This window comes from Vigna unguiculata, chromosome 3 (assembly GCF_004118075.2).
Source record: "Vigna unguiculata cultivar IT97K-499-35 chromosome 3, ASM411807v1, whole genome shotgun sequence".
Lineage (NCBI taxonomy): Eukaryota > Viridiplantae > Streptophyta > Magnoliopsida > Fabales > Fabaceae > Vigna > Vigna unguiculata.
Window position 1 is genome coordinate 45,455,587 of NC_040281.1, and position 67,702 is coordinate 45,523,288.

A 67,702-nucleotide genomic window follows, 5' to 3' on the forward strand; every position below is an offset into this window, starting at 1 on the left:
GTTGTTTAATATCCCACCCTAAAGTAACGCAGATAGTGCTCTACAAATGTAAATTTGCTTTGTATAACTTTTCCATTACTTACAAACTGCAACTGAACAGAACCACTCACGCTTCCTGCAACGTTAGAGGCCTTTCATTCTCTGAGATTCTTGGAACAGATCTTGTCACCTTAACACGAAATGAAACCTGCACAAAACTTGGATTCTCAGACATCATAACTAATGCACCATTCAAAATAAAATTGCACATTTTCAGGCATGTATAGTTGATAATATGCATTAATTGGAGATTGTATGTTATTGTCAGTGAATTAACAGAAACATTTTTCTCAGAAAAATGAGAAGGGAAATGTGGAATGTCACTTGAATAACTTTTGTGCACTCATCTTAAATAAAAGTAACTGCTGAAATTTGGGGATTGATTAAAAAATCAAATAAATTAATAGTTTTGTTTTAAACCTTTAAGTGTGAGATGCAGTGTGAACAAGTAACCCTACTCAATGCGAGATTGAACCATCCAACTATTAATGTGCAATTCTAATAGGCTGTGAATGAAGCTAGTCATCAGTAAAAACTAGGAGTTTTTCTGATATAATGATTAGTGGTATCTCATACACCTAATATAGGGTCTAGAAGGTACAGATGTGTAATATGAAAACTACAACAGCTTTTTAGAACCTCTAATCTCACCTTCTCAGAACCAAACTGAATAGCCTCAGATGGGCGAATGCGAGCAGGATAATTAGGGGGTACCCGGTACTGCTTTCCTTCATTGCTGAAAACATAATCAGAATGATGTCAAGTAGATTTGTCAAGAATTTAAAATTTCAAGTAAAACAAATTATTTTTCATTTCTTTTACTTACTCAATGATCCAGGTGCCATGTTCACTCCGTAAATCAATCAAGAAGAAGGCACCATCCTTATAGTTAATTCGAGCATGCCTTGGAGAAACCTTAAAAAGAAAAAAGTGTTGATTATGTTAGATGATGCCGAGGAGCATCAAGTGTGGAACCGTGTTTGATTCAGGTTATGATAAATTGTGCTACCTGAGGAGAAGGTATTGTAACTGAAGTGCCAGGATGATCTTCCGCTGGTGCACTCCTGCAATTACAAAAACATAAACGAAAATAGGTTGAAATTAGTTTTTTTTTTTTAAAAAAAATTAGCAATGGAAACTGCACAGAAATAATTGGTGACCAGAAATTAAGATCACCGTTCAGGTTTCAAAGGGTACATCTAAAATCAGTTCTAAATTAAATTTATGTAAATTGCATGTAAAATCTAGGAACTGTTATATCATTGCATTGTAACTTTGTAAGTAAGTGCATCAATAGGTATACCCGATTATAAAGGGTTTCATCTCATTTCGACTTAAAACTATAGGCTTTGAAAGACTTGTTCCATCTCCATGCGGTATTAAAATCCACCTAATTGAAACAACAATGATGGACCAAAAGTTATGTCATCTACATTTGTCGTTAGAAAGATGTAAGGGATGACACTAATACGTATTTAGTAGAAGACATACTCTCCATTAATAGCACGCTCAAGGGCTTCATCGTCTTCAAACCATTGGCGTAACTGATCATTAGCCTTCATAAATAATCAAATAGCTATTAAACTCCAGATCACAAAAAATCCAATAGATGTGAACATATAAATTACCAGATATACATTATCTTCTCAGCAACAAAGTACAAAAGTAACTCTATTTGAGCAACGTACTTTGTCTGAGAGCCTGCAACTTAGTGGTCTACCCTCAAGTTTGGAGCTGTAAAAGAAGCATCATTTTTCACTTTGTAAGCAACGAAACTGCATAACTTTACATATGATCATAAATAATATTTCTGTCTTATTGGCCATAATTAAATACTGAACATTGTTTTCAATATACTCAGTTTCTTGAAACTTCTCATCATGTATCCATTGGCACAGATTTATAACTGCATGTTGAATGAGAAGACAAGTGTATGAAAAATAAATCAAGTCTACCACCAACAAAGAAAAATGGGCTCTAAACATTACCTATTGCCACCTAAGACCCAGCTCAACATAGAAGGCATCATGATGTCAACGAAAAACCTTCCTCCAACTCTTCCAGGATGTGGTATGCGAAACTTGGTCAAAAACTGCAGAGTAAAGGAAGCAACAATGAAGTGTCAACTTCACTGTACTTTTCATTCTCTTATTGATAAAATTTGAGTTCTTACTTCTAAAGGGCCAAGACCAACACCCAGATATGCCTTGTAAGTTGAAGCCATGAGAGCGGCCATTCTAGCCATTCCATGAATGATGGCAACTCGTAGTTTTCTTTCTCTCTCGTAGCTGGAAGTATTAATGGAAAATAGAGAAAAGAGATGGGCACCAATCACCAAAGAGATTTATCACCAAATTTACTAATTAGTAAATGATGAAACATTAACTATTGAATCACGGCTAAATGAGAAACTGTCGTTCTGTTAAAATTAAGTTGTTAATTAATTAATTAATATCATCATTAGTTTTTACATATACGCAAGAATGGTGTCTTACCTCCTTAGGGAAGAATCAATGTCAATTGGACTCCCTGATTTAACACTTTGTTCCCATGCATTGTCCAACTCCAATGCAAGTTGATAACTGTCCTGAAATGATAAAACAAGCTGGTTAGAAAGGGTTTCTGCCTCACTTTTCAAGTGTTTCTTTTAGCACCAGTCCCCTTTGGAGGCTCATAGGGAAGTTGAGATGGTTTGACATTGTAGATCTCCATCTCCTCTTTAAGTATAAAATATTTTAAATTTATGCATGTTTCTGTGAATAGTGTATATCTATCATCAGAGGCATGGCAATAAAATTCTTTATTTGAAACCCTCGCCAACGAAAAGTGAATTTTTTTAGTACAAATTTGGATAAGTAAACAGCGCAGTAAACAAACCAATGAAAAAGACTAGGAGGGTATAATAGTCATAGTAGAAAATAATCTTTCATTACTTTGTTGAAAAATTTAATTCTGACTAAATCATGGATGAAATTTATGACAAGAAATAACACTATGCTCACTTCTAAGAGGTAGGGCATTTAAACTAAGAATTTTCATTTATTTTGTACAATCCCCCATCCTCTAGTCAATTCCTCCATCAATACCTAGTGTGAATAAGTAGGAAATTTCTGAAACTAATCTAGAACCCATGATAATTTCATATTTCATTTGAGAGAGGATGAATAGACAAAGGCCTGTCTAGATACAAAGAGCATTTGAAAGTTCGTTGATGGAAATATAGAGTTTTTTTCAGTACAGAAACTCTCAAAAGTTATTATAACTTGTATTCATACAAACTTAAAATACCAGACAAAAAGAATAAATACATACCTCAATAGCCATGCACCCTCCTTGGCCCATGTTTGGCTGCATGGCATGGACGGAATCCCCAAGCAAAGTCACACGACCCTTTCCCCATGTCAATGTCGGTATCCTGTCATATATGTCTCTTCTTAGAATTGCATCTTCTTCTGTGGCAAGTATCAGATCTACAGCATTATCACACCAACCCTCAAATATCTTAAGCAGCCTTTCCTTTTTTCCTGCCATAAAGAAAAAAGACGATTTAACATACTTTCCTCTTAGAAAAGAACGAAAATAAAGACACACTTCTATTTTTATTTTTTCAAGGTCATCCTTTATCTGCCTCAGTGCATTTCCAGTGGTAAATTTTTGTCATAGAACCCAGTCAATTTGATTAGCTGTCATCGTCATGATTCAAGTCTGGTATAAATATTACATTCTGTTCCATTTCTAGAAAGATTAATGAAGATTCAGTAATAGAAGAAAATGAGTGAGACATAACGGATGAGAGTAGCATTTTTGGTCCATCTTTGTATTTGAACAAAAAAACAATCGCCAGGTAATCTCAAATAAATATCATGTTACCAACTATTATGCATGGGCATAAATCGGATACGATTGCTCTTAAAATATCTAAGATATGATATGTGGAAGACACACGTATAGTTGTGTATAAAATTTATTAACATACATATATCATTGTAACTCCACAAATTCAAATTAAGAGCACAATTTTGAACATTACCAAAGACAAAATAGAAACTATTAATTGTAGTCATCATAAAACACAGCCTACTGCCTACAAACAAGAATAAAATCAATCTCATTTTTCCTAAAGGGGACACCCTTCATGTCTGGTCAACAAAGAGACTATGCTAATTAGAAGGGAAATAAGAGAAAATGACGTGTGTTAAAGTGTTAATAATGGAGAAGATTTAATCAGAGTAAACATGAAATCAGTTCTAATGGATCACAGATGAAATAAAATATTGTGAGGAATTTGGATTTCTGCTTTAAAAAATAAACCCAACACATCCTTATAAAATCATCAATGAGCTGTAAGAAGTATTTACTTCCATTCAAGGAGGCCATCTCACAGGTCCACTAATGTTTGTGTGTATGAGCAATAATTTTTCTTTTGCTCTCCAAGTAGCTACAAATAGAAAATGCAACTAGTTCTATTTTCCACATTGACATGCATCACATACATTAATATTTTTAGTAACTTTAGACATATTCTCAACAATTTTACTTTAGATCATTTGTTTTAGAGTGAAATAATTTGAGTGACCAAGTCTCTTGTGCCATAGATGTAGTCATCTTCCTTACTTGCATCAACAAACTTCCAAATGGATTAAATATTTTGCACTTAATTTCTTAAAAAACTAAAGAATTAGTTATTCTCCATCAATTGTTCCACACTCAACAGACTCTGACTCAGTTAAGGAGCAAATAGAACATCTGAAATATATTTTGTGCCTAAGAGAGTCTCATTAAACACTTCTACTGTCCCTTCCAATAACCATGTCTTCTCCATTACTTACAGTGACTTTGGACATGTATGTCCTGTCTAGCTCTTTGAAGATGCTATTGTGAGTCATGTGTTTAATTATCTACTGCCCATCAACCAAACTTCTTTGCTACTAGCTGAGTAAAAATTTGCAATAAAGAGAGTTGCTCCGCTGTTTGGTGATTATGTTGAAAACCTGAGTAGTTTGTCCTTACTGGTTTTGTTTGTTTTACAGGATTTCTCCCGTTGCCCAAGCTATTTTTACAAGCTTTGCAGCTTGCACAAGGTTTGAACCAAGAAAATTTTTCAGTATGGTTTTTCTATGTAGTAGGATCAAGAAGGAAATTTCATCCAACCTTTACTCTTAATATTGTGTTCTTTAGGCTTCTTCCCTTATTTCATCACCAACAAGTTTTTTCCATTATTGGATTTTACCTCTGCTTTGTGCTACAAGGGCACCTTCCATACTTTCTTCTATCCTGAGAAATCATTTGTACTCAATGGCTTGCAAAGCATACACCAATTTTGTCACAAATATCTTGGAAAATCCTTGTTCTCTTTTAGAGAGGAGATTTTTTATTCAAACATCTCAGAAGGCATACTATGACTTTTACCACCACACGTTGATCACCTAGTTCTTCACCAAGTAACGAATAACATGTAACCACCTTTAAAAAGTTGTTAGTGAACTCTTTGATAGACTATTTGTCCATCATTCTAACAACTCCAGACTCCTTTTCAGATTTAGAGTCTTCATTCTCTTGGTTTCATCACTTCTGTGAAATTCCTGATTCAATCAATCCCAGAGCATCCTTGAGAGTTTCCAGTGTAATGATCTTGATGAAAATATCATTATGTGAAGCTACTTGTATGATGACAAGTTTTTTTTTCCTTTGCCATTTCTTCATTGTGCCTTTTGACCTGTACTACCATTTTTCACTATATTCAATAAACTTTGAGCTCTCAAGTATGTCCTCATCCTTACAATCCACAGATAATAGTTCTCACCAGAAAAATGGGTGGTGAAGACAACGAACTGTTGGAGGCCATCTTTGTTTTGGAGCTTTTTTGTATAAGGTTTTTTCTCTCCAACTCTTTCGCTTGTCTCCTCTCTTGTTTTTCTCTCCCAAGCAACATCTAAGCTCTTCATACAATGTTAAAGTGTTAACAATGGAGGGGATTAAATTAGAGTAAATGCATAATATATTTTAATGATGCAACGATGAGATACGAATGGAGAAGAAAAGTTTTGTATATTATCAGAAGAGGATACTTCATAGTTACAAAAAATTCAACTACTATAAGAATGAGTGTGTTTGCTTCCATGTATGGATTTGAAGGAGAGTGAATGGATGGAGTTGAGAGTCGTACTTCTCAGTCAATAAAAAGGTAACAATTACAAGTGTTCTTCTTGAACATGTAATGTGTTGGAGAATGAAAAAGTAGAAACTAAGGAGTAAATTATACATCTTGTCAGCAATCATATTTTAGTATTTCAAATTTAACAAATTATTATAATTAAAATGTATAATGTAAATATCCCTAAATCACATGATCTAATTATATCCAGATAATAGGGATCTCATTATATCCCTCAATCATAGGAATTTGATTACATTTAGGTGTTGTTATTATATTTCCAAAATTAATTGTCCAATATTATATATATATATATATATATATGATGTAGAAATAAAATTATTCTATTCTACCATAATATTTGAGAGACTCCTCCAAGGTTGTCACAAACAAACTATTTTAATTAAATAAACAAAAACAAGAATGATGAAGAAGCATATACAAAGATTAACGAGGAAAGAGCCAACAGACGATAAGCCCAACAAATGATAACTTCAACAGATGAAGAAATATTCTTAAATTCTAATCGGGTGGCACATTTTAAAATTGTGATTTGAGGTAGTTAGTAACCACAATGAATACTATTTTGATACTTAATTAATGAAGCACCCAAGAGTATCAATACCCGATACATATCCAATAGCAAATCATGAAACAAATGCAAGTATTGATGTTTCAAAGGTGTGAAGAATGCTTTCTCTGCATTGTTTTTTCCTTTTTTGCTAATGCTTCCTCTGTCATGTATAACGCCGCTAATTGTTTACTATTTTTAGAAACTAGTGGAAACATATTTAATAATCAATGGTCCTCAGCACAGAAATAATCTTAGCTCAAAATGTCAAACAAATAATCAAGTTGCCATTACCATGGCAATTGAAAATTCTTTCTAGGTTTAATTGATTCAAAGGCAGCATCGCTTATCTAAAAGCCAGTAGAAACAATTTAAAAAGTATGTCTATAAGTAGGCAACATAGAAAGTTTAACGCTTGTGAAGACTGTGTTTCTAACATGTGTCAAATCTCAAACACATAGAGAATGCATACCGTTGGGGCCATCAACACCACCAGGAGGTTCTTTGTGGAATGCATACCATTGCATCTTTCCAGCACCAACATCTGAAGATACAAAGTATTGTTTGTGTCCCAAGAATACCCGGTATCTTCCAGAAAAAAAAGGTTCAAGTAAGCTTCTCAACTCATTATAAATACATATACAATATATGAATAGTGGTCAACATACCCAACAGTTTCAATGTCAGCAGGCACAAAATCTGCAATGCCAGTGTAACAAGTGTAGCCAGAGTAAACAGCTTCTTTGTGCCCAAATAATTGCTTCCTCACCTATACAAAAAATCTACAATTAGATTAAATGCAGAATTTACAGTGAAAATCTTACTTAAATAATGACTGAAAGAATTCACTACTTCACAATTAAAGAACAAGGCTAACACACATATGAGCTCCACTGTACTTCTCATGTTTAAGCATGACTTTCATTTACTTTCATGTGGGAAAAATTATTTGCTAAAGAATAAGATCATAATCAGAGAAGAATTAATAAGACCTTCGACCATATACCATCCGCTCCAACCAATATATCTCCTTCATATTTCTGACCATTCTCAAGTTCTACTGTTACCTGAAATCGTGGAAATGCTGGATGAGAAAGTAGTACATGTCAATCAATTGATGTTTAATCATATTAGTCAGCCAATGCATATTCAATAAGAAAGAAATAAGAGCTCAATAAAATGCATGTCATAATAGATAACAGCATGAGGAGAATCTTTAACAAGCTCTCTTTAATTACCTTGTTTCCATCATCCACAAAATTAACAACATTACTAGCATTCATAATGATATCTTCCCCAACTGCGCGGGCAAGGATCTCTTGTAAAACCATTCGACTAATAACCCTTGTGACTGGAAGCCCACGTTCCACAGCTGGAGTGAATGTATCAAACTTGACGTACCTGATGACGAACTATATATCAATTCATAGCAATAAATGCTATATAATTTATTTAAGAAAATTGTAAAAAGATTTTTTTCTTCTGAATTTGATATTAAGGAGCAAGAACCCTTTTCATGTTGTCTGTGGAAGAAAGGTAAATTTACATTAGCATAACTACCCTTTTCATGTTTGCTAGAATAGAAGTGATTATATGATTAATTATCTTATTAAGTCACTGAGCTTCCCAACTTTAAAATGAAGAATTTACTCACTAAGTGTAATCAATCTCATTAACAAACAGGATGTTAATACACTTATTAACTAGGAGCACCGACACAAACACTGTAAAATATCTGAATTTGCCTTCCAGTTGAGTTTACTGCTACTGTTGTTACATTTCAGAGTTCTTTTAGTGTACTTCCTGCAACGGTCATGGTATTAAAGTATGCCCAATCAAAGTTCTCAATTGATATTAATACACTTCTTTTCCCTCAGCCGTGATTTTTTTTTTCTAGATTAGTTTTCCTAATAAAGTCTTTAATGAGGAAATATTTAATAAATAAGGATGTACCTTTTCTTGCCTTCACTGGGGTTTTATTCCAGAGAGTTTTAAAATTTTAACAGAACACACTCTTAGGCAGTGAACATGCAAGGGGAGTGTTCAAAATATCCTTATCTTGTATATGTATCATCATCTGTTAGATTCTAATTGGTGCTTTCTGATAAGGATATGACTTAATTTGTTTCCTTTAATAAGGATATGACAGAAGATTGTTAGCAACATAATGATAATATCAACTTTCAAACGATCATGTCTATCAAATGTGGCAAATAGGTTTTCAACCACCATCTATCCTAATGTTGCCAAGAATGAATACCGTTGCCTCACAGTTCAAACTAATTAATTGGTTTCTGAGAGTCCAGCTTCAGCACCTTAAATGCCTAGCATTTCCCATTCAACATTCATTAAGGTTAAATCAGTATGAGCATCCCTGTTGCATGCCTAAATATAGAAAAGAAGAAAAACGAGGACACTTAAATCACTGATTCAATTGAAATATGAACTTAACCTTTTCACTCACCAAGAACCAGAAACCCCATCTACAAGTCCATTGATTCTATCACCGGTGATGCAACCAACTCTCATAACTTCCTCTGCAACCTCTGAATCTATAGCTTCCAAAGCAGCCAAAGCATTGCTCTGAATCTGAATTGGACCCCTATACTGTCCCTCCCCTCTTATAGCACTCAGGTCCTTCTCAAACACCACCACATCAAACCCCTTTTTCTTCGCAGCCAACGCAAAGACCAACCCTCCAATCCCTCCACCAGCAACAAGTACCCGAAGCTGCTTCTTTGAAGCGGCCCCACTTCCACCTTGTGACGAGGGTGAAACACTTGGTGGAGCCTCTACCACCGCACCTTTCACAAGCATCACTTTCCTCCTCTGCTTCCTGGTTCTGCATCCCAGGGGACAGTTATAGCCAACAAGAAGTGAAGCATCCAATGGAAGTTCTTTATTCAAGGGAACTGAAAAGTGGGTTCTTGAGAAAGCAGTTGTTGAAGGGTTAAGAGAATTGTAACACAAAGTAGAAGCCATGGTTGTTGGTGCGTGTGTGAATGTGTGCCTTGTGTGGCTCAACTCAAAACTCAAAAACTAGGTTGCATTAATCAGGTGAAGTTATATTTATACGATTACAGGTTGAAGTTTTGACAATGAATCGAAATAACAAAATCTAATGACGAATAAACAAGGACAACAGAATCAGTGGTTTAAAGTTAATGGTTAGAAAAATCAGGAGAATGAGGATGATGAAACTAGACGTAAGGTTCGTAATTTGTAATTAACGTGTGAGAAATGAGATCAGTGGTTGCTAGTGTTGGGTGACAGTGACAGACAAATTTTGGTACCTTAATTGTGGTCATGGATGGGAGTGGTGTGTATGTTGTAAGCTCGCCCACGTAGGAAAATCTGAAGCAGGATTCAAACCCATAGAGTAATCAAAATATCCATTTTTATTGGCTTCTGCTACTTTGCTTTGTGGATAAGGACGTCTATCCATTCGCTTAGCTTTTGAAAAAGAAAAATAAAAATTCGTTATAATTTCTTTTGTTACGCTTTCTCACAAGTGATGATCAAATTTTAACACAAAAATTATAAATCATAATTTAAGCGCTTTTTTTATTCAATCTATTTATTTATTTTCTCAATTAGAGATATTTAATATTTTCTTTTCCAATAGATTTATTTTCCAAATTATTCTTAATAATAGTGATATTATTATTATCATTCTTAATTACTTATCCATTTCATTTTAAAATAATCATTTCACCACGATTCAAATTATCTATTATGAATCTAAAATGTAACTTACATATTTAAAACATTTATATTATGAATTTTAAATATAATACAGTGAATCTCTCTCTTGGTGTTCACTTTTATTGTTTTTTAATTTTATTCGGTTTTTCAAATTTAACTGTATTTTTAAAAAAAATTACTTACAAAATAAATAAAAACTATTTATAATCAAATTATTAAAGTTATTTTTGTTTATTATAAAAGCAATAAACACATGTACGTGTATTTTTCATTAGTAAATTTAAAGTCCTTATGTGTTATGAATTATAATAAAAGTAAATATTTATGTTGTGTGATCTACGACTGAAAGAGTGGATGATATATAAAGATGAGATTAATAAATACAATAGTTTTACTATTTTAATTATTATATATTCAATTTTTTAAAATATTGAACCAACAAGATAGTGATCCTAATACTTTTATGCTAAGCCGTATATATATATATATATATATATATATATATATATATATATATATATATATATATATATATATATATATATGATTGAAACTGATCTCAATTTTCAATGCGCATGGCTCCCATTATAAATTCTTGAGAAATCGAATTAATAAAACCATAATACGAAAAGTATTAAATATATATTTGAAATTTGTCAAAATGTCAGCCAAATACAAACTTGATCAAATAAACTTGAATGCGGGGTGCTTGAGAATAAATTTTTATAGGATATAAATGTAATCAATTTAATTGTTTATAATTTGATACTATATATTTGTAACTATAAATATTAAATTTCAAATAAATTTAGTATTATTAACGCATATATATAAATTTTAAAATATGTATTATTTATGAAAGTAAAATTGGTTAGGATGGATAAAGTGGACTCTAACCTACAAATAATACAAATATGTAGTAGTATAGTATTATAAGTTAATAGAGGATGAAGATCAATAAATATTCTCTTTTGGTCTTCCAAGAAAAAGAAGAGACACCGTCAATACAAAATAACCATAACCAGGAAATGACAATTGTTCTTAGAAAGTAAAATACCTTATCACGGTCTTTGAATTCCAACTTATTTCTTTGAGACTTTGCATAAAATGTGTTAGAATGTGAATAACATAATATAGTTACAGACGAGTACGGTGAGATGAATTAAGTGACTAATGAATTGTATGTAACTATGAGATGAGCAAAATCAAATCTTATAGCAAGATACTAAGAAAATGTTTCAAAGCTTCTAAATCTTTCATGTTAAAGCACAGTTAAGATAAAATTTAAAATTAGTAATAACTATAGAATCATTTTTAAAACTGATTAAATCATCAATATAAATATGAAGAATCATACTATGTCGTTCAAGAAAGAACAAGTAATCTACATAGAATTAAACAAAATGTTTATAAAAGTAATTAAATTAAATAAAAATAATTAAAGTTCAATTATTATATGAATGAGAGATCTCTGTTAGATATTGGTGGGTTTACATATATAGGGTTTAAATTGGGTGAGGTTATATATAAGGGAAGTTTTTAGACTGCTGAATTTAATTCATGATAATAAGTTATACACATGCATGTATTATGTCTTTTATTTTAAGCTAATGGTTTTTCTTTTCATTACCTAAGGGTATATTTTTCCAACTATTCTATAAAGTTGTTGAACTAGAGAAATTTTATAAGAAAACAGTCTTGTAATTGTTACATCATGTTTGTGCTTAAATATGCTTATTTTGATCTGATGAGTCCATTTATGATAACTTAACTCCCAAACACCAATGATATTCTAGGTTGTTATTTTCAACATAGTATTAAAATAAGTTCAATCATTGGCAGGTTAAGGGAATGGGTTGGATTGATTTATTTTTTAGAAGGAGTCTTCTAGAAAGCAAGATCTTAAAGGACAAAAAAGGAGATTTAAAAAAAGGATGCATGACAAAAACTCAATGCATTTATAAACAAAGACACTTGGAGACACAAGAAGCATCCCAAAAGTAATGATTGAAGAAAATAAATGAATGTGAAAACAATCTCTAAGCAATACTCACTATACGTGTGGCTGAAAGTGACCACAAGTGTAAGGTGAAATATTGCATATTTCATTTCATCCATAGTTGTCACCCATAATTTTTTCAGTATTGTAAGAATGGCAATGTATCTATTTAGAAATGTGGTGTGTGATTCTCTCAGAAATTTTTGTGATATGTTAATCTGAACTCTTTTTCGAATTTTCTTGAACTTCCTCAGACTTGACTACACCTAGGTTGTGAGCTTCCATGTCATGTGGGCAAGCCGTCCATAGTTTGACAAAAAAAAATGTTAAAGCTATAATAGAACTTGTCATGATTGTGACTCATTTACATTCTTATCCTATATAAACTTGTTCCACTATTAATATTGAATACTCATATTATTAATGTGTTTTTGTTATATACAAAAAGATTTATCATTAGATTATGATAAATTTTTAATATCATACTTGAAGTTTTTTTTTCAAGATCTTAGAACATGGAAAAATAATTAATAGTGAGAAATACTTGAATTAAATTTCATATGTACATTTTATGCAACATATTTTGAATCCCACAATAATATCAGTACCTTTCACGTATTTGGTAATATCAATTGGGGAAATCCTAGAAAACTATTTTTGGACAACATGATACAAAAAATAAGAAAGAAATTACATATTGGAAGGGCAAGCAATTAACATCTGTCGGAAAGGTATGCTTGATTAAATTCGTTATTACTGCTCTACTATATTATTTTTGTTTCTCTTCAAAGCTCCAAAAGCAATGACAAAGGAAATTAGGAAAATTCAAAGACAACTTTTGTAGGTATGGAGAACACAATCGAAAATAGCATGAGTGAAATGGTCAATAATTTGTAAACCTAAAGAATTATGAGGATTAGAGATAAAAGATTTATAAAGTTTTAACAAAATATACTTGCAAAGTGGAAATGGAGATATACAACAGGAAACACAGGTTTGTGGAAGAGTATATTAGAATCTAAATATGAAGATTAGAGAGTATATTAGATTATATGGTGGAAGGATTTGAAAAAAACTTGTGGGGTAGAGATTGGGAAACATGATTTCACAACAATATCAATCAAATTTTGGCATGATACATGGAATATTATGCTTTGTTTAAAAAATACCCTAGACTATATAATAATCCAAATCTTAATATGGCAACAATTTTAGATACATGGATTGGAATAATAATGAATGCAAATGGAAATTAGAGTGGAGGAGGGAATGATTTGAGTGAGATTTGTTTCAAGTTGAATCATTCAGGAATGAATTAATAAGGTATTTATCAAAAATACAGGGTTAAGACTATTGGATATGAATGTGAGAAGACACAAATGCATATACAATCAAATTTGGATACAAAATATTATAAAATAATATAACTAGAGAAACTAACAATTTTTTTTAGTTACAATGGAGAATAAATGCAATCCCTAATGTAAAACACTTTGTATGGAGAATGAGCTAAAATAGAATTGTAATCAAGGATAACCTTGACCACAGGAGAATAATTGTACCGTATAATACATGTGTGTTTGTAGAAAACAAGGTGAAACTATCTAACATTTGTTTTTAAATTGTAAAGTGTCTACCATGGTTTGGAAGTATGTAATAAGTGGATAGGTCTTAAGACAATTCAACATAATTATATCACACAACACTTCCATCAGTTCTATATGCTTGAGATGAATAATAATAGAAACATTTTCTGAAAAACTATGTGGATGACAATAATGTGTTGTTTAGGAATGCCATCACATTGATGGATAGGAAATATATAAAACTGCTCAATTGAAATCTTGAGCATGGATTAGAAATAAATTTTAAAATGGTAAGTTCTCGTTCTGATTGGTGCATTTGTCCAATGACATGCATTATAAGAATACAAAAGTGAAGGGTTGAGTTTATGTGTTGCATTGTTTTGATTTGCTTATAATATACATAATGTATGACGGAAGAATATTAGTTGTTGTTGGTCTTTTATTTTTGATGTGCAGTACAAAAGCTTATGATTCCACCTAACATATAAAGTACAAGAAAGTAGGAAGATTTGAAGTACTAATAAAGAGCAATCGAAGAGACAAAGAAAATATTCCTTTTCTTATTCAATTTTTGTATATGCTCAATTTTTAAGTTTTTGAATAGGTTTCTCTTGAATTTGTTTAGATGGATATATATATATAGATTTTTTGATGAAGCATCATTTATCGTTTGTATTATGCAGTTTATTTACAATGTATCTATTGAAAAAAAAACTAATTTGTTGCAAGAATGAAAATCAAGTCATTAACATATTCACAACAAATATAGTCATCTTTGAAAGTTGAAAGAGCTGTTTTATATCATGACTTCAAATTGATACAAGTATATACCAATCTAGAAAATGATCGTTAAAATAATAATTTATTTAATATAATATATTGAACTAGATATTATTAGTCTAATGATCGAGAGGTTACTATGCTGCACAATATTGTTCTATAATACATGTGAGAGTATTTTGTTTTATCTATATTTTTTCAATTTTTTTAGTAGGTAAACTTAGTGTTTTCTTAAAATATTTATGATTTTGTAATGTATCTATTTTAAAGGTTATATTATGAAGGAAATATATAAAAAAAAATAGAGTAAATCTTTTATAAAAAATGCTATGGTTTCTACTGACATAAAGTAACCATCAATATGTCTTGTTTTTTTATAAGTTTGTATTCTGAAGTTTGATATATAAACATGTAGTAAAAACAAATTTAAAACAAAAGAAAAAAAAACAGCTGTTTAAGTAGATTTTTTAATCTCCCAACACTAATTCTTCCAATTCTGACAAAGAGACAGTACAGTAAAAAAAAAAAAAAAAACTCTGCTTTCCATCAAAGAGAATTGTTATCCGATATTACCTTAAATATATCTGTTTTAGAATTTTGATGAAATCAGTAAATATAAATTAAAGTAATTTGTAATTTGTAATTTAAAAAAAAAATGAAGTTTGGTGTCTGTCCTGTCTGGACAACTCTCATCTCATAAATTGATTTTAATGGTGTTTGTTCCTGTGTAGGTTTGATTGGAATGACTTCAAACAGATATGTGTTGCCGATCTCTCTATTTTTCTTCTGGTGTTCACCTTTTTCAAGGATTTGGTATGGGTCTTCGGGATTCTCAAATCAAACAAAAACATTGGGTAGAGATTCTTAAATAATAACAATACTTTTTGATATCATAAAAAAAACATATAAATTCAAATTTGATACTGGATACAATGTTAAATTACACTCCAATTTATATTTTAAGAGAGTAAAAGAATTTAGAATTTAGTTTAGATTTGTTTGAAAGAAGAAGACCAATGACCAAACACAATAATGTTAGAAGTGAAATGGTGTATGTGCAGAGGACAACTGTTCCCTCTTGCCAATTTTGTAATCACAAAGTCACAAATGTCACCGCTACTGTAATTAAAATTGAAAGCAAATAGGACCCTTTCATGGCGTGAAAAATAAAAAAAAAAAGGTGAGAGCCTGCGGTCCACTGCATGTGAATGGCATTTGGAATATACAGACGACATGACAAGTGCAAGGATGGGTTTCTAGCAAATCTACAAAATGTTTCACAGATGATGTCCACGTCTTGCTCCTTCTAAAGTCACCTTTCTCACTCATTATTCCATCTTCAATGAATGGTTCTTTTCCTATCAAAAATATATAGTTACTTCACTGGGGTTCCAACAACGTGACTTGTCTCCTCTCGCAATATTTAACATGTCCACATTCCGGGAATGTCGATCCCTGCGCAAAACGTTGCTTATTAGAATCGATTCTCATCACTAGATTAAGACAGGTAATTAACTACCACCGTGCTTAGCAACAAATCAAGTTAGTTAGTACCTACTCCTGATTTTCGGGTTTCGACTTTGTTGTCTGTCACATTATATAATAATGTGTTTGACAATTGTTACTCCTTGTTACCTGTTATTACCCTCTTTTTTGGTGTAACAAAACAAAGTGGTTGAGTGATGAAGCATGACTAGTCAAAATCTAACGTTGTTTCTTTTTGGGTACAACGAATCTGATCAGATTTAAGTACATCGATATTTCAACCTCAGTTAAAGTAGATTGCAGAAAGAGGGTTAACATAGATGATGGGTCAAAACATGCTCAGCTTTCCACTTTTGTAGTGAGATTTTCTGTTCTTGAATCTTCTCTGGTGTCTCTCTGGATCGGCAGAGCAATTAACTGTTCCACCACCGAGTGTCATGAAGAAGAGTTCTTCATCTTCTTTCCAGAACTTGGGTTCTTTCCCAAGTCCAGGGGCACCGTATTACAGAGAGAGAAACGTTGGGAGCCAAAAGGGGTGGAGTTCAGAGAGAGTTTCAAAGGCTTCAAGCAGCAGCGGCATCAGTAGAAGACACACTATGGCAGGGTTGATAACACCTTTCGGTGGTGGAAGAACAATGCCCTCCAAATGGGATGAGGCTGAGAGGTGGATTTCTAGTCCAGCTTCGGCTTATGCCGAGAGCAGAAGCTCGCATGCACAACTTCAGCGCAGACCCAAGTCAATAAGTGGCCCAATTGTGCCTCCCGGAGTAGCTGCTTTCTATTCAAATTACTCACCTGTGGTTCCTCTGCGCCAAGGGTTGGTTGTCAGAAACTTGGTAGTGGGTTCTCCCTTCTCAACTGGGGTGTTGGCACCTGTTGCTGTTTCTGTTCACCATTATGATCCACATGATGCCACTGTTTTTGGTTATGACATGGACAATGGGATGCAGTTTTCCACTTCTGTGCTCAACGACAATGGTGTGGTGCTTTCTTCATTGTCCACTGCACCCACCACGTGTTCTCAACTGCCTTGTGACCAGTCATCTCCTATCTCCCAAGGTAAATAGATACAGATCACATTGCCCAACAAGACAAATTCATTCATAAACCAAATATACAATGTTTTTAGTTGCTGTAACTAGGGCTTTAGGTCTTTGGTAAGACATCCTGGGTTTCGAAGTCTTTTCTGTTACCAGTACTTGTTGGCATAGGAGAATCTACATGTTTAAAACTATTCTATTGTTTTAATTTACAGATGAGAAACATGATGAAACGATGAATGAGGAAAATGAAGCATCTAATTTGTCAAGATGTGACAAAGGTACTCAAATGAGCCCTGTAGAGGCAGAGAATGATGCACATTCATCTCCTGTGTCTTCTGCTGCCACTTCAGCTGTGGATCAACAAGAATGCCATTCTCCTAAATTAGAGGTCAGAGATGTGCAAGTTGACAGTCAAGCTACTATTATCAGATGGTCTAAGAGGCACGCAACCAAATTGGCCAAAAAAGACTTACTGCACAGCAAAGACTCGAGAGAGATTAGTGCACAAGCCCAGGCTTCATGTTGGGAAATTGACGAGCCAAACATAGACACTTCCAAGTATCTTACTTAAATACTGAAAACCATATATTTTAAAACTCATATTACATTAGTCCCTTTGGTTCCTTGGCTAAAGGGTAGCAGTAGAACAATTTCTGGATATAGAATCAGTTTGGAGGCTGCAAATGAATGCTTTTCGGTTCCTTAAGTTTATCTTGGGCATGATCTTTGAATCTCTTCAATATACAGAGAGCAAAATGCATATGATGCTATTGTTTTACTCATGCATTTATCCATAAATTTCTGCTTTGGCGCAGGTTAAAGAGAGAGGGAGCCAAAATCATTGCATGGGAGAATTTGCAGAAAGCAAAGGCTGAAACTTCTATAAGGAAACTTGAGGTTTTTTCTGTTCATCTCAATTAGTATATGGTAGTTTATGGAGTCCAACACAAATTCGTATTTATATTATCATTGGTGAAAGCAAGATATTGAATTTATTGAAGGAGGTTGCTATATTTCAGTCTATATGATAGAGCGGATAAAAGTGTATATATATAGTACAACAACTTAATCTGTTCTAACCATGATAATAATTGGCACAGATGAAATTAGAAAAGAAGAGATCTTCATCAATGGATAAGATTCTAAACAAGTTGCGAAGAGCACAGTTGAAAGCTGAAAATATGAGAAGTTCAATTCCTGAACAACAGGGCAAAGAGGTTTCCAAATGCAGAGTATTTTCGTTCTCCAAATATGCACCGATATGGTCTCCAAGCAGCTGCTTCGGCAGCAATGCTCAGTGATCGATCCCATGTAAAATCCTAAGTTATGAAGGTTTTGACCAGTTTTTAAAAGAATATATTCTACATTGGCTTGATGAGAATTTGATGGAATTCATTGTCATGTGTTAGAAAGCCTTACACCATTATTTGGACCTAGGTACCTAGGTTCCTATGTATTCTGTGTAAATAAAAACCAGTGGTCGCGACCAACTTTGTTTTTTCAATTTTTTACTGCAGGCAGAATTATCACATGATTCAGAATTGTGTAGGTAAGTTAATATTTACACAACCTTTAGTTAGGTTTTTTTAACTCTCTTGAAAGTTGTTTGAATGCTTTGGACCTTAATGGCTTCATTGAGATCTAGTTCTTAAAAAAACATTTCGGTGAACTAATGTGTATACAAGTTACCCTTCACCTATACGAGATTTTGAACTTACCAGAACATGATTCTTGGGGTAACATCTATATTATATTCAACTGTATGTCAAGGAGCTTCCACAACAAATAGTAACATCAGTGATCACCTTAAAAAGAAGATTAGTTTATGCAATAATTTACAGAAGTTATAACAAATAACGTATATAAATTAGGAATGTTACGCTGCAGTAATAGTCTTTTTGTCAAAAGAATATTTAGTAATAGTTGAAGGGTCACGAACCGCTTTAAATGGAGTGATACCAATATTAGACTGAAATGCAATATTGTACCAATATTGAATTATCAACAGTGAAGCATCTTAAATACATCTTCTCCAAACAATGAAACAATGATTGAGTGCTTCAGATTGGCCAATCATCTTATTCCCATCATGCACCACCATCGACTTTCATCATCACCACATCCTTGAAATACTCATCCATTAGAAAAACCTTGGATATGGTCCACAATGCATTGAACCCTCACCCATCGAAAAACCTCACACACGCTACTGAAACTTAGGCAGCAGATCCACAACCACTTACTAGTCCCTCCTAGAGATGGCAAATAAACTCGTTCTCGTGGGTATTGTCCGAACCCGTCCACGTTTTGACGGGGAATCTCCGCATTGACTGGGTATGAGTATGGGTATGGGTATGGGTATGGGGATCCCCGACTTGTTCAGTTGGGTATGGGGATGAGGATGTACATATACCCGCCATAATACCCGTCCCCGCCATATTTCCATTCTCGTTTAAATTATTAAAATATTCACAATTAATCAAGTAACCCCTATATATATATATATATTTTTTTTTTTCTATTTTTTATTTCTTTTAATTATTTCATTTGTCATGAAACTCATTTTCATCTCCAATATATATTTTTTATCTTATCATAACCTTTATGTAATTATGTTAAAATGATGTATGTTAATAAAAAAAAAAATTTATGCCTCACATTTGAATATTTATATTATTTTGTAATATTTTTATTTATTATAAATTTTCCTTTCACATGAGAATGTTTATACTCTCAATTTAAGGTAATATAAAAAAATTCTTTACTTATTATTATTATTATTAATTTTTGTTTAATTTGAAGAACTCTTTTGTTTCATTAAAATAATTTTCGTTATTTTTCAACCATTAAGTATATATGTTGATATTTGAAAAGTTTTCTTAGTTCTCTAAGATATTTTTCGTCTTATCATACCTTAGTTATACATTTGATTTCCTTTGTGTGATTTTTTTCGATAGTATCTCAAATTATTTCTAAAACACACATTTGTTAGTTTTTTAATATTTTTATTTATTGTTTTTATTTTCATCATGTAGAATAATATTTCGATATATTCTATCTAATTATTTTTTATTTTATAACTCATTATTAATCATAATGTAATTTTTTCACTTTAAATTCTGTTTGAAGTGGTTAAAATTTTATATATATATATATATATATATATATATATATATATATATAATGATATTTAGGAATAGTATATGATAATTCACTACAAGAAAAACATAAAATGGTGACTGATTTAGTCAGTAACCCATATCAGTCACTATTTTTCGTCATTAGTGGTAGTAGTTGATTTATTGTCTGAATCAATGACTAAATTAGTGACTGATTCAATGATCGAATCGGTACTTGATTTAGTGACCAATTTAATTACTAATTTATTTGTAATTTAATGACAAATTTTTTGGTCACTAATGATATTTCTATTTATTTTTAACCACTTCAAACATAATTTAATAATTAGTTCTCTAAGGTTTTTTTCATTTTATCATACCTTAATTATACATTTGATTTTCTTTGTGCGATTTCTTTCGATAGTCTCTCAAATTATTTCTAAAACACACATTTGTTAGTTTTTTAATATTTTTATTTATTATTTATTTTCATCATGTAGAATAATATTTCGATATATTCTATCTAATTATTTGTTATTTTATAACTCACTATTAATCATACTGTAATTTTTTTCACTTTAATTGTATAAATAACTTTTATTTACTACAATATAAAAATTTAATGTAATTTCTATGAATATTTTTTTGTCACTATCCAACATATATTGAAGTTCAAAAGATACAAAATCTATGTCAAAATTTTATTATTATGTTTATTATTTGTTCTTTGTGTCATTTTGATCAAGTGATGTATTATAACTTTTATTAGTGTATAAAAAAGAGATTCATTATAATTTAAAAAATTGAAGTAAACAAACATTTAAAATATATTTTAATTTGAATATTTGTTTTCCTTTTATTATTTGTTCTTTGTGTCATTTTGATCAAGTGATATATTATAACTTGTATTAGTGTATAAAAAAGAGATTCATTAGAATTTAAAAAATTGAAGTAAACAAACATTTAAAATATATTTTAATTTGAATATTTGTTTTCCTTTTATATTTTTTTGAAATATTTTTTAATTTTATCAACTAAGTTCATCAATGTTGTAGTTTGCAAATTTAATAAATGTTTTGGTTCACATGAAATTTTATTTGGTATTTTAATATAAAATGTAAACAATTATAATTTATTTTAAGATATTTGGCATCGAAGAAAATCCTCCTAATATTGAATATTTCATAATATTATGTTTTCTTTACCATAATTTTTTTTCTTTTATAAGAATTAATATTGAAGTAGTTAGAACACGAGTACGGGTATGGGTACGGGATTATACCCGTTACCCGGTGGGATGGGAATGAGAAAAAAGTTTGATACCCGTTGGGTTTGGGTATGGGGATGGGGATGAATTTTTTATGCGGGGATGGGTATGGGATAGCGAAACCCGTCCCCGCCCCGCCCCGTTGCCATCTCTAGTCCCTCCTCTCCTCGTACTGTTATGAATCAATATGGCTCCAAGTAGCTTTAAACATAGTATGTCATGACTTGCTCATAGACTTCATCATGACACTTGGAGTAGCAGGACCATAAATATTGACATTAGTTATTTTGAATGTTCTATTCTTGGAACTTTTATGTTGTGTTTGCTTTAGGGGATTAATTGTTGGTGATAATGAATTAAGAGATGATTTGAGCGTTCTTTTCACTCTATACGAGGGTGAGACAAGGTGATCATTTGCGGGATGAGGTGATTTTTCAATTCTGCATGGTTGGAACTGATTTGAATGGATATTATTTATAAATATCATTTTATCCTCAATTAAAAAGGTCATATTTTCACTTGGAACTGAAAGACTCAGAGAAAAAAGTATTTGATCCCTTCACTTGGAATCGATTCACAATAGCTTGGAACCGATCCAGAGAAAAAAGTATTTGATCCCTTCACTTGGAATCGATTCACAATAGCTTGGAACCGATCCACGAGACTTGAAACCCAACTTGGAACCAATCCAAGAGACCTTGGAACCAATCCAATCATAAAGGATCTTATTCCCATCTTTAGAGAAGCAATCCAATGCACCTTGTGAGAGTGATTCTATTTGCTTTGATCCACACATGGATTACCCAAAAAAAGTTATTTTATATATATCATTTTTATATTTATTAAAACATTTTTTTAATCTTAATTTTATTAAGGATATTTTGGTAATTTTAATTTTATATCTATTAAAACATTTTTTAATCTATTATATCAATCAAATTACATACAAATTTTTACAAACTTTACTTCCAAACTTACTCACTGTTACCTCTAAATCCCGTAAAAAAAAAAAATAACACACACTTTACTTTCAAATCCACTCAAATTTATTCATTCGCTAAAGTAAACACATCACTGATAGGGTTGTCTATGTAAGACTTCAACATGATGTATCATATTATAATGAAAACATATCATTTTCACTTATTCCTTATACTTTGAATTGATGTAATAGATAGTAAACTAACTCTAATAGTAATGTAGTATTCATTATTTAGTGATTACTATTAAAACCAGTTATATATTACATTAGTTTAAAATAAATTGATATAATTAAATAAGTAATTCTAGTAATAATTAATGTAATAAATGCCGATTTATTTTCGCAGGTATAATTTTTATTTATTCTTACATCTATCATTTTCAAAGTCTATTGATTATAGGTTAAATCATTCCATAGGTCCCCATTTTTGTAGCGAAATCTCAAGTAGGTCCTCCCATTTTTATTTGACTCAATTGAGTCCCTATTTTTGAAAATTCGTTGCAATTGGTTCCTTTCCGTTAGTTGACCAGTAACGGTGCTAATTATGTGCCATGTGTCAGCACGTGGTTTTTTTGACTTTTTTTTTAATTTTTTTTTTAATTTTTTTTAATTTTTTTTTTAATTTTTAATTTTTTTTTAATTTTTTTTTTAAAATTAAAATTGCCACGTGTCAATCTGACATTGTGCTACGTGGTAGAGACAGTGTGATGTGGCAGTGGCAGTGCCACGTGTCAATATTGAATATGAAAAGTCTCAATATAGTCCCTGTATTTATTATTTTGTCTCAATTTGGTCCCAATTTTTTTAAAACTGAATCAATTTTATCCCTATATCAGATTTAATTTTTATATAAATTCACAATGGTATTTTTATTATAATTGATATTTTTAACAAAATTAAATTTATTTAAATGTATATTTTGCACTAATATTTATTTAAATTTTATTTTAAATATTTATATATCCATAATTTATAGATAAATGTTAGAGTTGCTTTAAAAATAAAAACTTTATAAATTCAAATATAAAATTTTAAAAAAAAATTATAACAATTCTAACATTTGTCTATAAATTATGGATATATAAATATTTGAAACAATATTTAAATAAAGTTCAATGCAAAATATACATTTAAATAAACTTAATTTTGTTAAAAATATCAATTATAATAAAAATACCATTGTAAATTTATATAAAAATTAAATCTGATATAGGGATAAAATTGATATAGTTTTAAAAAAATTGGGACCAAATTGAGACAAAATAATAAATACAGGGACTATATTGAGACTTTTCACATCCAATATTGACACATGGCACTGCCACTGCCACATCACACTGTCTCTGCCACGTGGCACAATGTCAGATTGACACGTGACAATTTTAATTTTTTTTTAAAAAAATTATAAAAAAAATTAAAAATTTAAAAAAAATTAAAAAAATTTTTTTTTAAAAATTAAAAAAGTCAAAAAAACCACGTGCTGACACGTGGCACATAAATTAACACCGTTACTGGTCAACTAACGGAAAGGAACCAATTGCATCGAATTTTCAAAAATAGGGACTCAATTGAGTCAAATAAAAATGGGGAGACCTACTTGAGATTTTGCTACAAAAATGAAAACCTATGGAATGATTTAACCATTGATTATATATGGACCATGTAATTATTCCATTCTTAGATTCTTAGACAGAAAAGAAAAAAAAAAAAGTTTACAAATTAAGTACCAATCAATCCAAATGTAAGGGAATTCCCAGGCGGGTAATATTAACGTAATCCTGAGTACCATGGGCTGGTATACCTGCGGGAAGAACTAAGCCCAAAACCCTAACAAATCTTAAAAGCCATCCTTCTTCGTATTCATCTCCATATTTATACACAATAGTGAAGCTCCTTATAAGTTCCCACAAAGCATTAACCTTCATCGGTATCATAGCTTTCCACGAGAAGTAATTTTTGTTCGGCTCCTCTTCCACTTTCTACATTAATAATTTTGTCGACCAATTATCAACTTATAAAACATCTCTTTACATTTATATAAAATATTCCAGAAAAATACAAGTTGATGACAATCACCTATATATATTACCTTGCCGTTATAGCTGCTGTCATAATATAGACATGATCCAAAGTGCTCGAATTTCAAGATGCCATCATCGAAGGGCAACCTAGGAACAATGTCGTTGCAGTAAACAAACCTGGAATACTTGATGCTATAATGTTTCAAGTTTTTATCCATGTAACTTGCAAATGTTTTATTTCCAACTCTAGGTTGTCCAAACGTGTACACCCCTTGGAGTCTTTCCAGCAGAAATGTTTCGTCATGCAGCATCAGCATTGCCGGAAACAGAATTGCAAGAGCTCCACCAAGACTATGACCCGTCAAACTAAACTTCGCTTTGTCATTTCCACTCAAATGCTTCTTCAGTAAATCCCTGATCGAGTAATATGCACGTGGACGCTTCTCGTCGGTTTCGATTTCCTTAGGCCATATCAACTCTTCTTTGTTGAAGTCCAATGGTAACCCCAAGGCTTTCACGAAACCAGAGTGGATTCTTCCTACGCCAGGAATCTCAAACCATGAGATGTCCACATCAGTGGACCATGCATCAGCATCAAAGAGTTCGGTTCCTCTGAAAGCCACCGTGTACTTATGCTGCTCTTCACTCTTGTCTAACATCACAAAACACTGAGTTGTAGCTTTTTCTTGACAATCTGCAAAAACTCATTTTCCAAATCATTAATCTTTCAGAAGCTGACAACTCATTGACACGTTATTTTTCAAGTTAATCGAAAATGAAAAATCAGAAAAAAGTATTAAATAAGACATCATGATTATCAAAAATTTTAATTTTGAATAAATTTTGGACTAGTGTAAGAATTTTATATTTAAAAGAATGAATTAAGAAGTTCATCTCTTTTAATATTTAGAATGTTTTGTACTTTTAATGGGATGCATAGATTTAATTTTTTAGGGCTGAATTAATTAGTTTAAGAAAATGCTTTCTGTTTACTTATTTCTTGTTTCTTTTTGTTTTAATTAAAAATGTTATAATATTTTTACTTTATTTCTGTTTTCGATAAATTTTTACAAAAATAATGAAAAATAAATTGACTCTTTTATATTTCTACCTTTTTCAATAAAAGAAAATTGAAATTCAAGAAAAAAAATGAAAAACACAAATATAGTCTGCAACTAAAAATAAAAATGAAAAGGAAAACATTTTCTTAAACCAAATATAAATTAGGGTTAATTACTCATTTAATTTCTTTTTTTTTTCAAAAATATAAGTTGATTTTACAGTTTTTTTTAGTTTTGATTTAGTTCTGATTCATGAGTATTGTAAATCCTTTTTTTTTCAGTCTATAATTCTTTGGGTCTGGGCTTTTCGTAGGCCCAAGGTCAGCCCTACTATAGGACCCCAATACCCCACTCAGCTTTTTAATTTTCTCTTGTCACCTTTTCAGAAAGCAGCTCCTTCCTCTCCTTCCCATAACTCAAGCAAGGTGCTCTGTTAGGGCACACCATCCTTACGTCTCCGAGCTAGCAAAACCCATTCTTTTTCCAGGTAAGCTGAGCTTTAGAGCTTTTGGTCTGTTCCTTCTCCTTTTCGCACTGTTTAAGCACGTTGGTCAAGCTAGGGTTAAGTCTCTTAACTTCGTTTTGTACGAATCTTCCTGTTTCAGCTTTCTAATATAGTTCTTGGAGTTGTGGTACTTTCAGTTGCGGGTCTGTTTCGTGTTGTTAACATCTAAGCAAGGTAAGGGAAGCTAGTTTTCTTCGTCTTTCGTTGTAGGTGCTTGTTTGCCCTTCTGTTGTTGCATAAAATGAGTTGGAAAATGTTTGTGCTTGTGTGAGATCAAAATTAAGATGTTTGGTTTGTTTGTTATGGGTTGCATGCGCGGAACAGTGGGGGAGAACTGGTATTCTCGCCCAGGCGAGCTCGCCTCGCCTAGGCGAGAATAGCAGAAGTTCGCCCAAGATTCTGCCTCGAGCGCTCGCCCAGGCGGCCAGTCACGTTTTGAGCGACGCCTTGTCTCGCTCAGGCGAGAAGGCCTCGCCTGAGCGAGAGCTCGTGAAATCTCCCAGGGGCCACTATTGCATGTCTCGCCTAGGCGAGAGCCCACGATTTGAGCGAGGCAAGCTCCTCGCCTAAGCGAGGTTTCTAGCTTGGGCGAGGTCAGTGCAATGGTGAATGCGGACACTGTCTTCTTGACTGTTTTGATGATTTATTGCATGTATTGTCTAGATTATTCTTCCTAAATATGATGTACGTGAATATGCTTGGGTGTTTAGACTTTATGAACGAAATTGGCATGCTTGGTATGAGATTGATCATGGATTTGTGGCTTTGTGATGCCTTAACATAAGAATTGGATGAAGGAAATGAAAGAAGTGGAATTGTATGAGAAAAATGATTTTGATTGTGTGATAGGCATAATTCCATGAGTCTCGTGGGGAGATCTCATGGTGGTGTGTAGTGTATATGTTAGGATAAGGATTCAAGTAAGGATCGCATCCCGAAACTCTAAAGTGTCAGTGAGTCTCATGTAGAGCAAACTGACCCAAGTGGTGAGAGTAGCGGGAGGCCCTAGTCTTTGGTAGGATAATGGCCTTAGACACTTAAAGGCTAACCTTGTGTGTGGTAGGGTGAAACCCATTGGCAATGGCTTTGCAGAGTAGTAGAGGCCACCACAAGTGCAAGCGTCCAGTGAATTCGATCCTAGTATATGTATCCGGATAATTGAGTCATAGTGTCTTGCTTATTTGCTATAATGTGATTCTTGTGCCTACTGTGTTGTATGTTTGGACTGTTTCTAAATATTTCTCTACGATAACATGCACAATTTAATTCACTCTAGCTTACCCTGTTATTTCTTTTGTGTGTGTGTCCTTGTTTTGATTTCTCTTTTGCGATGATCACCACATGGTGGGAGCAGATGGAAATACTTCTGGAAGTAGGCCTGATAGTGGTAGCGGTGCAGCTTAGTAGGCTCGTTGATGTGGCCCTCGAAAGATAATTCTATGGCCCTAGTACCTTTGTAATTCTTAGCTCTAGGAGCTTTTCTTTTGCATAATTGTGAACCTTGTTGATTCTGTTTTGGCTATGACATGGTTGTATGCCTAGAACCCCTTTCAAGTACTCTTATGGATGACTGTAAAAGTGTATTCCCTGACTATGGTTTTTCATCAGTTTGCTTTGCTCTTTATTATTATGAATATGGAATGTTTTATTTAATAGATTAATTTATTTAAATGGGATGTCACAAGTATTGATGTAATTTAGTTATAATTTTTAAAAAATTGATGTAATTTGATTTTTTTTATTAAATTTATTTAAAATGGATCAAAGAATTTTCATTAAATTTGACATTAAAAAATATTAATTACACAAATATAACAAATCATCTTTATTATAAAAGTTTCAATTTTGATGAAAAGTTTTTCATCCATTTTAAAAAATTTAACAAAAATAACTAAATTACATAAATTTAAACAAATCAAAACTAAATTAAGACTAAAAAAATTAACTTACACTTTTAGATAAAAACAGAAATAAAAAGAATAATTAAACCTATAAATTATTACCATTCCAGTAGTCACAACATTCAACCAGCTCCATCTACATGAGAGCCAAAAACTAGCATGAGTGTAAGATTGAGAAACTCTAATTCAATAAGCTTAACATGTTTATGGTAATTTAAAGACTGTAAAAAAAAAGTATCAATTAATAATAAGAAACACTGAGAATTTTATATGTTACATGTGCATCCTAAAATTTTTCTGCGGTTTTAGGTAAAGTAGTAAGTATGGTTTGCTTAGCTTCTATTACAGTTTATAACTTGTAAAAGATTATTTACATTCGTAAAGATTTATAAATTTGTTATCATTGTAAAACATGATTATTAACAATCCTTTGAAAATAAGAACCCCATTATTCCAATTAAACACAACATTATTATTGGACAGGTAAAAATGAGAATGAATTACATAGTATACTAGAAACTAATGAAACCTATATCTGGGCGTATCTCAATTTTCCCCTAAGAAATGCCTTGTTTATATCATTACAGATATTTCATTCTATTTTATTCAATTTTCCATTTCATTTAGTCCCTTTCCATGCATTCAAACATACACTAAATAAAATGTTTATTACAAAAGAAACATGAAATGTTATTCTATGTATACCTTCCAGTGATCTACCACAATATCATGAACGAAAGCTTTATTCTCGTACGATACTTTAGAAGCCATCACAGACAAAACAGCGTTGTACCTGTCGGGGTCTTCAATTTTGACGCTTTTGTCTAACAACCCTACTCGCTTGTCCAAATGACCAATTATTGATACATAATTTTTAGACTCTTTATTCACTACCTCCTTACCTGTCCGTAAGAGTGGACAAAATACAGAAATTATAAACTTCATTATTTCAATTCAAATTTAAAAGCTTGTTAATAGTTTGAGAAATTATAATTACCATGAAATCTTAATTATGTTTTAAATTTTTTAAACGTGTAATGAATTCAATATTATTTTTCCAAATGCTAAAAGAAAAGTTAACCTTTAAATTTAAAAAAAAAAAAAGTATACGTAGCTTTAATCCCTCAAATTTATTGTTTAAAGACTGTACTTTAAAAAAAATATCATTTTAGTTTCTTAAATTTATTAATTAAAGATTAAAAACACATTTCTTAAATTTAGACACTAAAAGTATACTTACAATTAAAAAATAATTATTTTATCAATAGTGTCGGATACTGGTTTTTTTTCAAGAGAAAATAGTTAAAGTAGTGAGTCTTTCTTGAAATGAAGTTCTTCCATTCATTCAAGTATAGTAATCATACTTACTTCTTGCAACATCATGAAGAATTGAACTATATATATGCAATGTGTTAGATTTGGTGTTCCTCAGAATATGTGAAAACATAAAGTTGAGTACAGAAGGAGGAAGATAACAGACCTCGGATACAGTTGAATATGAGCATGAGGACATTGTTGTGGGAAGAAGCGTGAGGGTTGAGAAGATACTCAATGATATCTCCACTACATTTTAAGATATTAGCCATGGAGTGCAGAAGCTTTTGTACTAAGAGCGATGAAAATAAACGCCACTTTGGGTACAACCTTGGCTCTACAATGAACTCAACGCGTTGCAAATCTCTCCCAAACAAGACCAGACAGAGTTGAAACAAACTCATCTTTTCTGGTTTCAAGACCATACATTTGGTGCGGGAAAAAGGACCACTCATGACTAACGACAGAATAACTGGAAGGGAGAAGAAAAGAGAATTTTCGGATGCCTTTGATTGTCTCAACACTTCGACTTTCGCCACGTTTATTTATATGTAAAGGAGCAAGATGAACAAACATTCCGCCCAATGAAAAAGGAACAAGTAATAAATAAGCAAAAGGATGATTATTTTTAAGGTTAAATAAGATATCGATGATAAACCGAAGAAAAATGGTACACGACTCCCATTTTTTTTCATTTCTTAATTTTTAATGTAATTTAGTGTAAGTTATTGATAAATATACTATTATATTTCTTTTTGAAAAAATTAATGATTCATATTAAATCACACTTAAGTCAGAAAATAAAGGATGAGAATCAGCAAAATAGAAATCATATTTCTATCCTAAATTGAAATCTTAATTTATTCATGCCTTAAACCTTTATATAATCTGGCTTCTAAATTTTATGAATAAATATATTTTATTTTAACCTAACTGTAATAATTTCTTTTTATGTGTTAAACATGATTTTAAGTTATTATTTTGGTTGTGTTTTGACACTTTCTAACTTAAATATTTATTTAGAATATTATTTAACACGTAATAAATAATTAACTTTTTAGATTAAAAATCTTATTTATTTATGTTTTAAATTTGGGATCAAACTGTACTAAAACAATAAATTATAATTTTATGTCAAAATTGAAATGAAATGGTAAAAATATATTTAATCATTATTGTTATTTGTAGGCAGAAAATCGAATGTAATTTTAATTGTTTTTCCCGGAACACAGTTGATGTCATTTGAATATTAATGCATCGAGTATTATTTATGAATGAGTGACTTGAAGGTAATTTTACTTTAACCTTAATGATGTTTATTTAGGGATATTAACTTAAATATTATTCGTCTTTTAATATATCAAAACTAGTATATTACTTTTAATCCGTCTACTGTAATTTGATTTAAAATTTATAGAATTCATTCATTTAACCCAAATGAATCACATCGATAATCTTATTTCATTTAATCAATAATTTTCTTTTTCCTTTTTGGGTTCATGATAAACGTTTCATTGATAATTTATCTTAATCAAATGCTTGCAACTTGATATTTGACAACTCACGTGTTCCTTGTAGACCACTTTTCTTCATGGTGGTTAATTAGATTCTTGTCACTTGGAGGAGGAAAGCACAAAATACCTATTTTTTTTAGTAAATTTGTAATGCCAACCATCGAATTGAGTGTCGTAATTAATTTAGAATCTTGATATATTCGTGAGACTGCCTTCTTCCAACAATGAAAAAAAAAGTAAACACGATGTTTGACGTATCTAATACGCTACTATTGAACACATGTAGATAACATGGTTTACTAGATAACGAAATATTTTTAAATGTGCAACTTAATATTATTTCGGTTTTTTTTTCCAAACTGGTGCAATTTAATTATGTATTTTCCGGAATGGTGCAATTTTTTTTTTAAATTCCAGCGAAGGGTAAGTCGTGCTAAGGTGGTGCGATTTCAGTATGAAGAAGTCGTGCCAAGATGAGGCGATGTTAATTAAAATGAGTTGAAGTCGTGCCAACATGGAGAGACTTCTGTGTTATGAAGAAGTCGTGTCATATTCAGACGACTTTAATTAATATTTTAAGCAAAGTCGTGCCAATATGGGAAGACTTCAGTATTAAATTGTTAATGAATAAGTCGTCCCATATTGGAGAGACTTCAGTGTTGTATTGATAATGAAGAAGTCGTACCATAGTGGGACAACTTTAGTTCGAATAAAAATTAAATATTTTTTAGTCATATTAATTAGTTAAATGAATTACTCTATTAGAATGATTATACCTATTGAGTTCATACATTTATGATATTAAGCAACTTGTCTACATTAGAAAACACCTACATACAATAATAAGATGTCATTATAGTCTCTTTGATTTAAGTTTTTCCAGAGAAACTAGTATTTAAATAAGTTAATACAAAAATAAAGACTAGCAAATACACAATATATAAAGTTTACTTACACATATATGTTATATCTTGACTTCTAACATTATACCAACTTTTACTTCCTAGCTTCACTACCACATGCAATCCCATCTGCTCATGCCATAACAACGATCATATAACATCCAACATAAAAAAATGTGAGCTAATAATAAATTTGAACATCGTCACATTATGCAAAAACTACTAACATTCCTATCATTCTATCAATCTTGCATTCATAACAACAACTATATTTTTGCTGGGCGAAAACCAAATTCGAGTATGGGAGAGAGCCAAGGGAGAATGGATCATTGAGTGAGTCTACACTAATTGGGCGAAGTTAACTATATTTTTGTTTCAGTGCTCAAGTCATTGGATGAGCAATTTAGTCGTTGGATGAATGCCCTTCCAGAGTTAACTCGTTAAGCAAGTAATTGGGATTGTTGAGCAAGTCTATCAAAACACGTCTTCGAATTTTGGTTTGAATTGTTGAGAACTTTGAGGAATTATTATTCTATGAAAATGCAATGGTTTTGGGAAAATGAATGTAGATGAATGGGATGAAAAGATTAGATTGGTGAATGAATGGTTTGTTTTGTATAAATGTAGTGCTTTTGAGAAGAATTGGAATGTTTGTTAATTTAATGTTATGCATTGATTGGGGATATTCATTGTGAAGTCATTCTAACTCTATTCGAAGACTTATATAGAGGATGTAGTTTAGGTGATGAAAGTTGAAGGAGGTTCTTATAGCAGGATCTGAGGTGGAAGACCCCTATTTTGGCAAGGGTATAATGAATTTACTCTGCCATGATGATCAAGACCTGGTAAATTATGGGTCGTTCGTGGAATTTGTTTCATGATCTCATGGTCGTTGGATGATTTAATGTTCGATTCCATGCATAAATTCATATTTGAGTCTAGAATTAGTTTATTTGTGGTAAACGCAACTTTAACACCCACTCAATGGGAGTTTATCTCGTCCAACGAGTTTGCATAACTTAAACACAAAAATTTTCATAACAGAGGATGTTTTAGCTTCTAATAAGCTTTTTTTATCCTCTAATCAACCCATAGACAACACCAATTTAATCAAGATGACTTATTAGAAAGTAGAACACTACTCCACATAATCAATTCAAACTTTACAACTCAAATATCAATTATAACATGCCAACACAAATTTCTCATTCAGTCCATTTTCACACATCAAACCAAATCAATCAATTGCAACCTACCAATTTACAATAAAAGTCACAATGTACCAAACAATCAATCTCAATCATGAGTGCAAGAATTAAAATTATCTTTTGTGTTATCTTGGTTAAATAACTCCTTGACTAAAAAAGAAAATCTTTAAAGTTATATTTCTTACAAGATGACCTAACTAGACAAATAAAACCCCAATTAGAAATATTAACATATCACTATGATCACAAAGTAATAAAGATTCACTTAGAACACCTTTGAGTCACAAGAGCAATTTTATGGTTCTTGATCTTCTAAAGGTTAAAAATCTAAAGAGAAGATGGAGGAGAAGTTTAGAAAGAAACCCTAAAAAGTGGTTTTTATAAAATCAACTTTAGGTAATAGAATCTCTATTTATAACTTTAACATTTTATTATTAAAATACGCTTAATTATATTTGAGTCTTTGATAAATTTGAGAACTTCCAATTGAGTCCTTAATAATTTTTTATGGTCCATTGCATCCTTAAAATTTAAAAACTTTTTCCTTTGAGTCTCTACAGGTAGATATGGCTGTTAACTTTTTGATGTGACAGATATCTTGCAGCTATCACTCTCATAAATTTCATCATTGCAGCTATCACTCTCATAAATTTCGTCATTGCAGCTATCACTCTCATAAATGTCGTCACATAATATACTGTTACCAGAGACCTGACGATATCTTTTCTAAATTTAATGAAAATTATTTTTAAATTTCATTAAAATTATAAAATTATAAATAAAATATAAAAACTATAAATATGTAACTCTATGAAAACAAAAATATGAAAATTAAAAAAATTATAAAATTATAAAAAAATATATAATTTAATAAAATCAAAATTATAAAATATACAATTATAAAATTATAAAATTAAGAAATTATGAAAATACAAAAAAATTATCAAATTATCAAATTGTAATTTTTAAATTTTATAATTTAATATTTCATAATTTTTTATTTCATAATTTTATAGTTTACAATTTTATAATTTTCCAGTTTTATAATTTTTTTAATTTTATAGTATAAAAATTTTTAATTTTATAGTTTTATAATTTCATAATTTTGTTTATTTTTTTTGTAATTTTGTAATTTTAAAATTTTATATTTCACAAATTTTTATTTTATCATTTTATAGTTTTATAATTTTGAAAATATAAAATTGTGAAATTAAAAATTGTGAAATATAAAATTATAAAAAATACAAATACAAATTTACAATTTGATAATTTGGTAATTTCATCATTTAATAATTTTGTATTTTTATAATTTCAAAATTTCATAACTTTTGTAACTAGTTTTTTAATTATATAATTATATAATTGCATATTTTATAATTTAATAATTGTGAAATTATATATTTTAATATTTTTATAATTCTGTAATTTTTGGTAATTTTAAATTTTGTAATGTTATATGTAACGTCTCAATTAAAAAGATAAAACCAATTTAATAAAGCGTCACATACATGAATATACAAAGAGTACGGAGTTTGGGATATGAAGGTACACAGTACACCAAACATATCGATAACCAAGAGAAGAGGCACCACACTGCCTAAAACAAAGTGAAATAGTTCTAAAGGTAGTACAAGGTCTTGTCCAAAACAAAAGAATCATAAACTATTAGGTCTCCTCCAGCTGTAGGCTCCACAGTGAGCCCAAAACCCGTCCAACCCTCAAGCTGCAGCGTCTCTACTATCATTACCACTGTCAGGGATTCTCACGTCTGCTCACATCAATAAAATTTGATGATCATCACAAAAGAGAAAGCCACACACAACATATAAGCAAGCGAAAGGGTAAGCTAGTGCAAAGGAATCTTATATCATCACAGTCAACATGCAATTTCAGAGTCAAACATAAATAACAAACATTCACACATGGATTACCAAATCATTTAAGACCCCAATACTTGACTATCCATATACGCATAATGAGGCACCACCACGCGACAGTGGAATTATGTCCTAGCAGTGAGACATCACCACGAGGCCTTCGCGGAATTACATCCTTACATGAGGCACCACCACGTGGCCTTCGTGGAATTATGTCCTGGCCTTGAGGCACCACCACGTTACTCTCGTGGAATTACGTCCTGCCGCTAAGGCACCACCATGAACTCTCACCTCGAGATTCATGAATTAAGTCCATTAGATAAGGCACCACCATGGACTCCCCCCTAGGAAGGTCCACGGGATTACGTCCATTAGATGAGGTACCAACATGAACACTCCCCTAAGGAGGTCATGGGATTACGTCCTACCCGCACTTTACCCATGTTTCACCAACCACTCAGAGTTCTCATACACATCAATCTCATGCCAATATATATATATATATATATATATATATATATATATATATATATATATATATATATATATATATATATATATATTATATGCCAAACTAATCAAGCATATATCACACCAAGCCCATGCTAAACACATCAACTTCCAGCCCCAACATAACATATACAGTACATATAGCATCATGGTTTGAACTATTTTAAGCACACATCAACCAATCATGAGAGGCATACATAAATATACACTTAGAAATGCCTAATCTTGCTCAAGCTAAAGAGTCCTCGCTTAGGCGAGAGGAACCCCTCGCTCAAGCTGTCTACTCTCATCTGGGCGAGACTGCAACAGGGAGCACGTCGAGGTCTCGCCCAAGCGAGCCCAACTCGCTCAGGCGAGACTACTTTCGCTCAAGCGAGTGGCCTTCGCTTAGGTGAGCCCTCGAAATAGAGATGAGAGTGAGTTGCTGCTCTCGCTCAAGCGAGAGCTCTTCGCTTAAGCGAGAGCTTTCGTTTTGAGCGACCAACCCGCTCGCCTGAGCAAGTTCAGCAAAGCTCACCACTCTCTCTCGCGCAGAAACAGATCCACATCATTATAGCAGTGCAATTCACGCATTTTCACACAACCAGTAACGTATCTCAACCATTCAGTACATAAAATCAACTAGACAGGCATCTAACACTTAAAAACAATAAAGCCCTAGCTTCCCTTACATGGAAAAGGCTTATACAAGACTTCGACACCAACTGCGGAGTGCGACAGTTCGAGAAACAAACTTAGAAACTGGAAGAACAGCGAGGCAGTAAAAGAACAGAGTTACTATGGAACCCTAAGTGGAAGAATACAAAAATAAGCTTTAGGGAGTACAAGTGCGAGCTTGAGAATCACTTACATGGAGTGGAAAAGCAAAACTGAGCTCGAGCAGTCTTGACCAAGATCGAAGTTAAACCCTAGTAGAGCATTCTGAAAGAAAGGGGGCAGCGTTTTAGGTTCTGTTTGCAAGAATGAGGCTGAATGAGAAACTCTAGCAGCTTTAGGGGCCTTAGCACCGTATGAGCCAACCCTTAGGCCCAACAGATTAAGGCCAACCCTTAAACATTAGGGTAGAAAATAAAACTGGGCCTTACATTATAATTTGTTTTCATAATTTTATTGTTAGATGTTTATATATCTTTTTTAATTTTGTATTTTTATATTTTTTAATTTAATAATTTTAAAATGATTTTCGTTAAATCCCATAAATATTAAAAAGATCTCCTCATGTTGGGACATTTATGGAGTGTGACACTGCAAGATAATTGTCAGATGGATAGGTTAAACGTCATACTTAACTATAAAAACTCAATTGAAAAGTTTTATAAAATTTTAAAGACTCTATAGCCCACAAAAATTTATTAGGAATTCAATTGAAAGTTCAAATTTATTATAGATTCATGACATAAGTAAGCCATTTAAATATTATAATTTAATCTTTTAAAAACCATTACTATTCTTATACAATTTACTAGGCTCTCAGATATTTAAAATGAAGAAAAATTATGTGCGATAAAATTATCAAAATAATTCATTTTAGAATTATTTTTGAATACATTTCTTAAAATTTACTAATTCCCTTTTTATTTTAACAATTATAATGATTTTTTATTTACTTTTTTTACGTGGGTATTAATTAATACAATATAAAAAAATTATTTCTCTCTTTATATATATTATTAAATATTACGAGAAGAAATATAAATGTAGTTTTTACTTTTCATACATACTTATTAATAGAGATTGTTTTTCTAAATGTTTTGTAATGTTTTAATGTACACACATTATTATCAATTTTATCTTTATCAATATATCTTATTTTATGATTTTATGATTTAATTTTTATAATTATTTTTTAAAACTCAATTAACTATACTTATACTAAAAAATATGTATAATTAAATTATAAAAATAATTTCTCTTATAATTCCTCTCATGAACATACTTTTTTAAATCTAATAGTGTTTTTTCTTCATTTGAATAATTATAATGGAAATTTATTTTTTATATATATGACTATTTATTATGTATACACATCAACTAAAAAGATTATTTTGTATAAATGTAACATACAAACATAAAATAAGTATATTATCGGAGAATAGGGATTTCTTGAAATTCATTTCTTTTTCTATAATATTTATTTAGTTAAGTTGCAGAATAATGAATGTTGTTACGAAATTCGTGCAACTCATTCTTTTTGGTCTTTAAGTTAGATTTGAAGCTATTTATTTTGTCAAAGAAGGTTATTCAATACTTTGTGGTGTGAAATTTATTACATATTCAAGGATTATATGAAAACATTTAACTATAATTTTTAAGAAATAATAAACTTTGATTACTTGTTACGTAGAGATAAACCTAAACTTAATTTATTGAGATCTCAAGTACGAAATTTGATCACAATGATAAGTATGCAAATTCAAATATGATATTCAATGAATTCAATCTCTTACACCCCTCATGGAACATTATTTTCTTCAAGTTTTTATTACCAAAATTGAGAATCACTTATATAGGAATGACATTTTACACATATTCTTTTCAATATTCTACATTGTTTAGCAAATACAATGTAAATATTACTTAACTAATGTTGTTTTTCCCCCAACATGCCCAAAAGGTGTTTATCCTTACAATCCATAAATCATATATTTTCTTTTCTACCCCTTTAAGTGGAAGCCATAATACATGTAAAAGGATCTATGTAAAGTAATTGATGTTGCATGGATTTTCTTTTTAATTAAATTTTGTTTTGTGTGTTTTTCGATCTATAACTGAAAACAATTTCAACCAATCATATCATATATGTATTTTCCAACAAAGTAAATCTCAATATTCATTCAAAATATCAAATACCATAATTTATCAAAAGATCTACTTAAGTGCATCACCATTTTTAGTGAGAATGGATTCAACTGTGTTATAGGTAACAACACAAATTAGAAGTACAAAATTGTGTAAATAATTTTTTTTAACGAATTGTGAGTTAAAAAAAACAGTACTAATTTTATATAATTTTAGGTTAATTTTAGTGAAAATTGAAATTAATTTTTATTGGAAATTTTAAACCAATTTAGTCTATCATATTTAAAGATACGTGAATTTAATCATTTAAACCAAATCTTATTAAGTTGTTGACACTTCAAACGCATTTATCAACTAACATTGAAGCGAACATATGTTAAATGATGTAAACAAACTAAAATACTATAATAAATTGTGTTTAAAACATCATATAAACTTAATAAAATTGGTTTATAAGAACTAAAATCACGCACTTATATGTTGAGGGACTAGATTAGTTCAAGATTTTCAAGAGGAACTAATTTCAATTTTCACTAAATGTTGAAAGACAAAAATATATTTAATCCTATAATGTTTATTACAGAATATACATAATTAAATCTATTAATAAATTAAAATAATGATTAAATATATTAATTTTAATTATTTTATGCAAAAAAAACTAAAACGTATATTTATATTATAATTCATTAATAAATAAATTTTTATTATTAATTTAAAATAATTTTAAATCATTATTGTAAAAATTTATTTACACAGTAAATTAACAAATGTAAAATATTTATTTAATTAAGTTAAGCTTCCATTCTTTAATACGGGACCTCCAAAAAACGAAAAGTTGAAATCTACATTCTTACGTATTTTCATCCCTATTCACACTTCACACACCTCACGCTATGCGTTCCAAATGTGTGACTAGGGTTTCACACATTTACATTGATACATTCTGAAGATTAATGCAAAGACCTTCAGTCAGTCTTTCTCTCCCTCTCTTCATTTGGTAATCTCTCTCAACTCTTCACTATAATTGAAGTGATTCTTTGTACGGGCAATTGGGATTATTTTCCCATTTGCATATCTCTACTTTCAAATTGAATGGTGTGGTGTTAGTACTTAGGATTGAAATGCGAGTGTTTGTGAATAGTGATTCCCGGAGTGTAGAACCCTTGCAGGTTTTTTCGCATTTTATTTTTTTCTTGAAGATTTTTCTCGGGGTCTGGTTGCAGCTATCAATTTTGCATTGAATTTGTTTATATATGGCTTTTATTTGCATTTTATTCTGATTTTGGTTCTATTATGATATGCTTTGTAGGTAGTGTTTATCCGTGTTGATGCACAATAACTATATACACATAAATCACCGCAAATAACTTCTAGAAGATCCCATCTTTTTTTTTTCTTGATAGTGGAAGTAGTGCATGCATTTTGGCACAGTCGCGCACTAGATACCTAATGATGCAAAATATAAAGGTAAGTATAGGCTAAATGACATAATAAGAAACTAGAAGATTCCAGTACCTTATTACCACAGTGTGAGGGTTATATCTTGAAACCTAATTCTTAGTAGGAGAGTTATGATAGTTGGTCAATGGGAATCACATGCTTTTTAAAGTCTCTACCACTTCACAACCAGACACCGATTTTTTTTTCTTATCAGCAAAATAAATATGTATTAATATAACTATGTACAAAAACACAATAGTCTTGGTTTACAGTTACAAACTTGTCCTCCTAGTACCATATACCTTTACCTCTATTCTTTCCACAACAAAACACAATTGCAATTGCTATTTATGATACCCCCTTAGCTTTGTCCTCCCATTTCACCATATACATGTAACCATATAATTTTTAGATCAAATTCTTTCCAACTATGATTACACTAGCTCTTAACATGGTTTACAAGCACGACTACTTGCTCCAGATCAATGTCAGCGTGAAGGACTTCTGGGTACTCTGTTGGGCTTTGTAATGCTAGCCATTGTGGGCTGATTATGTTGCTGACAGAATGGTTTATACCGGTGACTTAAATGTTGGCACCCTCCCTCATTTTACAATCACCCCTGTATTAATCTTTTTCTCTGCACACACTTTTTTCCTACATTAGTCCCTGTTTAGCCAAGCAGGATCGTACTCTCTCTGCTGTTACACCACAGATTTATAACTCTATACTCCACTATGCAGGACTGTGTCTCAGTTCCATTTCTCTGCCAGTCATTTGCTTTTGCACTTAATTTACTAGTTATTGTTGGCACTTCCTGATCCAAGCTAATGACACCTGTGGCCCTGCACTAGACTATTCCATCCTAGGCTTTACATTTAATATTCATCTTACCCAATATGCACTTTTCCAGCAATGATACAGTCTCTTGCTGGACCCACTCAGAACCCAATAGAGCGTAGTGTTTATGGTTCATTGCCAATTCTTTGCAGCTTATATGTATGTATGACTATTCAGAAATGTAATCTGCACCTCTGTTAGAAACATCCGCCCCTGATTGCACCAACTAATACCTGTGATATTTCCAAACCTTATAATTGTATAGCAATAGAACAGTGAGGCGTTTCATAGTATCCTATAAACATTATGTATCATCAAAATGGCAATACTGTAGTATGAATTTCAGATAGATCCAGACTAAAAGCTAATATGGACCCTGCTGCATTGTAGCAGCCCTCACGTTATGGAGTCATTATTTCAAAAGTCTTGTCCTCTACATTCATTGCCCATTTGCTTACCATGTTATGTACTCTTTGGACTCCTGCTGCCAGTGTAAGTACATTTCTTTAACCCCACCCATACCAGCTAAGATATCACAGGCTCCATTTTAATTTTTTATCCCCTCTGCCAAATTATTTGGCCAGATATTTTATGTATGTTACCAGACATATGCACCAATTTGAGTATGTGAAAGTGGATCTTGGAAGTCTATTTCTTATCCAAGTCCATAGCTTTATCTGTGTCAGACAGAATATCTCCTCTCTCTCATTCTTGAATATTACATTGTTCCTATGACTCCAAATATTTCAAATAACAGTCACCCACACATACCTCCAACTTCTATTTCCTTTGCCTTTAGTTTCCTTTAAGCAAAACTGTTGGAAGTTGGACTATGTCTGATTATAGATAGCGGTGCTTGCTCCTATCCATTTGTTGTACGTATTCCACATAAAGTTTGCTGTCTTGCAACTAAAAGGTAGATGGTTAACTGATTTCTCCCTTTATTCGCATTTAGGACACAGAAGATTGCGGTATATTATTATTATTCCCATATGGCGCAGATTTCTTAGGTTGGTATCCGATTTAATATTATCCTCCATGCAAAATGTTGCACAGAAGGTAGCGTCTTTATTTTCTAGAATAGTGTACACATGTTAGAATCTTCACCTCTGCAAATATTTTGTAGCTTTTTATATGCTGATTTGGCAGTATATTGCTCCATCTCCTCATCTTTCCATACCCATCGTGCTCCTTATGTGTCCGTATTGTTTTCGTATTAATTCCTACGTAAGTGTAGGGAAAGTGATGAAGTCTTTGAAGTTACAACATATCTTTTGTCCACCAGCAAGTTTTAACAAATTTAAACTAAAACACATTGAGATGGACAATTTTAAAGTAAACTGAATCTTAATGATCATAAAGAGGTTATGCTATTGTAATTTATACACTATAAGATACCACAACTAAGAGTTGCAGCTAGAATATATTTCACAGTTTTAAAGATACCAATATACAAACATATTCACATTCACATGTACCACTGCATAAGCACATTAAGTATGAAACAGATGAGGTTATTTGTCAGCACTGCAAAAGCACTTTGAATCTGAAGAATCAATACTCTGTACTTTCTTTTCATGAGAGTGAAAGACATGCTAGTTTTACTGAGATTGGCTTAGTTCTCAGACATCATGCAGTTTACAAGCTACCTAGATGTTTATTGCTTTTTATTAAGGTTATTCTATATCTCTCTCTTATCGAAGAGACTGTGTTTATAGTAGGGCTCTTGTTTGACCAGAAAAAAATCCAGTTAAAAATTCAAAAGAGATGACATCAAACTATATTTAGGATTCAAATACAGTTATCCATTGTTTTCATGAAAGCTCAATTTTAGTAATTAGATAAACAAACATTGTCTGGAAAAGAAACTTCAAAAGTTCTAACGGACTCTCTTGTCTTCAATTATAACGATAAAGTGTTCTTCGCCATGGAAAACACATTGTTGGTTCTAAAGAGAATTCATTACAGGTAGTTCCTCCACGAGTATAAGATAGCATAAATTTGTCCACAATGCAAACATCATTACTATTAAGTTAAAACATCTTCATTTCATGCTCCTATAGAGCATTGTTGAATAACTTTATGCTTTAAATTCAATACATTTTGGCTAATTTCTTATTCACAATATTGTATTCTTATATATATAGAAATGTCATCAGGAGGTCCATCTCAACATCCACCTTATGTTGACAGAAAAAGAAAGCGGATTACACAACGAAAGGAACGACGTTATGTGCCAAGAGTTACACCAGATCACATACCATCTTGATCTGCCCCAATTCCATCCATTGTTGTTGTGACACCCAAACCTCTCCTATCCCCATCTATTGTCGCACCCACACAAAAAAATCAGGCTTTTGAAAAGGTGGGGATCCTACACACAAGTGGTTCTATTAGCAAATATGAACATGCCATTCATATGGTATGCACATTAATTACACACACACATATCAAAATGTGTTGCAGGAACAGGAGCTTGGACTATCTATGTTGATTGATGAGGTCTTTCAGCAAACTCATATATTGAAGGATAATGGCCAACTTGTCCACGAAAGATATAAGACACATGTAAGCTCCTTTCAATGTTTACATTATTTTTCCTTGAACTTATAGTATATTGATTTAATAATTCTTCATTTTCTATTAATAGGAAGAATTTGAGCCTAGACTTTCACAAGCCAAGTCTGAGGTTGGACGAAGCAGAAGTGACTAGTGCTTTTAATCCTATTCAGGACAAGATTGTCAAGACTCAGTGTTGGGTTGAAACAATTGGTGGAAAACATTATGGAGCTAAACAACTTACTACAAATTGTAGAAGCGAGAATGATAGCCTATATATGACTCTGAGGAGATAAACCAACTTAGACAACGAATTTCAGCTTGTGAGGAGGCGAAGGAACATTGTCTCGCCAGATGGAAGCCTTTGAGTCCTTATTGGGTGAAATTATACAATTTCTCCCTCTTGATGCACAAAATCTTTATCAGAAGTACTTGATCAACCAAGGCCAACACAAGCAACATGTCCCCCAACAAGAAGACCCTCAACAATCCCAACAGAACCAACAACAAAATGATCAAGAGTAGAAATAATAATTTAAATATTGTTATTTAAAGTTTATATGTGGTCTTAAGATGGTATGTGATACTCACTTTTTATTTAATATTTACTTTCCAAACTCGTGTTATATGTTTAAGATATTTGGTTCTTAAATTTGATATTTAAGGTTTACGATATGGTTATATGTTTGTCTTACCATCACGTTTGATTAGTATATGATATTTGATTAGTATATGATATAATGATTGATTTCTAAGATTACACTATTTCAACATATGTTCGTATAAAGGTGTATCATAAATAACTTGTTATTTTCTGTGTGAGAGTATATATATCTCAAATACAAGAATTTTCGAACTGTGAACACGCAAGGTAATTTGGTTTAAAGATTCTTTTTTTATAGATATTTTTGTTAGTAATTTTGCTATGAATATTTGTGTTACTTATTTGAAGAATTTATTTGTCAATAATTATTTATTGACAAACATTTTCCGGAGTAATATGTATGATAGATCCACTTCTTTCTTTAATGACAGCCATTATCGACAAATGCATGCATTGATAAACAATTAGTCGGAAAAGGTCAACTATTTGTCCGAAGCAAGGAGTCCCACATTTACATTTTTTCAATGAATTTACCATTGATAATTACCTACAAATGCGTTGCTATGTCTATTAAACAAAAAAAATTCTCCATGAGCAACAAATTTCCTGTCAACTAATGAAATTTCTTTATAAATTAAGGAAAGATGGATGAAAAAAAGAAAAGGAGGAAAAAGAGGAAAAAACCGATGGTGATGGCAACGACAAACGCACGGCAATCAAGGGACGATGATTGTAGCTCGAGGGAGATCATTAAACTCGAATTATTGTAGAATTTTTGTTGTACTGTCGATAATTAGTGATATTTTTAGTGTTCATTTCTGGAAAAGTTAATTTTTCTTTGTAAGCTAGTCATCTTGTTGTCTTTCGTTTCTTATTTATGTTTGTAAAAAATTCACCTTAATTGTATTAACTTATCTTTATTAAATATTCATTTCAAAGGTAAAAGTTTTAACAATGAATGAATATTTTTCAAGTGTAATAGAATAACAAAGATGCGAAAAGCTAAGACAAGGAGCAATGTAAAAGATGTGTAAATTTTGTTTACTATTCAAAGAAAAAGAAGAAAAGAAAAACAAGGAGCAATCAAATTTCTTTCAGGGCCATGTAGCCTTTTTTCTTAAATTATCTTTTGACACGTCAAAGTCTAAACAACCATAGTATAACTCCAAACTCAATAATTATTTATTTCCAAAAAGATGTGCCAACTTTGAAATAATAAAATAACATTAAATGTTAATACAAAATTGGCGGTCTCATTTAAAGATATTATTACCCAATTCTTTAAAATAAGAAGTCCATAGTCTTTTGTTAAAATACATGGAAAAGAGCAAGGAAATCTCTTTCTGCACCCATATTGTTTTCTTGTAACTGCATATTTTTTAAAATTCCAATAATACCACTGCTGTAATTATAGTCACAAATTGTACACTTCAGAACGCATACAAATTATGAAATTTATAACTTACATTTTATATTTTTCATCTTTTTCATCGTTGATTCTCATTTCTTTTTCTTACACTTCATATTATTATGATCTTTTTATTTGTTTTAATGAGAACTTGTGAAAGTTTTTTAGGATAGAGATGAAAGAAGATGACAGGGTGGGAGTGGAGGTGGAGGTGAAAGAAGAAGATAGAATGGAGTTGAAGATGGAGATGGAGGAGGAAAAAGATGGAGTGGAAGTGGAGTAAAAAGATAAGAGTTGGAATGAAGGAAATTATGGAGATACTCTAAGGGAGGAGGAGGGAAGAAAAGGAAGATAAATTTGACTCTTTAACTTGCTTATATTTGCAATGAAAAAAATATGGTGGTGCAAGAACAAATTCTCAAAAAGCAATACCTTCAACAAAGATGACATTATTTATTCTCTATCCAAACGCCATTTTATAATTTTCGGTAATTAAATTACTTATGTAGCTAATTTTATATAAATAATGAAATAAAATTCTTCTTTATCTATACTTTTTCTTTATTTGTAATTTCTGAATTGGTATAATATTTCACAGATGCTACATAGTTGATATAAGTTAACTTAATAATAAACTTAAATTTCATGGTGATATTTATTATAAAGAAAAGGATAATTTAACAAAAAAAAATTAACAAATTTTGACAAACTACTAATTTAGGTAAAAAAAAAAATACTACTTTATTACTTTACTTTGATTAAAAAACAAAAAATTAATCTATTTTAAATCTATTTTTTTCTTATTACAACATATCAATCGATATGTGTACTGTGAAGTTACAGTAGACACCTATAAATTTAATAAAGCTTAGAATTCTTATATTAACCAAATATAATAATAGAATTTTACAATTGAAAGAACTCCAGTATAAGTTAACCTATAGTTTAGATTTGAGATTTGGAGTTATAAAACATGAATGCATCTTGATGCTCACTTATCACTCTCCTTTGAAGTGCTTTTGAATCGTTCCTAGAAGAGTGGAATTAATGTAATCTTGGGGACCATGAGCCGGTAGACCAGGCATTACTAACCCTATAGTCCTGAAACCAAACAGAAACCATCCTTCTCTGTAATAAGGTCCACTTTGGTACACAATAACGAAGCTCCTTATCAGCTCCAACATTGCGTTCAACATCATTGGTATCATACACCACGGTGAGAAGTAGTTCTTATTCGGTTGCTCTTCAAGAACCTGCATTCAAATATAAATATAAATACACTCTCAACATTCGAAAATAACAATTATAACTATCATATACAATCACGATATACACGACTTACCTCAAGTTCATAGCGTCTGTTAAAGAAAAGACATGTCCCAAAGTGCTTAAACATCATTTCCTGATCATCGTAGGGCAACCTCGGAACAAGGTCGTTGCAGTAGACAAACCTACAATACCTCACACAATGTTCCTTCAATTTTCGTTTCATATACTTTGCATACACTTCATCTCCAACCCTAGGTTGCCCGAAGGTGTAGATCCCTTCCAGCCTCTCCAACAGCAATGTCTCTTCGTGCAAACACAAGATCGTTCCAAACAGTACTGAGAGTGCTCCTCCCAAACTGTGCCCTGTCACTATGAACTTTGCTTTCTCGTTTTCGCTCAAACCTTTTCTTAGAATGTCTCTGACCAGGTAGTAGGCTAAGGGAGGAACACTCTGGTCTCCTTCTCCAACTTCCTTTGTCCACCCAACGTTCTTCTGTAGCCCTAAGGCTTTCATGAACCCTCCATGCATTCTTCCGACGCCGGGAATTCCGTACCAGGAGATGTCGAGATCAGTGCACCATGCATCAGCATCGAACGGCTCTGTTCCTCTGAAGGCTACAACATATGTGTGCCGATCTTCCTGCTTATCCAAAACAATCAACACTTGAGTTGTCGTCTTTCCTTGATACTCTGCCATGCAAGTCAAAAACATTGTAAACGTTGAAAGGATGAAAATTGTGTACACTTCAAAAACTGTTCAATGTTTCATTCTAACCATGTTAATTAATTGTATGAGACTTGTTCAATAAAATTGACCATCCACCTAATTTCAAAAGTCTCCATATCAAATTTGAATGACAAATAGTGAATTAAATATGTGTACTAGGTAGTTTTTTTTTTTTTTATATATGAGCAATGACTAATAATAAAATTAAAAAAATATATATATATTAGAGATGTGTATAGAAAATGTTAATAGATAAATATGATATAAATAAATAAGTAGGTTTTGAAATGTAGATCTTATTCTCAAAAACTAATTTAAAAAAAAAATTCACATAACAAATCTTATATTATAATGTAATTTGTGAATTTTTTAAACTTAAATCATTACAAAATACTATTCAAATTATAAGCTATAATTATCTAAGAATTTGATTTGAAAGTGTAAGATATGCTTTTGAGTTCTTACCATTCAAGCAGTTGAAAAGTCCCACAAACTCCATCTGTTAAATTTAAACAGAAAATTACAAACATAATTAGAGATACGTCAAAATGAACTTGAGGATAAAAGGATCGATAGACAGCAATTTAACATTACGATTCTGTTAACGTCAATTTTGTTTAGTTGATTTATGTAACTCAACAAAGGTTTTTTGTTTTCATTGAAAAACTGTTTATCAAATCTGAAAATTAATTTTCCATAATATTAAAAAAAGTTCATTTTAATCATTTAAACATAAAATAATGACATGAACAAAATAATTATTTAATACCTTCCATTTATCTTCCACAGTAGTTTTAAGGAAAGCTTGGTTCTCGTAGGATGCTTTGGAAGCCATCATAGAAAGTGCAGGATAATACTTAAAATCTTCATGCGTAGCATCCAATTTTACTCGCACATCCAAATTTCCGATTAAAGACAAATACTTTTCTGATTTAGGATCCGGCAAGACCAATGAACCTGTTTATATAAATATATTCTTTTATATTTACAATATATACACACACCATAAATGGAATAATCATATTTACATGAGCCAAAAAGCTCATGGAACTAATGGGATTTTATCTCTCTCTCACAATACCTGAGCGTTTATTTTTTTGTTTTTTTTTTCTGCTGTACCATGCAGTATCTAACCTTTTTTTTTGGGAAATTCATAATTTGGTTTCTTCATAAATAATTACAGTATCACTTTTTTTATATTTATATTTTATTTTAAATATTTGTTTATAAAATGAGTGAAAATATAACTAAAGTTGTTAGAACAGACAATTTAGATTTAGACCTGGTCCAATTTAATGATGAATACAAAGAACCTGAAATAAAAGCTAAACCGGGCTCCTAAAAACTAAGCTTGAAAATGTTGAGTCTATTAAGATCTGCCTACTTGAGTTGACGGGTCAAACTATAATCCTAATAGAATTACGACCTTAAACAATATAGAGATATTTAGCTTGACCTTTTTTTTATTTTATTTTTAACATATATATATTTATATATATATAACGATGGAAATTCTGCGGGGTCTGATTTTTCACTTTGGCTCCATTGTTTGCTTCTTTTTTTATCTCTTAAAAGCGATACATCTCAACAAAAATAAAATAAAAAAATAATCGAGGGTAAAATGAAGTGTTAAAAGTGTCAATTTGTTTCTAAACACAAAGCAATGGTTATACCAACAACAAGTGTGCTATGAAAATCTCGTGTCGAGATTTAAATGTTTAGTATATTTGATTTCAGGGTTAAAAATGAATTACGAGTTAATTATTCATTTGAAGTCGAAATAATTGAAGTTAAATTCATGTTTATAAAAAATGGTTTACAGGTAATAAGAATTTTCTTACCAATTTGATAACATGTTAAGAGAGAAGTTAGGAAGAAGGAAGGAGTAACCTTTGATAAAGTTAGGAAGAAGGCTGAATAGACCACCATTGAGGGCAATGAAGTTGATGAAAAACTCAACGCAAGTTCCAAAGAGTGACAATGGTTTAGCCAGAAGCTGCAAGAGCTTCTGAGCCAAAATAGAAATAAATATGAGCCATCGATGAGCCAAAGTTTCATCAAAATCACCCGCTGCATGGCTTTCCAAAAACTTCCTTTGTGATATGTTTCTGAAAGTTAAGATACGGAGAAGATCAAAGAAACCTGCTTTCTCCGGCTTCAACAACATGTAACTGTCCGCGAAGCCCTTGTTGCAGTCGCAATTGCTTTCCATGGCGTAGGAACCAATAAGGAGCAATAGTTTAAGGATTCAATTTTCCTCAGCTGTGTTCTTTCCTAACAAACTCTTTCTTATTTATATAGAGCCATAATAATGAACGGAACTTTCGCAGTAAAAGAAATAGATAGTAAATAATAGTAGTAGAACGTGAACAGTGGTTCATTGGAAAAAAAGTCTAAATATAGCGCATCACGTTTTTTATATTTATAAAATGGTAGCGAAATATTTCATATTAAACAAATATGATTATACTGAATCACATGGGGTTTTAAAAATCTTGATGTTAGAAATTTCTTCCCGTTTTCTTAAAGTCTAACGTGGAATAGTAGAGCCATCGAAACCGATAATGGGTCAACGGCTAAGATGAACATGAAGACGAAATTATAATTGTCTAGTGGCATTAGAGGAGCCATAGTAGTGTGTGTTGGTGATCGTAGGGTGATTGTTGAACAATATGAAGCATAGTACGGTGTAGGTATATAAAGAAAATGCATCATCTTGTTAGACCTAAGCTCTCTCTCAACATGAAGCTATGATGGGGTGTCAGAATAAAAGATTAAATGTGTTTTTAGTCTCTGAACTTTAATGTCCAAATCCAGATTTGTCACAGTTCAAAATTTTAATACATTTTAATCCACAAGTTTTATAAATGAATGAACATAATCCTTTTAATTATTGTGTTAAAAAAATTTATGTATCAAATGATTTCCTAACAAATATTAAAATTGAGATGTGTTAGACAGTGTAAACAATTCAAATGATAGTATGAAACACATTTGGCACTTAAAAAAAATTAATGTAATTAGGTTAAAAAAATTATATCAATTCATTTTTTAAATTTAGAGAAAAGAATATATTAAAAAATTTTATGTGTCAAATGCATTTTTTTAGCATATATTAAAACTTAAATCCTAGACACTGTATCGATTAAAATGATATGTTTACTTTTCGACTTATTTGGAGTGTGTTTTTAGCTAGAATAAGATCATATATGTGTATCATTTGTTTATTCCAATCACAAGAAAAAGATATTGATAATTAGATAATTGATTTTAATTTTGTTTTTAGGTATATTTTGATATGACATAATATATTTAAATATTTTCACAATTGAGAAAGTGTATATATTTCAATTGAGATATGAAGAATATAATAAAAAAATTTATATACATATTCATGAAATCTATTACTCAATCATGTTTAAATGTGAACTATATTGTGTTATTCTTTATTTATATATTTTGAGGATAACTAATTGAAATAACATTTCACCGAAGTGACTTCTATTGTGCAAATTAATTTATTTTAAAATATAAAAAGGTTATGAGCTTGAGATGTGTGTCCATATTAGTCAGCTCCACGGAGAATTAATTGGTATGCGCCGATGGTGACAACTGCATAATAATTAGTTAGATTTTTGTGTGTAAATATTAAATCATCCCAAAGGCATATTTACTCTTTCATATGTTCTCATTGTTAGTGTTTTATCACTATGACAAGATATAACTAAATAATTAAAATTCTATCCAAAGATGAAATTAATAATTATTGATAAGGTTGACAATCTGATCCGTTTTGACTTCATTCATTCATAAAAATAGATCAGACTAACCCATCATAAAAAAATGAGTTAAAAATCTAACCTGCATCACTAGTTTTTTTATATATATTCTTTTTAACTTATTTAATTATATATATATATATATATATATATATATATATATATATATATATATATATATATATATATTAAAAAGTACACGGTAAAGATTTTTGAGTTGTAATTGATTAATTAACGTATCTAATCAAACAAATCAAAATAATTATTATATTTACAATGTTGAATTATTATATTATAATTCATAAATAAAACTTAATTGTTAAGTGTTAATAATTTAAATTACATGTTATTGTATATTTATATCTTCAAATAATACATAAAAATCAACTTTTTACAATATTTTTATTTTTATTTTTATTTAAAAATAAATCTTTTAATAAAAATATTATATACATATTTGTTCCTTAACTTGGAAAAGAAAAAGGGTGTGGCTAGGGTTGTGGAGTTATGGTCTAGTTTATTCTTAACAAAAATGAAAATGACATGTCAAAAATGGAATGAAAGAAACAATATTAGATAAAGAATATGAAAAAAGGGATGGCTAAGTTGGAGAGCCTTCAACAAAGCAAAAGGATGAGAGGTTGCTTAGAAAAACTCAACTAAGCAACCAACATTCTCACAAAAACTCAAAACCTGTACAAAGTTAAAAAAAAAATTTATTGAATATTTACATGAAAGCAAGGAACTCCTAGTTAGACAGAATCAAATCAAATATTCTATGAATTATAGTCTTTGATCCTGACTTTTCACTGCATATATTAACTTTCCTTTATTATTGTAATATCAGAGTAATTATTACCGTATCATTTGTCAAGCACCAGGTTAGGAAAGTATTTGTCTCAATCAACAAATCAACATAATGACATAATGAGCAATACTGTAGGATCTTTATTTGGCATATTTTCTCTGTATTTAAACACCACATGATCAATGCAAAGACACATCATTCTATACCATTTTCTATCTTGGTATCAGAGTTATTCAAGCATACAGCTTCTGATCCTTAACCTAAACAACCATGTCCTCCGCTGCCAACCAAAAAAATGATCTCCCCTCTACAATCTTTGTCAAGTTGGACAGAGACAACTACACACTATGGAAATCTCTTGTCCTACAGTAATCAAAGGCTGCAAACTTGATGGATATATGCTAGGGACAATAAAATGTCCAAAGCAATTCATTGTGGATGATAGCACAACAAATAAAATCAATCCTACGTATGAGGATTGGCAAGCTCATGATCAAGCCATTCTAGGATGGTTGATGAATTCTATGTCAATAGACATTGCAACTCAATTGCTGCATTGTGAAACTTCCAAACAGCTTTGGGATGAAGCTCAAAGCCTTGCTGGTGCACACACCAGATTCAGAATTATGTACCTGAAATCAAAATTTCACAGCACACGGAAAGGAGACATGAAGATGGAGCAATATCTTAGTAAGATGAAAAACCTTGCTGATAAGTTAAAATTGGCAGGTTCACCAATATCTAATTCTGATTTGACGATTCAGATCCTAAATGGTTTGGATTCTGATTACAATTCAGTTGTTGTTAAGCTGTCTGACGAAATTGACATTAGTTGGGTTGAGTTGCAAACTCAATTACTAACCTTTGAAAGCAGACTAGAACAACTCAATAATTTCAGCAGCCTTAACATGAATGCTACTGCAAACTTTGCTACCAAGAACTAGTCCAGAGGCATCAAATTTGGATCTCAAGGTGATTGGAGAGGTTCTAATTTCAGAGGCATGAGAGGTGGCAGAGGAAGAGGTAGAATGTCAAAACCAATATGCCAGGTATGCAGAAGGAGTGGTCATACTGCTATACAATGTTATTATCGATTTGATAAGACATATACAGGAAAAATTCACTCTAGTGAAAGTGAAAAGCAAGGAACACACAGTGCATTCATAGCTTTACCTTATCAAGGTCAAGACCATGAATGGTATTTTGACAGTGGAGCCAGCAACCATGTGACTCACCAAAGTGACAAAATCCAGGAACTTGGTCAAAATAATGGTATGAATTCTTTACTAGTTGGTAATGGTGCAAGACTGAAAGTAATGGCTTCAGGATCAACCAAATTGAATAATCTAAATTTGCACGATGTACTTTATGTTCCAAAAATTTATTGAGTATTTCAAAGTTGACTGCTGACAACAATATACTTGTTGAGTTTGATGAAAATTGTTGCTTTGTGAAGGACAAGCTGACAGGGAAGGCACTTCTAAAGGGGGAACTTAAAAATGGCTTATATCAACTACGTGACAATAAAGATTCCTATGTCTACATGTCTCTTAAAGAAAGTTGGCATAGGAAACTTGGACATCCCAACAATAAAGTACTGGAGAAGGTCTTGAAGGAATGCAATGTGAAAACATTACCTAGTGACTCATTCACGTTCTGTAAAGCTTGTCAATTTGGACAATTGCATATGTTGCCTTTCAAAAATTCTTCCTCACATGCTAAGGAAATTTTAGATTTGATTCATACTGATGTTTGGGGTCCTACCCCAATTGTGTCTCCATCTGGTTTCAAATATTATGTTCACTTTATTGATGATTTCAGTAGATTCACATGGATTTTTCCCTTAAAACAAAAATCTGAAACTATACATGCCTTCACTTAGTTCAAAGCTATGGTTGAAAATCAATTTAACACAAAAATTAAAGTCATTCAATGTGACGGAGGTGGTGAATATAAACCTATCCAAAGGATTTCCTCAGAATCAGGAACGATTTTTAGAATGTCTTGTCCCTACACCTCTAAAAAAATGGCAAGACTGAGAGAAAACATAGACACATTACTGAGCTTGGTCTAACCCTATTAGCACAAGCCAAAATGCCTCGAGACTATTGGTGGGAAGCCTTCTCTACTACGGTTTACTTAATCAATAGATTACCATCCTCAATAAACCCAAACAAAAGTCCATACTCACTAGTCTACAAGAAAGAACCTGACTATGAAAATTTAAAACCATTTGGTTGTGCTTGTTACCCTTGCCTCAAACCATACAACCAAAATAAACTTCAGTTTCATACAACTAGGTGTGTGTTCCTAGGTTACAGTAATTCGCATAAAGGGTACAAATGCATTAATTCTCATGGGAGAATTTTCGTCTCAAGACATGTGATCTTCAATGAGAGTCACTTCCCTTTCCACGAAGGTTTCATTAACACAAAGAATCCTTTAAAAGAATTGACTGAAACTACATCAGTTTTACTTCCTAATTACTCTGCAGGTACCATTATAAGCAATACTCTTGACAATAATACTACAAGTCATCAGGAAGAAAATGCAAGTGACAACCTCGCCAACAAAGATCTTGGTGAATCTGTTGCAGATACAGAAGGTGGAGATCTTGGTGAATTTGTTGTTGATAATATTTCTTTTGCAGATATAGAAGGTGGAGATCTTGGTGAATTTGTTGCTGATAATGATACAACAAGAGAAAGTGAAGAAGATAGTTCAACATCAGCCGAATCAGTAGAGAATATAAGGCAAACTGAAACTGCAAGCAATCAAGCTAACACTCATTGGATGGTGACTAGAAGCAAAGCTGGAATTCACAAGCCTAAGCAGCCATACATAGGATTGATAGAGGTCTATGACAGTGACAAAGAACCAAGAAACGTCAAGGAAGCACAAATCAAGCCAGAATGGAAAGAAGCCATGGATGTAGAGTTCAAGGCTCTAATGTCTAATCAAACATGGACATTAGTACCTTTCAAGGGTCAAGAAAACATCATAGACTCAAAATGGATCTTCAAAACTAAGTACAAGGCAGATGGTTCAATTGAAAGAAGGAAAGCAAGACTTGTTGCAAGAGGTTTTCAGCAAACAACAGGTATAAACTTTGATGAAACGTTCAGCCCCGTGGTCAAGTTCAGCTCAGTTAGAATCATTTTAGCCATTGTTGTACATCTCAATTGGGATGTTAGGCAACTTGACATAAACAATGCTTTCTTAAATGGCAAGCTTAAGGAAACAGTTTTTATGCATCAACCTGAAGGCTACATAGATCCAACCAAACCTAACTACATATGCAAGTTGTCCAAGGCCATATATGGTTTGAAACAGGCACCAAGGGCTTGGTTTGATAGTCTAAGAGGCACTCTGCTAAAATGGGGTTTTCAAAACACCAAAAGTGATTCATCCCTATTCATTCTTAGAGGTACGAATCATATCATTTTTCTTCTCATCTATGTCGATGACATTATTGTAACAGGAAACTGTAAGACCCACAAAATTTAAATAATTAAATAAATAATTATTTAATAAATGCTGGTAAGAGAAGCCTTTATGGCATTAATTGTAAACCTTAATGACGTGGAAAAGTACTAGCTCAAGTGGTTAAGAGTACTTGATTGTGTGAGAGGACTTGGGTTTGAGTCCTAGGTATGCCAATAATGTGTATTTATTTATTATTATTTTAAATATATGTGTTAGTCGTGATGCAACATAATATAATACTTGAATTTTATTAGTTAACAAGAAATAAGAATTGGCTTAGTGGTTTAGCATTGATTTGGCATTAGTAAGGCAGTGGGTTTGAACCTTTGGGAAACTCAAATTAAACTTCATTTTGGCTATTTTTTTTTTTAGCTTTGGCTTAGAATTTGAAGGGTTAAAGGAAGACCCTAATAGACATGGTACCCAAGGGTGGCTGAAAAATAGCCATAATGGGACAATGAATGGCACTTAATCACCAATTAAGTTGCATTTTCGTTTCTCATTATTGACCTAAGTTTAAATCACCATTTAAAAGGCAAAATTAGGGTATTAGGAAAAGTTTTGGCAAGGCTGAAATCATATCAGAAAGAGAGCACGAATTTGAGAGTTTTGGTGAGTTTTGAGTGAGGTTTTGGGGGGCTGAGTTGAGGGAAAGGCAAAGGAGGGCATTGGTATCAAGGGAGAGCTTGCAAGAGTCACGGCTAGGCGAAGGAAATCCAGGTTAGGGGAGTTCCTTCGTTGTTTTAAATTATGATTGTTGCGTGTTTTATCTATATATAGTATGATGATGTGTTCTGAGTCATGTTCGACATGAAAAATCTGTGAGTCCTTGTTCTGTTTGCATTTTTTGGATTTTTCCAGAAATCGCCTGGCGGCGCAAGGACTGCCGCCAGGCGGCACATGCGTTTGCGTCAGTTTCTGGTTCTTTATATGAACCGCCGGGAGGCCGAAGGAGACCCGCCAGGCGGTGTGTGCTGGATTGCCAATTTTACACTGATTTTTGATGGTTTCGTGGCGTGATGATGTTGGAATTGAAATTCTACGGTGTGTGAATAATTGCATGGTGAATTGGATATTATAACTGTGTAGTTTCGAAAATTACATGAACCTTAGGTTGTTTGGGTATGGGAGGTTATACGGGAATGAGAAGATGAGATAATACGCATTACATATGTTGATTTGTATTCTGTGGGATAATAATAAAGAAATGGAATTTGATAGTTATTTGAACAATTTGGTGGCCAAGAACGAGGTATCAAATCTTGTAGAAGTGTGGTAATTGAGGGAATGGGGCATGTAATACGCAAATGAGGAGAAGGTAAGACGTGAAGGCAGCCTAGTGGATCGTAAATCGATTGGAATCAGAATTGTAGGGGTTGGAATAAGGTTCGTAGGTGTTGAGAAAAATTCTGGGTTCCTGGAACTGCAGGAACTGCCTGGCGGCACCATATTGGCCGCCAGGCGCCACACTAGAGGTGCGTGGTGTGTTGATTCACGAAAAACGTTGTTTTTCGTACTTTTCGCGTAACAGTAACCGCCGGGCGGTATTTTAGTCCCGCCGGGCGCTAGTCGTCTGATTCTGGGCGCTAGGCGCCACCAATTTTTTTGGTTCGCGTAGTTTTTGTAAAACTGCATTTCCCGGTTTGTTAACCGTCCGATTTAGGTGAAATTTTGACAGGTGGTCCATAACAATGTGGTTCTTCACTTTGAACGGTGGAGATTTGATTTGGAGGTCAGTAGCTAGAGATATACATTATTTAATATTGCTGATTTTGGAGTTTGTAAAATACATGAATAAGTCTTTGATGAGTTCAAATAACTTCTAATGAAGCATAATTGGGTGCATGTGGTAAGTTAAATTCAGAATGTATGTTAATATGGCAGAGAGAGTGAGATAGATTTATATGAAACGATATGCTAATAAATGAGAAGAATGCCAAGTGCAATGTGTGAGATGCAATTCAGTTTATTAACATGTAAGGATATATGAAGATTATGTTTAGTGGATGGGGTAGCTAATATGCTACATTATTTATGTTAATTTGGAGAAGTGTGTGCAATCTTGGTGACTATAATATATGTGATTAAAGAGGTGTGTATGAGTGGCTAGTGATAGAACTATGATTGGTGTGTGTCCTAATTATTCTATAGTTTGGTGTGTTGTGTGATTGGGATCCCTTGGGGATCTGTTTAAGTGCCGAGAAACCAGTAGCAGTGCGCTACAAGCATGGTGCCTAGCGGCGCGAGCGAGCAGCCAGGCGGACGAAACACAAATCAGTGGCAGTGGCCACTGTTGACGCATGGCGCCTGGCAGTAGGGAGGGTCCCGCAAGGCAGAATGGAACAGCAGAGACTCTAATGGCACGGTGGCGCCTGGCGGCGCGGGGCAGGTGTGCCAGGCGGTGGCGACGAGTGGCGCCTGGCGGCGGGACGGAGTCCGCCAGGCAGTGACGGTGCAGAGATGATTCTGCAGGCGCGTGGTGTCTGGCGGTACGTGTCCCCCGCCAGGCGATGATGGTGCAGTGATGATTCTGCAGGCGTGTGGCACCTGGCGGTATGTGTCCCTCGCCAGGCGGTGACGGTGTAGTGATGATTCTGCGAGCGCGTGGCGTCTGGCGGCGTGTGATGCCCGCCAGGCGGTCTGAACCTAGAGTGTGCCTGGCGACGTGAGATGCGCGCCAAGCGGTTTTGGTTCAGTGATGGTGCGCGAGGAAAGGTTTCTACACAGCTTTAGGTGATGTTCATGATGCGAGGCTTTGGCTGGGGGCCCAGTTACGAGTGTAATCTTGTATTGGGGTAACACGTGACCACTCAAGGTTGTAGCTTGGTGGTTTAGGAAGTCCAGTGGAGTGTGCGAGTTGTGGCTCGTACGGCGAGGTTCGGGTGATTGCCCTCTTCAGAGTGATTCTGATAGAGTTTTGGTAGTCTGGAACAGCTGCAAACTTTATGTTTGTTTCTGGGAGCTCCACTTGGTGTCACAGTGAGATGTTGTGGCAAAGTTATTCCCACGTGTGGACTATCAGGTGGTGGCCTGTAGTCGGAGGGGCGAGTAGACACTCGTACAGCAAAGATCGATCATCTTTCTCACCTAAAGGGTATAGAAATGATAGACGTCTAATGAAAGTATTGGAAGTGGAGAAGTAAGGAACAAAGGAGAAGAATACTAACTCGGGGTTTTAAGGTTGCGATGTTGTATTTAATAGTTTATGTGTTTGGTTTTATTTAAATGAGCTCACCCTATCTGTGTGTGTGTGGCGATGATCATGTAACTTGTTACATGGGAGCAGATGTTAATGCAGTTGAGCAGGCAGATACGTAGAGACGGAGTGGGGATCACGACGGGATTATTTACTCAGTTTTATTATGATTTTCTTCTGTATTTTTTTATGGTTTGGTTTTGTAATAACTGAATAGTATGTTTTTAATTACTACGGAAGCGATGTTGAACTTTTAATTTTCCCACGTTTTTTGGAAATTGCGAGAATAAATGTGATGTTTTATAAATCTTATTTCTTATTTATTTTTAAATAGTAATTTCCGGCTAGGTTTCTTAAATGGCAAGCTTAAGGAAACAGTTTTTATGCATCAACCTGAAGGCTACATAGATCCAACCAAACCTAACTACATATGCAAGTTGTCCAAGGCCATATATGGTTTGAAACAGGCACCAAGGGCTTGGTTTGATAGTCTAAGAGGCACTCTGCTAAAATGGGGTTTTCAAAACACCAAAAGTGATTCATCCCTATTCATTCTTAGAGGTACGAATCATATCATTTTTCTTCTCATCTATGTCGATGACATTATTGTAACAGGAAACAACCACCAGTTCTTAGAAACATTCATCAAGAAACTTAATATGGCTTTCTCATTGAAAGACTTAGGAAATATACACTACTTCCTTGGCATTGAAGTACATAGAAATAACAGTGGGATGTATCTAAGGCAAACAAAGTACATAAAAGATATATTGAAGAAGTTCAACATGGAGACAGTTTCAACTTGTCCAACACCAATGGTGACTGGAAGACAATTCACTACAGAAGGGAAACCAATGACCAATCCTTCCTTGTACCAACAAGCCATAGGTGCATTGCAATATTTGACCAACACAAGGCCAGACATTGCCTTTGCTGTGAACAAACTCAGTCAATACATGAGCACACCTACTATGGATCACTAGCAAGGAATAAAAAGAATACTAAGATATCTCCAAGGCACAATGAATTTATGTCTGCATATAAAGCCTTCAAATGATCTTGACATAATGGGGTATTCTGATGCAGATTGGGCAACTAGTACTGATGATAGGAAATCCATGGGAGGACAATGTGTGTTTCTTGGTGAAACCCTAGTTTCTTGGTCTTCAAGAAAACAAAAGGTAGTGTCACGATCAAGCACAGAATCAGAATACAGAGCATTGGCAGATCTTGCAGCAGAAATAGCTTGGATTAGATCCCTACTGACAGAACTGAAACTACCAATGCTCAGAAAACCAATTCTATGGTGTGATAATCTAAGTGCCAAGTCAATTGCATCTAATCCAGTCATGCACGCACGGTCTAAACACATTGAGATAGATGTGCACTACATACGTGATCAAGTTCTTCAAAATGAAGTAAGTGTGGCCTACGTCCCTAGTGCGGATCAAATTGCAGATTGTTTAACTAAACCTCTCAGTCATGCAAGATTCAACATGTTAAGAGACAAACTTGGCATGATCAAGTCACCACCAGTTTGAGAAGGGGGGTTAGACAGAATCAAATCAAATATTCTATGAATTATAGTCCTTGATCCTAACTATTCACTACATATATTAACTTTCCTTTATTATTGTAATATCAGAGTAATTATTACCGTATCATTTGTCAAGCACCAGGTTAGGAAAGTATTTGTCTCAATCAACATAATGACATAATCAGCAATACTGTAGGATCTTTATTTGGCATATTTTCTTTGTATTTAAACACCACATGATCAATGCAAAGACACATCATTCTATACCATTTTCTATCTCTCCTTACATATTGAATATTTACATTTCGTATCCTAAATGGTAGACTTCTCCTACCACAAAGTCTTCTTCTTCTTGGACCTTTCTTATCCTAACCTACAATAATATAATTATTATAAAAAACAAACCTACAAACTACGTAAGAAATTGCAGAATAAGACTATTCAAACCTATGCGTATTTCAAATATTTTTTGTAGTGTGGAAGGCTCTCCTATTTTTTTTATTATATTTTTGTATTCTTTAATTTATTCTTCGATTGAAAACTTCATTTTCTGATTCTCATCACAATCATATAAGTTTTTATATTATTGAATTCAACTATTATTTTAATTAATCTACAAATTATATAGTCATTTTATCAATTTACATCTATTAGTACTATATTTGATATATGAATTATGATTCTAATAACTAACGTGTGATGTAGACGATTTATTTTATGAAATTGCTTCGTGCAAGGTATAATATGAAGAATAGAATCCCAACAATCATCTACCTCCTTGAAGGCTATAGACACTAAAATAAAGAAAAGAAAAATAGTACAAAGCCCACGGTTTCTCAAAAAAAAAAAATCATACAAACACAATTAGGTAAATAATAATACCAGATAAAATGGACTCTAGAATCAATAACTATATGCTAGCTTGTTAGCACATCTATTGCCTCCTTAAAAGATTCAAACATTTATACATATATCTCTAGTAAACCAAATACTGAAAAATAAGAGTAAAACCACATCAAATATTATAGTGAAATCTATTTTCTGAAATCTGAGTCATCTCAATAACGAAAACAATACTCATTATTTCAACTTGGGAGCTTGTAATGTAAACCAAGTTCATTTTTATGTAAAATTCAACCTCCATGGTATATTTAAAGATTTTTTTTTTGTCTATTATGACATAAACACTACAAATATAGAATTTTAAGTAAAATCGATGTAGAATAGTGTTAATAGGAAACACTAAAGGCAGACAACAACCTTGGGCTTTTGATAGTATATCTCAAGTTGGAAAACTGAGTTTGGTTCTTGGGCTTTTTGAACCAATTGTGAGAGTTATAGGTGTTGATTTTTTGTATTGTGTTCAAATTCTAATTTTTATATCTTTAAAAACTTTTGGGATTTTGAATGAATTTTTTTTTTTTTTGTTGATAGGGAGGGGTGTGCGTATCTCTTACTCTGTTTTAAATAATAGTTTTTCTAGGAAAGTGAAATGGTGGGTGGTTGGAGTAGAAGAGATATATAAGATGGATATTATATAAATTGGAATTGGAATGATAAGAAAGAAGTTGTAAGAGAAGGATACAATGCACCAAAGAATGCGTAGAGATAATGCATATAGATGATTATTGTCTATTTGTTTCTTTAGTCTTTATTCTGTAATAAATAATCAATTAAAAATCTCATCTTAATTTGCGTGTCGGGACCGTAGTGGAATATCTCACATGGCCCCAAATCCCTGTAGATGTGCCTTGTCCATATCTCGTCCTAATATTTTATTTAATTTTTGTGTATTTGATTGATGATGGTGAAGATTAAAAAGCAATGTTATTGAAGAAGCATGATCCTTCAGACATGAACACATAAATAATTCGACCTTGCTGTAGGAGGCAACCTACTTCTATTGTGAATTAAAAGAGTAGCAACTGAAGGAGTCGCATGTGTTTGGGTTTAGCTGCTACATAAGGGACAGCAGAACATAATCATATATAATAGTTAAAAGCTACTGTGTTTTTGTTACCAAAAACATCCTTAATTTATGTCTAAATACTATTTGACTTTTCTGCTGCATATTGCCTACCTGACTTTGGATTCAGCTAATTACAACCAAATCAAACTTAACATCTGCATAATAATTAATTCCACGTATCCGTACTACGGCACCATCAAATATTTGGCTGAGATTGATTTTATTTTACATGATTGACCGACTACTTTTACTGTTAAAATATACATTTCTCACACTTTTCATATGTTTCATCCATTTACTTTATTTGAAGCTCTATTTATAATTATTTACCTATTTTAAGATTATAATTAGTTTACAAGATTAAATATTTCTATATTATTATTGAATGGATGAAAATAATATGTGTTGAAAAGTTTTATATCGTTTAGGATAATCAAAGAAGTAAGTGTTAATGACTATATAATGGAATTTAAGTCCATGATGTTTCTTGTCCCAAGTTAAAGTCCGTGTTTGACTTTTCTTATTATCTTGTAGTAAAGTGTTGTGAGATGTAATTAAATTTTTACTCTAGAAGATATGAGTGTACTTGGAGTCAAAGAGTTAAGAGTTTTTTCTGTGTGGTAGAAATCTACATATAGTGATTATTCTATGTGGTCGTGATTTTTCTCTATATTTAAAGAGTTTTGACGTTATATTATTATGTTCTCTGAATTAATTTTATTTCTATGTTATCTGAGTGGTTGTTGGAGATAAAAAGGTAATAGATAATATTCTTAATTATGCATTTTTCTCAACAATTATATAATATTGTAATTGATTTTTTCTATCACTTAATAATATAATTTCTTTTTACTGTTAGTTAATTGTTGGTTTTTCTATTATGTAAATTTTAGTATTCTTAAAAGTACTTCTCGAATAAATTTATATTAATAATTAACTTTATTTAGTATTTAATAATGGATAAATTTTTATTTGATTATGAAAAAATCAGAGGATTTTCAACATAAGTCTTTACTTAATAATTATTTTCTTTGCTTCTCACTTACATACTTTCACACAAAGCATAGACATACTCATGTTATCAGATTAATTAATTAATTAATCGCGCATGAAGGTGATTAATGAATGCACCTTCATTTATGTCTGGATTTATGAGTGACATCATATTTTTTTCCTCTATCCCTCTGGGATCCCTTATGTGCTCAAATACTCCTCCCATCTCACAAAGACATGGGTCAGCATCATGATAATTGTTATTGTCTTTGGACCTCGTCATTAAAATTCTTCTAACAACTAAACTGTCACTCTAATTATGGTCCCATTCATCAGATTCTCTGCCAACATTAAGTTGACAATGAAATAACAATGTAACTAAATTATATACTAAGCTATTCCTCTCCAAGGATGCTATCACACTTTCAAACTTCCAAACTAAGATTTACTTCAAAATTTTCACATCGAAATAGTAACGAAAAAACTCTATTTTATAAAATGGCAAAATATATAATTAATAGTATGTAGGTGTATTTAATTATCCGTTTGATAATAAAACGGATACAAGTATCATGATAACCGATATACAGATACTCTTTATTTGCTCATAATTATTTTTTTATATCTTTTTAGATAATAATTATTAGTGAATTTTATTTTAGTATTTTTTTAAATCAAGGGATAAAAATAAAATTACTAGTGAAAGAAATATTAATTATTGAAGAATTATTTATAATTTGACTTCAAACTTTTTTACTTTTTATTTAGGTTTATGAAATTGAAGTTATATTTAGAAAGATTAATTTTTTAAAATTTATATTTTGCTGCATTGCATTACTATTTCAGCGAGTAATTTGATTTGAATTATATTTCAAAATTGATTTTCATTTTATTTTATATTTTAAACATTTTTTTTTAAGTAATTTTATTTAAAATTAAAAAATATATACATAATATCTACGAATATCTATGAGTATTTGCGAATATAAAAAAAATTTGAGTATTTTTTTCAAGGACCTATGGGTAATAATGAAACAAATATTTTTAGGTGGGACGAGTAGTAGGTAGGCACTACTCGAACTCGATCCGACATATTGTCATCCATATCACTTGTTATCTAATCGCTATGAGATCACTCATAAGTATCCAGTGTCACATTCAATATGCACATGCCTCAGAATATACTATACAATCGAATGTAAATTTCATTTTAGGAAGCACTTTTTGTAAGGTTGAGTTAAATTTAAAATTCACTTCTCAGTATCAAATTCATTTTAAAAAGTGATCTATTACTATTGGGTCTTTATTAGACTATTCATAAATATCTAGTCTTGCATACGAGATAGTCTTGCATTCCTCAGTAATTTCGACAAACAATTGCACTACTAGAAAATCATGTATTATTGACGAATACAATTTATTGGTAATAGAAAAAATCCACCAGGAATTCGAGTCTACCAATGATAAAAAAATTGTCGATAAATTTTACCAACGAATAACAAAATTTGTTGGTACTTAATGCAACCTCAAATCTGTTGGTAAATATTTGTTTGTAATTACTAACGAATTTTGGTCTCCGATAAAATAAATGCAACAATTTTTTCTTCTTCTCCATCCCTTTCCGCTTCTTTCTCCTTTTTTTCTTCTTTGTTCCCCTCTTCTTCTTCCTCCTCTTCTCTCCTCTCTTCCTCCTCCTCCCATCCATCGTTATTGTCGTCGCCCCTCTACCATCATCACCTTGAGCTATTCATCCTCCTCCAATGTCAGTCGTCACCACATCATCATCGTTGTTGTGCCTCTTTTCCTTCTCTTTCATTTCATCTTTCACCTCCTTCTCTTATTCTTATCACCCATCCCCTCTTAATATACAAAAGAAATCTAATCAAATTTGATGGAAAATTTTTCGTTCATTTTACCAAGGAATTTATTGATGGAAAAATCGTTGGTAATACGAATAAAAAATTACTCACAAAATTTATTAGTAAAATTGATCATCAGATATGTTATCGATGAAAATATCTATTGATAATATAAATTTTAATTTACGAGTCGTGAATTTTACTGTTGAATTAATTACTATAGATGTCAATGGCGCGAGTATGATACAAGTAGTAGGTCCCCCATACTCTACCCGTTGAATAAATATTTGTCTCGTACTCGTTCCTATATCGTGTGGGTATCTGTTATGCAAGTACCCACATATATCCATGGGTATCCATATGTATTTACAATAAAATATTTAACATATTTTAACCCTAAATTCAAATAAAATACAATACATAACATTCATAAATTTCAAACAAAGTTCAAATAATTTATTTAATTAGTGTTTAATAATAGTTAACAAATAAATGGAGATTATTTTAAATCAATTGATAAAAAATAACACATTTAAAATTAATGTGTTAATATTTTAATCATGTTTCTTTTAATTTAAATTATAGTAAAACCGGTAAGGATATCCACGGGTATAAATACTATGATACTTGTGTCCTCCCCGTTAACATGTGGATATAAAAAATATTCGTACTCATTACTTCTGAATATTCATTTCTTAATCATTGCGAGTTTTATTTGCGGATAGTGATATTTACAAATTTTTTTACATCTCTATTCATTACTAACAAAAATATCTATTGATAATTTAAATTTTAAAATTCGTTGATAAAATGTATCAACAAATTTAGATTTATCAATAAAAATCGATCAATAATCTGTCAATAAATACAAAAATTCTTATAATATTGTTTTATACAATCCCCTGTTTGCTGCAATTACTGTTGTCGGAGTCTTAATGCTAAAACCCAATGTGTTGGCTTCACAGTTATTCCACGAATCGCATGGCTATTGTGTAAGCTGGGTGGCAAACCGACACTCTACGAGGATGTTGAGCTGGTTAGTTATATACTTACAGGAATACGAACAGTTATTCTAGGTCATAAAATATTATCGAGAAAATGTTTCATGAAAATAAGATTTTGGTTAGATTGCAAAATTTTTATTAGTTATGCTACGGTGAATATTTAATGGAAAGAGTGTTCTACCGGTTATTCTTTAAAGTGACCATGGAAAAATAATTTGTGAAAAATAAGTTAAAATGAGAGTTATTTATTAAACAAATTGAGAATAAAATTATACACAAATTTAAACAAAAAGTTGTGAGAGGTGTAATAAGTTGAAAGTGACTTTAGTAAATGTATGTATTTGAAAACAATGCTACAATCAGAGATGTATAACCTGCATCTATTACCCACGTAGAGAGTCAAAATCTACAGTGAACATTTTAATTGAGGTTGTAAAACATGTGTGTGGGGTTATAGGAGGTTAAACCCCCAAACTAAATTCAAATCAAAATTTTAAATTCAAATAAATCAAACATTAAATTACATAATAAAATATAAAAGAATTTTAAAACAATATATACCAATATTACATTTAAATCCCAACAAGTTAAAGTTAACAGTTAACAAATAAAAATAAATGAGAATGAGAGAATTTTAAGTACACACATCAAACGACCAGATGAGTAGTTTGATCTTTAATCTCAAATCATCTTTTTGTAATTATTAAACCAACATAAAATAAAAATATTTTAATTATTTTATTATGATTAAGAAAAGTTATGAAGTATATTTTATTTTTTTGTATTATTATTATTATTTATTTAAAATAATAATAATAAATAAATAAATAAAAGTAATCTTCTTTTTAATTTCTAATTTCTGTTCACTTTGCAGTAATATCCAATAATCATTACTTTTAATAAACTCCACCGTTTAAATCGACTAAGCTATTCACTAAGCACACCTCATCTCAAACATAAACAACATTTCTTGACTCTCAGTTTCAAGACTCAATACTGCTACATTGGTAGACATATCATCAACTTGAATAATAATATCTTCACCCTATTTAATATTATATATAGTGGTGAAAAAAATTATTACCTAAAAAATGTTAATTACTGAATAAATCTAAATAAATAACAAGACCTTGTTCCAAACTAGCAAGAGTAATCAAAATCATAAACCAATTTTTACAAGTTTTTATTTTATAAGTCGAGGGATGAGATGAAAGGTTGTAGGTACTCACTTTCTACACTTGGAGTTTAATGGGAGCATCAGAATAATCATTTAATATTGGTTTATGAATCTGAATGCATATAATGTGTGGATGAAACACATAAAAGAATATTAAAGTAAGGTGCCGTTGCATCCTTTCCTTTAAATGATGCTCTCTCTAGGTGTGATTTTGTCCAAATTTGTTTTGTTCAATTGTGACCATATTTGTATGACCATTTTGTAAATTATTGTGTTTCTCTTAATTATATATATTTATGACAAAAAAAATCAATAAATTAAATAATAGAAAAACAAAAGGCCAAGATTACACATCCAATTTAAAAACTTATTATATTTAAGAAAGATAATCAATTATAAATAGAAAATCTCCAAATTCAATATCAGACAAATCATTAATAATAAATGTTTTGACTTAGTCCTTACAAGTTAATTCTTAGATAATGATTAATTTTAACTACAATAATAGTCATCATATATCTTATTAGAACAATAGACAAATTTCAACTTACAACATTTATTATGAGGAAGAATAAATTTTTAATGATCAAATCCACGTTCATTTAATATTCAAATAATTGAATTAGATTTTGAATGCAAATTCATTTTTTTAACAAAACTAATTTGGATTATTTTAAAATCCAGATCCAAATATTTTGATCAAG

General features: G+C 31.7%; 5 protein-coding genes and 2 long non-coding RNA genes across 9 annotated transcripts in view; 3 read left to right on the forward strand and 4 right to left on the reverse strand.

The window, feature by feature from the left end:
- LOC114178865 (zeaxanthin epoxidase, chloroplastic-like) overlaps window positions 1–10,042 on the reverse strand; it is a 10,233-nt gene extending 191 nt beyond the window's left edge. The window contains exons 1-16 of the mRNA XM_028064989.1: window positions 9,229–10,042; window positions 8,003–8,165; window positions 7,757–7,831; window positions 7,433–7,533; window positions 7,237–7,352; window positions 3,352–3,563; window positions 2,535–2,626; window positions 2,213–2,327; window positions 2,028–2,131; window positions 1,728–1,773; window positions 1,531–1,595; window positions 1,343–1,429; window positions 1,049–1,103; window positions 866–954; window positions 691–775; window positions 1–187 (exon numbers count right to left, since the gene is read on the reverse strand). The exon at window positions 1–187 is cut by the window's left edge and continues 191 nt beyond it. Of these exons, the coding sequence (XP_027920790.1) occupies window positions 107–187; window positions 691–775; window positions 866–954; window positions 1,049–1,103; window positions 1,343–1,429; window positions 1,531–1,595; window positions 1,728–1,773; window positions 2,028–2,131; window positions 2,213–2,327; window positions 2,535–2,626; window positions 3,352–3,563; window positions 7,237–7,352; window positions 7,433–7,533; window positions 7,757–7,831; window positions 8,003–8,165; window positions 9,229–9,746 (2,004 nt within the window). The 5' untranslated portion in view covers window positions 9,747–10,042 and the 3' untranslated portion in view covers window positions 1–106. The remainder of the gene's footprint in view (window positions 188–690; window positions 776–865; window positions 955–1,048; window positions 1,104–1,342; window positions 1,430–1,530; window positions 1,596–1,727; window positions 1,774–2,027; window positions 2,132–2,212; window positions 2,328–2,534; window positions 2,627–3,351; window positions 3,564–7,236; window positions 7,353–7,432; window positions 7,534–7,756; window positions 7,832–8,002; window positions 8,166–9,228) is intronic.
- A 6,113-nt stretch (window positions 10,043–16,155) lies between these two features.
- LOC114176246 lies at window positions 16,156–18,891 on the forward strand. 2 transcript variants are annotated; one of them, XM_028061220.1, is made up of 5 exons: window positions 16,156–16,341; window positions 16,578–17,378; window positions 17,575–17,920; window positions 18,178–18,259; window positions 18,463–18,891. In XM_028061220.1, the coding sequence occupies exons 2-5, from the start codon at window positions 16,757–16,759 to the stop codon at window positions 18,661–18,663; spliced, it is 1,251 nt and encodes a 416-aa protein (XP_027917021.1). In that variant the 5' UTR covers window positions 16,156–16,341; window positions 16,578–16,756; the 3' UTR covers window positions 18,664–18,891. The 2 variants fall into 2 exon arrangements, with proteins under 2 accessions (XP_027917021.1, XP_027917020.1); XM_028061219.1 differs by having other exon boundaries at window positions 16,156–17,378.
- Window positions 18,892–24,460: 5,569 nt separating this feature from the next.
- Window positions 24,461–30,037, reverse strand: LOC114179847. The gene is made up of 5 exons (XM_028066326.1): window positions 29,699–30,037; window positions 28,924–29,120; window positions 28,321–28,354; window positions 24,820–25,445; window positions 24,461–24,709 (listed from the first exon to the last, which is right to left on the reverse strand). The coding sequence occupies exons 1-5, from the start codon at window positions 29,985–29,987 to the stop codon at window positions 24,461–24,463; spliced, it is 1,395 nt and encodes a 464-aa protein (XP_027922127.1). The 5' UTR covers window positions 29,988–30,037.
- LOC114179848 lies at window positions 26,204–27,900 on the forward strand. The gene is made up of 3 exons (XR_003603533.1): window positions 26,204–26,299; window positions 26,418–26,491; window positions 27,672–27,900. It is a non-coding gene; the product is annotated as an uncharacterized LOC114179848 (long non-coding RNA).
- A 9,135-nt stretch (window positions 30,038–39,172) lies between the features above and the next one.
- Window positions 39,173–43,862, forward strand: LOC114176829. Of its 2 annotated transcripts, none has more exons than XR_003603055.1 (4): window positions 39,173–39,342; window positions 42,771–42,988; window positions 43,090–43,191; window positions 43,274–43,862. It is a non-coding gene; the product is annotated as an uncharacterized LOC114176829 (long non-coding RNA). The 2 variants fall into 2 exon arrangements; XR_003603054.1 differs by having other exon boundaries at window positions 42,783–42,988; window positions 43,274–43,861.
- Window positions 43,863–45,925: 2,063 nt separating this feature from the next.
- On the reverse strand, window positions 45,926–49,402 carry LOC114179306. Its single transcript, XM_028065596.1, has 5 exons — window positions 49,081–49,402; window positions 47,960–48,147; window positions 47,656–47,689; window positions 46,537–47,153; window positions 45,926–46,447 (listed from the first exon to the last, which is right to left on the reverse strand). The coding sequence occupies exons 1-5, from the start codon at window positions 49,400–49,402 to the stop codon at window positions 46,193–46,195; spliced, it is 1,416 nt and encodes a 471-aa protein (XP_027921397.1). The 3' UTR covers window positions 45,926–46,192.
- A 17,651-nt stretch (window positions 49,403–67,053) lies between these two features.
- Window positions 67,054–67,702, reverse strand: part of LOC114175483 (sporozoite surface protein 2-like) — a 1,438-nt gene continuing 789 nt past the window's right edge. The window contains exon 3 of the mRNA XM_028060239.1: window positions 67,054–67,110. Within this exon, the coding sequence (XP_027916040.1) occupies window positions 67,054–67,110 (57 nt within the window). The remainder of the gene's footprint in view (window positions 67,111–67,702) is intronic.

What these genes read in the sequence shown, in the direction of transcription:
- LOC114179847 (XM_028066326.1), bottom strand. Translation starts at nt 29,987, where the DNA reads ATGAGTGGTCCTTTTTCCCGCACCAAATGTATGGTCTTGAAACCAGAA. An exon ending in ATGTTGTGACTACTGGAATG is followed by an intron (nt 25,446 to 28,320) that starts GTAATAATTTAT and finishes GAGTTTTTGCAG; the next exon opens with ATTGTCAAGAAAAAGCTACA. An exon ending in ACAGCAGCTATAACGGCAAG is followed by an intron (nt 24,710 to 24,819) that starts GTAATATATATA and finishes TTATTAATGTAG; the next exon opens with AAAGTGGAAGAGGAGCCGAA.
- LOC114179306 (XM_028065596.1), bottom strand. Translation starts at nt 49,402, where the DNA reads ATGGAAAGCAATTGCGACTGCAACAAGGGCTTCGCGGACAGTTACATG. An exon ending in ACTTTTCAACTGCTTGAATG is followed by an intron (nt 47,154 to 47,655) that starts GTAAGAACTCAA and finishes CTTGCATGGCAG; the next exon opens with AGTATCAAGGAAAGACGACA. An exon ending in ACAGACGCTATGAACTTGAG is followed by an intron (nt 46,448 to 46,536) that starts GTAAGTCGTGTA and finishes ATTTGAATGCAG; the next exon opens with GTTCTTGAAGAGCAACCGAA.
- LOC114176246 (XM_028061219.1), top strand. Translation starts at nt 16,757, where the DNA reads ATGAAGAAGAGTTCTTCATCTTCTTTCCAGAACTTGGGTTCTTTCCCA. An exon ending in CCAAACATAGACACTTCCAA is followed by an intron (nt 17,921 to 18,177) that starts GTATCTTACTTA and finishes GCTTTGGCGCAG; the next exon opens with GTTAAAGAGAGAGGGAGCCA. An exon ending in CTTCTATAAGGAAACTTGAG is followed by an intron (nt 18,260 to 18,462) that starts GTTTTTTCTGTT and finishes TAATTGGCACAG; the next exon opens with ATGAAATTAGAAAAGAAGAG.